Raw genomic sequence first — 72089 nt, 5'->3', positions numbered from 1 at the left:
TTTGCCTTATCACAGCGGCGTACTGTGGACTTCGGTAGCTCACCAGCGAAATTAGAAGCAAGAGTTACACGGAAGAGACAACGGTGGCTATATCTATTCCTCGCATCTTTCCAACATATTCTACGCTGGGACCACGGCTCTTTTTCGAAATATCCTTATCTGTTGGTAGTTTACAGTCAGGTATCCTATTTCCTTCCTTGGCCAAGTATTCTATAAATGACAATGATTTGAAATAGTTGTCGAAATAAAGTTTATAGTTTCGGTTCTTTGGAATATTTCTGGCCAGTCTCATGACAACATTTGAAGCAGCACCTAAATCTGGTTCTCCGGGTTTCAAAATATTTTCAGTTCCGGATTCCACTTCAAAACTATACGCGAATCCGTTAGTTATGTATAGGTTAGTTTGTTGCGCAATATCTTTGATCAATTCAAGAGGAAATATTTTTAGGAAAAACTGTATGGGTGTTTCCAAATCCAAAATATCAGCAGGCGGTTCTTCCTTTCCAGTGAAACGTATTTTATGTTCGTTTAGTTCAATATTCTTTTTCTTCCAGACTACATTCATTATTGGTTTAGGGCGATGTGACGATCCTTTCTGAGTGGCATTTGTAGGCATGGCTGATTCCTCTAAGCGAACGTCAATATCTTCCCTTTAGTTTTCCAAAAGAGCGTCATTTTGCTCACAATCGAGTTCAAAGTCTGAACTTATATCGCCCTCAGGATCAAAATCGGGATCTGTAACGCTATTATCGTCAGTTTCGAACCCATCTTCACTACTTTCATAATTCATCAACTTTTCAAGAATTTTATCAGCAGATAAGTTACGAGACGCCATTCTGGTGAAGTATATAAGAAATCAACACAAACAAATTTTTAGTGACCGTTATTACTCAATGTTACAGAAATGGTACAAACCTAAACTTCACTATATATTGTATTAGTGAACATTTTTCGTATTATCTTATAGAAATTAAACATAATAGTGAAGTTACCTGCACTTTTCCACTAAATATTTTATTAAAGCACTGAAAATTTTCTTATTTTTATCTTTTCGGTAATTGCAAGCACGTGCATACACTAACTTTACCACAGCGAAAAAGAAAGTACCGTTTTATAAGTGATGCCAATACATAAAAAACCAGAGAATTTTAAAATTGAAAAATACGGAGTGTGACAGTGATGCTACATCCTACTAAAAAGGGAAAAATTAATTTTCCTATGTTTTGTACCCTCTAAAAGGGTTTGTAACATATCTGTCACATGAAGCTATAAAGGGATAACTACGATTCCTTAAGTGCACGCACAATGTTAGCTGCCAAAAATACCGATGTTGTTGACTTCAACTGGAAGATTCAAAGTCAAGTTCCGGGAGACTTGCGCTCATACAAATCGATCGATCGTCTTGACTATGAAGACGACGCCGTGAATTATCCAGTGGTATTCCTAAATTCTTTGGACAGGCTTAGTATGCCACCGCATCATTTGTGTCTCAAAGTAGGATCTGTCGTTATTATGTTTCCCAATCTTCATGCGCCGAAACTGTGTAATGGAACCCGACTGATTGTGACGCACCTGTCGAGTACAAAGGGACAGAATGCTTGATCCTACGAATTCCTTTGAGTTCTAACGATTCGCCATTTCAGTTCAAACGTATTCCGTTTTCAGTGAAAATTGAATTTGAGATGACAGTCAACAGGACCTAAAGACAGTCGCATAGTGTGAGGCATAATTTTGGAAATGCTATCTCTTCACATGGCCGTAGCGTGCTCGCGAGTTGGAAAACCATCTTTTCTGTACACCGGAACAGAAACCGAGAAATGTTGTTTATAAAGCTGTGTTACATTGAAAAAAATAAATGAAATGATAAATTCAACTTTCTCTTCATTTCAAACTACATAATTTCACGCAGGACAACGGCTGCGGGGTCAGCTAGTATATTATAATCTCAACTTTTTGAGAACATTTGAGTACATGCCAATAGACTGTACTCGCATACATACGTACATACATATTTACGGGATATACAGAGAGTGCACATTAGTGTGGGTCGATTCCGGACTTTTTCGATTCGGGATTTCTAATAGTGCGGAAAAGTTGCCTTAGTACTTCCTGATTCCAATGCAACTTTTTGTTTTGAGATCGGATTGCATCTTCAACCCCAACTCCGGCCTTGAAATTTCGGAATTTCGCCTAAAATCGTGAAATTGTCTACCTGGCGCCTGAAATACGCATTGCATTGCAAAATGTATAAAACAAAAGTTATTTGTCACGTCATTTGCTACCGAAATGGTAGCAAGGTGAAAATCGGCTTGCGGCCACACTTCTTGACGTTGATTTCGCCGAGTGCTATCACTCACATTCATTCACCTACGCCGAAGGACACGTTCGGATAGGTCTCCACACAAATATTTTTTCATCGAGTTCCTTCACTCTTGTCGGTGATTTCGCCGAGTTCTATCACTTACATTCTCCCAACAGAACACAGAACTCAAAATGTCTGTATCTAAATTTAAATTTAGACAGAAATGTCCTGTGTTTGGCATATATCCGTACAATCTCTCTGAGTCCCAGTTACCTACTTACCAGGATGTTCTTTTGTGTTATCAGTTTGAAAGATTTCGTATAGGGCGACTCCGAGGCGACAACTAAGAATCTAGGAGTAAAGAGGTTACAGAAATAGTTGCAAAAAAGGTAGAAAATACTTTCAAAAAGTCATCTATTCCGATAGTTTCACACACCAGAGTTGTACAAATGCTCACCACATACCATAAGAAATTTCTGACTCTTAAACAAATGTTTTTAAGGAACCCAATAGGTTTGAGCTCTAAAAAAGACGACTTTGTCTCTTCTGCCGGAAAATTATTTGACATCGCTGCTTGTAAATGCATTTTTTTTCTTGCACTTGTCCAAAGGAAAGGAAAGTTCCTATCAATGAACAACCATTTCTCTTTGACCAGAGAACCAGAAGAATTGGTCGCATTGGAAGTGTTGATTTACCTGAAACAAAAAAGATTACAAAGAAAAATGAACGTAAAGAAAAGCTTTCAAACCGTCATTCAACGTCAACACTTACCAGAAAAGTATCAGCTAGAACACGTGACCATTCAGATCAGCCAGACTCTCATACAGACGACAACAATGTAGGTGCGTCGCACATGGATTCTTCCAAAAACGATGCTGATGATGAATTTTCTCTTCCATCCTCTAAAACCAAACAAAACACACTAGTATTAGAACGCACTGCTTTAGCTGCCCAAAGATTTGGAGTAAGTGATAGAGCAGCGGCCTTGATTGTTTCATCTGCTTTTCTGGATGCCAAAAAAGCAGGTTTGATAACAGATGATCAAAAAAAAGTGTTGGAGTTAAGCTCCTAAACACCGAAAGTATTGACTCTGTATATGGGCTGTATTTTGACGACCGCAAAGACAATACACTTACACAAGTCAGCAAAGGTGAAAAGTACTACCGCGACACTGTCAAAGAGGAACATATTTCTCTTATAGGGGAACCTGATTGTCATTACTTTCGCCACGTCACCTCTCCTTTCGGGTCAGCTGAGGATGAGACGCAAACTATATGGCAACATTTACAAGACAATTCAGTTGATCTGGAACATCTAGAAGTTGTCGGTGCTGATGGCACCAACACGAACACAGGTTGGAAAGGTGGAATCATTCGAAAACTAGAAGAAAGAATAGGTAGGCCATTACAGTGGGTTGTTTGTCTTCTACATTTCAACGAACTTCCATTCCGTGCTCTTTTCGAACACATAGATGGTGTCTTAAATATATTCTCTGGCGACATAGGTAAACTGCTCCCTGATTGTGAGAAGTGGCCTGTTGTTAAATTTGAAAATTTTCCATCCGCAAAAAGAATTCTGAGATTATACATTTCTACTGACAAACCAACAAAGGAAATAAAGATTTTGGTCATGTACATACTTACAGTTTACTCACCTTTGTGGTTCTCAATAAGATTCAACAGTTCAATCAAAGATGGCTCGCGCCATCTCTATGCTGCAATTCAAAGGTCGAGATACTTACCTGCTAAACTGCGCAAGGTTGTCGATTCATCCATTCAACAGAATGCTTTCTTTGCTCCTCCAGAAAACATTCTCCTTAGTACGATGACTGACGAACGGACAGAAGTCAGAAAGTTGGCCCTTGACCGTCTTCTGGCAGCCAGAGAAGCAGAGTCTAACACTGTTAATGGAAGAGTTAGATGTAATAAAGTGCCAAAGCTGAATTTCAAAGCTAATAATTATTACGATATGATTAACTGGAAGACTATTACCTTGACTGTTCCACCAGTTCTTTGTTCAGTTTGCACTGCAGAGGTATGGAAATTTAGTGAATTCCACTCTCACACCGTGGCAGTCGAGAGAACCGTTAAACTGGTGACAGAGGCATCTTCTAAAGTTATTGGCCCCCAATCTCGTGATCGTTTTATACGCTCTACACTGAAATCTGGGCAACAAGTGCCAAAGTTTAGTACAAAATCTGATTTTATCAATAAATTTGACACAGATTCAGACTAAAACAAGCCTGACATATGGTTGGTTGGTTGGGTTGGACTTGGGACGAACCCGAAGAGCAGCCACCTCCACGCGGTGGGTTCTGGGTGACCAATACAGGTTAGCTGAGAGATGAAACAATTTTCACCTTACGTAGCAAATGACGTGACATATAACTTTTGTGTTATACATTTTGCGATGCGATGCGTATTTCAGGCGCGAGGTAGACAATTTCACGATTTTAGGCGAATTTCCGAAATTTCAAGGCCGGAGTTGGGGTTGAAGATGCAATCCGATTTCAAAACAAAAAGTTGCATTGGAATCAGGAAGTACTAAGGCAACTTTTCCGCATTATTAGAAATCCCGAATCGAAAAACGTCCGGAATCGACCCACCCTAGTGCACATTTACAAGCCGAAGTGCACATACGTTTATTCCGTTTCTCAATTCCGCTTATGCGCGAGTTAGCGACGCTGAAGATAGTAAATTTCACACTTAACCTAAACAAACAATAAAATTTCTGCATTATAAACACAACAGACAGAATTCCATAACGAAAAACTGATAAGCATAACAAAACTATCTTTGTTCTGACAAGATAACGGATATCGAAATACAACAAAGAAGTTGTATGCAGGTAACAGCAGCTGCATTCCATTAGTATAAATAGTACTAAGATTATAAAATGTAGTCAGTAAGAAATTATGAATAAAAAAGGCAACACGATAATAAGTGTACTGCCCAAATAAATATAATTTCTTTTCTCGCGACAAACAACAGTTTGTTAACTGGGAGCTCAATCGGTCTTAAAGCCATTTTTATCCTGCGGTAACGGATAAAATAAAATTTAAAGCAAATTCCACGGGAAGTAGGCCTTCCACACACAAAGTTCTGAAAAAGCGGACAGACGGCAGATCCTGAAACACTGGATAGCGGCAACCACAAAAAATAACATAAAAACAACGGCCTGAAAAAGCGGATCTCAAAAGTTTCTGAAAAATTGGAAGCAGCACGGACAAATTTTAGACGAAAGATCATCAAGCTGGAATCTCATAAAAAGAGACAGAAGCTTTTTAATTTGAATCGTCCTTTATTCAACGCCAATCCAAAGATGTCTGCGCAGGAAATAGCAAGCCTCAAGGCTCAAATTGCGACCTTAATTGCATCTCTAACAGAAAACCGAGAAAGGGTGGCTACCCTAGAACATGGTCTGCAATCGAATATAAGGACTATCTAACAGCTCGATGATTGCAAGCCAAATATCGCCTACGAATCGCAGATCCACCTATGTAGATGTCTTCAAGTCGTTACCAGACTTCACGGGCAACAGAAATCAGTACAGATCCTGGAGGAAACGTGCGTGGACGCACATGGAAAACATAAAACAATATGCCACAACCCCAACATATTACACTGCACTCTCGATACTGCATCCAAAAAATCAAGGAGAGGCAGCCGACATATTAATTAACCACAACACAAAGTTCAATTTTTACTCGATAATAAATCGACTGGACTACACTTATGCAGACCAGAGGCCTTTATACGTGTTACTGGATGAGATGAAAAAAATAATACAAGGAAACTTTACGCTGGCAGAATTTCACTGTGAAGTCAGCAAGGCATTGTATCTTGCCCTAACTAAAATCGAGATAGACAGCTCCGATGAATCTCCAAAAATGCAACAATATGCGACTCAAGAAGCAATCAGAACATTCATATTTGGCTTGAATAGCAAGTATACCAGCGGCACTCTCTACAGCCACAATCCAAAGGACTTAGAAACCGCCTACGCTATCGCTTGCACTATAAACCATGAGAACGTGAATTGCCAATTCGATGCTATGTAGTAAAACAACCAGAGACAGTACAACAACCAGAGACAATACAACAACATGCAGCATCAACCAAACAGAAGTTACCACAATGATCAGCGAAGATACAAGCCAAACGTGCAAGCGCAATATACCCAAAGTGCACCACCGCAGCAGTGCCAACCAATGGACGTAGATTCCTCACGGCAATACAGAAGACCCACCAACTTCAACGCTGCACCTTTACAAAACAACTATAACCGTCAAATGCAAGGATTACCTCCAAATAACCCAATTCGAGGAGATCCACAAAAGAGGCACCAAAATCCTTCATCTCGTAACTACAAGGTACCAGAGAAGATACAACGAGTAAACCAAATGCATGAAGAAGAACTAGGCTCTCCCACACCACAACATGGCGGCGATGAATTACGATCACCTGCTACAAAACAAAGTGACGATTATGAATATAAGACAGGCTTTGTTTTTCTCAAGCGAATGAATCAATTGCCGTGTCTTCAACGCCACTGCAGGGATACAGGCAAAGCTGTTAACATCCTGATTGACACTGGAGCAACAAACAATTATATAAGTACAAAATGTAACTTAGGTAAGTCTATTCAAATTAAACCTCTAAAAGTGAAAACTCTTCATGGTTACTCAATAACCAAGTCAAAAAAATAGTTACATTGTTAGAACATAATCTCACATTTTTTGAAACAGATGCATTAGAAGAATTTGATATGCTTCTGGGTGAACAGGGTCTAAGGAAAATTAAAGCAGAGATCAACCTTTTCAAGTACACGCTCAGTTATAAATATAGGGCCAAGAAAGAAAGTGAATCTGTGCAAAAAATAATTTATACGGTTAATAGTGAAAACTATAAAGCAGAAATCGAAGAAATTATGCAAAGAAATGAAGACACAAATGAAGTGCTACCATATACTACCACGGTACAAGCTACCATTAGAACGAATTCCGAAGATCCTATTTGGACCAAGCAATATCCGTATCCTATATCGTTTTCATTAACAAAGAAATTAACAAACTTTTAGAAAATGAAATAATTCAACCCAGCAAAGGTCCGTATAACTCTCCCATTTGCACAGTCGCAAAAAGAGTAACGATGAACAAGGGAAACCTAAGCGCAGAATGGTCGTAGCCTTTCAGAAACTAAACACTCAAACTATTACAGACAGATACCCCATACCTGATGTGGCTATGACCATACAGAATTTAGGAAACGCAAAAGTATTTTCCACTCTAGACTTAGAGTCCGGCTTCCATCAGATTCCTATTAAAGAATCAGACAGAGAGAAAACAGCTTTTAGTGTAATTGGAGGTAAATACGAATTTCTTCGTATGCCGTTCGGCCTGAAAAATGCCCCATCTATTTTTCAAAGATGCGTGGATGATATCCTTAGGCTATATATCGGGAAGTTTGCGTACGTCTATATAGACGATGTTCTCATTTATTCTTCCTCTCCTGAAGAACATATCGAACACATCCGCATAATCATAAATGCGCTTCACCAGGCGAATATGAAAATCTCTAACGAGAAATCTCACTTTTTCAAAGGCTCTGTGGAATACTTAGGACATATTCATAATTAAATACAACTAGCTGACCCGGCAAACTTCGTTCTGCCCAAAATAGATTTTTTTTTTCATTTCAAAAATTACACCGGTATTGGTTTTAATAGAATATGAACGATTTTTCCTAATTTCATTGTGTATACTTTAAATACCGCCTTTTTTTGTCCTTGACAAATTCCCAATATTGAAAAATAGTGAAGAAAAAATTATTGCTGATATTTTTGAACTGTTTTTGATAAAAAATTTAAATAAGAAAACATGATATACAGGCAGGTTCTGCAATTTACTTCCGAGTGAAATTTTGTGGAAAATACTTTCTGTACCTAATTTGACAAAATTTTTACAAATTTTACTAGGAAGTTAATTGCCAGAATCTGCCTGATAAACATTTTTTTCGAGGGTACATTAATGCTTTTTGAATTTAATTGCTTGAAAAGTGATACTCTTTTCAATAATGCTGACACATCGCGTCCAGGATTTGTTGACAATTCAATAAAATTAAGTTTGTACTATTCTCATTCAATTTTATTAGTTTTAATCGATTCTCGAAAATATATAATTTTAGTACATATTTAGTTTAGGGCTGCACGGTACACGATATTTTTGGTTTTCTCTTCCGCGGCGTAAATAAACAGTGAGGAAGGTTTTCCAACACGGGAACACGCCACACAGAGCTGGCCATGTGTAAAGCAAGACATTTCTAAATTTATGCCGCATACTTCCAGCGACTGCCCTTGTGACTTGTTTATTGTCATCGCAAATGCAAGTTTCACTGGGAACTGCAAACGTCTGAATTGGAATGGCAAATCTGTTAAAGTTAATGGAATTCGGGGAAGTAAGCATTCCTCTCCCTTGAACGGGCCTTTCAAAATGCTTGCCACTATAAAATTGTCCATTAGTTTTGTCACAATCAGTCAAGTACCATTGCACAGTTTGGGAGCATGAAAATTCCGTAGCATAATAACTACAGACGCAAATTATGAGGCGGCATCAAAGAGTTTAAGAACCCCACTGGGTAATTTCCTACCTCGTCTTCATTTTCAACGCGATCGATTGATTTATATGACCGCAGATCTCCCGGAATTTGATTTTGAATCGTCCAATTCAAGTCGTTGACATCCATATTTTTTGCTGCTAAAATTGCGCGAATTATGAAAACAATTTTATACGACCGGCTCTATAGAGTGTCAGAAAAATGTGTGTCTTTTTTCAGAGATTTTCTTGCTTTTATAGTTTTACAAAAATGCTTATCTTCTAATTTACAAAAATTCTTATCTGTGGGAAAATTCCACAGTGCTGCTTATCCTTTATTACTATCATGTTATAGTTTTACAAAAATGCTTATCTTCTAATTTACAAAAATTCTTATCTGTGGGAGAATTCCACAGTGCTGCTTATCCTTTATTTGCATTCAATATTTATTTAGGATGAGTGTTTCTTCTCATATCTTAATTTTACATATCTTCTGGTTTTCTTAAATAAATGTATTTTCTTATCTACCAGACTATCTTCACACCATCTGTGTTTGCTGTTGTTCTTGGGTTAGCATGGGATGTAACTCCTCCCCCCTTAAATACAAAACTCTCCTGAGGTTTGTTTACAATTTCTACTCGCATTTGTTTTTGTTTTCTTAACATATACAAGAGAAGGCTTATTAAAAGTAAAGTAATAATAAAATTTACAAATGAAATTGAATAATTAATTTTCTTATGGTACTTAAGTTCTTCTATTTTTTCTATGTTCTTTAAATGTTCCAGTCTCATTTCTTCAAATGAAATTTTATTTTCAAAATTAGTTTCTTCATTTACAGGAAAGTAAAATCTTTGTTGGAATATTTTTACCTTATTAGAGAAAATTTGATTGTTAATTTCTAGTGTACAATTTTGGTAGTGTATTAAATAATTTCCTTCCAGTATTACTTTCCTGTGATCACAATCTTGTACTAGCTTAGTATTTTTCAAATTTTAGAATATTAATGTTTCATCGTCAATTTCAATTATGTCTGTTTTTTCGTTCTTACTTAGTAGACATGTTTTTGTAAAAATACAATGTTTTGAAGTTTTTAATTCATTAAGTGTTTTGTCTTTTTCACATGTATAAGTTTTATTATTATTAAAAACTGTTTCTGAAACGGAAGTAATTTCTCTCATTTGTTCATTTGAAATGGGCTGAATAACTTTTAATTGAACTGTGCTAAAATTTCGTGGTACCTTTACTATTAAAAGGAGCAGTTTTTCTGCATACTGAATTGGACACATTTTTAAATGTTGCAACTTAAATAGCTCTATTTCGTATATATCAACTTCTTCACTTGTCAAAATTCCTGGATGTAATAATCCATGTTTGGCGGCTGCAATGCTATCTTGAATATGATCAATTTTTTCTTTAAGGACATGTATTCTTAAGATTTGCTCGTTAAACATGTTGTTTAATGCAGCATCCTTTAGAATTTTATCATTTCCTCTTTCATAATCTAGTATTTTTTCCTTTCTTGTTCTATTGTTGTTTTTAAATATTTAAATGTTTTTTCAAAATATTTATTTATTTTAACTTGTTGGTTTAAGGTTGTAATAGAATTGTGCATATTTTGATCAATAAACTTTAAGTGATCCTCAATATCCTTTCTATCTATGTCATCCATTGTTCCAAATAAATATTTATTCATTGTCCCAACTAAATTAAATAATCCTCTTTTATGCCTATTCCCACTAGATTTAGGTATTAAGGTTTTGACTTTTGTTTTAAGGATTAAGAGTTCATTCCTAAGTAAATCGCGATGTAATGGCCTCAAGAGATTTGTATTAAAAGTCATGTTGTTAATTAAATATAAAATTTCATAAGGGTCTATGGCGTGTATTATAAATTCTGAAGAAACTACAATTTCCGTTTTGGATGTACTAATTTCCACATATCCGCTGTTTTCATGAATCGGTTGGATGGTTAAAATGGACGTTGCTGTTGGAGCCATTGTCATTAGTATCAAAAATACATATTAGTGTTCAGTTGATCTGCAAATTTATTTTCTCTTTTAATATTGGTTGTATGTACATTATATAGTTTAAGCTTCCTATATCGTGGTGCGTTCTTATGACGTACTGCCACATAATTCTTAACAAATGCTTCTTCTTTATTTATTACAACATTTTCTCTTTTTTCGTTAAGTTTTTTAATATTGTTTTCTTTTGTTTCTTTTAATTTTTTGAATATTATTTCTTTATTTACTTTCCCATTTTCTATGTAAATTGGTTTTTCCTTAGTTACCGAATGAATCGATTTGTTATAAAATTCGATACATCTAACATTTTTTCTTGAACTGAGAGAGTCCTATATTCTAATTCAGCAACTCTAAATTTTTCGCTAATTGTATTATGAAAACGTTCTATATCCGAATTCCCTGTATGACTATTTGGCTTGGTAAAATGAACCTCTATATTTTCTATGTTAAAAAAATCCTTAACATTAACGTTATTAAATTCATTATCAGCTATAATTTTTCTTGGCTTTCCTTTAATAGAAACATATTGTCTAAGTTTTTCAACAAGAGTCAAACTATTTCTGTTTTCCAAAGGCAATGCCATTGCAAATTTTGAGAATTTATCTATAGTTGTCATGAAAGTTTGCTTTAGGAATGTTAAAGTATCAACATGAACAATATCATTAATTTCAGTAGGAGTTTGTGCTATGTGAAACTTAGGTTTCAACGGATTTCTGTCATACTTTACTTTATTACATATATCGCAATTGTTTATATATTTTTGTATTAACTATTTTAGTTTTCTAATATATATAAGGTGTTTTAAACCATTATAATTTTCATTTATGCCAGCATGCCCAGTTTCATATTTGTGGTACTTTGAAATGTACCGATATGCCTCTGTTTCATCTGACAAGTCTTTGGCATGAAATCAGGCCCGTAGCCAGCTTTTCATTTCGGGGGGGGGGCTGAAGTAAAAACATATATAAACTTTAAACTTTCTGTTTATTAAAAAAAAACAATATAAATTCATATACATATTACTTAAATTATTTGGTAGTTGTAACTTAAATAAGTAATATTTATACTCTCGCAACAAAGTTGCTAAGGAGAGTATTATAGTTTTGTTCACATAACGGTTGTTTGTAAGTCCTAAAACTAAAAGAGTCAGATATAGGGTTATATATACCAAAGTGATCAGGGTGACGAGTAGAGTTGAAATCCGGATGTCTGTCTGTCCGTCCATCCGTGCAAGCTGTAACTTGAGTAAAAATTGAGATATCATGATGAAACTTGGTACACGTATTTCTTGGCTCTATAAGAAGGTTAAGTTCGAGGATGGGCAAAATCGGCCTACTGCCACGCCCACAAAATGGCGGAAACCGAAAACCTATAAAGTGTCATAACTAAGCCATAAATAAAGATATTAAAGTGAAATTTGGCACAAAGGATCGCATTAGGGAGGGGCATATTTGGACGTAATTTTTTTGGAAAAGTGAGCGTTGCCCCGCCCCCTACTAAGTTTTTTGTACATATCTCAGAAACTACTATAGCTATGTCAACCAAACTCTATAGAGTCGTTTCCTTCAGGCATTTCCATATGCAGTTCAAAAATGGAAGAAATCGGATAATAACCACGCCCACCTCCCATACAAAGGTTATTTTGAAAATCACTAAAAGTGCGTTAACCGACTAACAAAAAACGTCAGAAACACTAAATTTTACGGAAGAAATGGCAGAAGAAAGCTGCACCCAGGCTTTTTTTAAAAATTGAAAATGGGCGTGGCGTCGCCTACTTATGGACCAAAAACCATATCTCAGGAACTACTCGACCGATTTCAATGAAATTCGGTATATGATATTTTTTTAACACTCTGGTGACATGTACAAAATAGGGACGAAATCGGTTCACAACCACGCCTTCTTCCAATATAACGCTATTTTGAATTCCATCTGATGCCTTCTCTGTATAATATGTACATTAGGAACCAATGATGATAGCGGAATAAAGCTTTACATAAATACGGTATTTGAGCTGAGGTATCCCTTGTGGAAAAATTGTCGTGATAGGACTATAACTTTTCAAGGTCCCTGATATAGAACACGAAGAACTCAGTGCCTAACCTAACCTAATTTTGCACCGAAAATATCGGTAAATCTCTCAGAATTTAATTCTAATCAATTTTACAGCAAAATAAAAACATATGTAAACGACGGATAATGAAATCTCGATTATCACTTTATCATGCGAGAGTATAAAATGTTCGGTGACACCTGAACTTAGCCCTTCCTTACTTGTTTTCTTTTCTTCTTGTTTGCCATATCATTAATTACTTCATCTGGACCTATTTTAATATCCCAGTGCACTGCAATGACAGCAAGTGCACTCAGCCGCTCATTGCCCATCACACTGCGTCGTAAATTTTTTATTCTTTTTAAGGTTGAAGAAGTTCTTTCGAAGGAAGCGGTCGTCACTGGAAGAGTTGGTAAAATTGTAAGCAGGTAGTGAATATTTTTAAAATACGTTGCATCGCAATGTTGCAGTAATTTCAACACTTCTATGGTTGGATCTATTGTTGATAAGCTGGCACACCACAATCGATACTCTGATTTTAATGCTGTCATTGATATTTGCTCCTCGAAGTAAATAGTTAAATTTTTTAATTCTTCGGCATTATCAATTGCAGCAAAACCTGGGAGTAGAATTTGAAATGACGAGAGTATGTCCTCATTCACTAATAAACGTTTTGTCATGTTTTGAATCAGAGCATCAACGCATGGAATAAATATTGTAACTCTGAAGTGGCTTTCAGGGGTTGTACAAGGTGGATTAGCACGAGTAGTTTGACGCGAAGTCACTCTAGGCACAATAAGATCTGTGTCAAAAAGATCTTTAGACATTTGTGATGCTGTTTGGAAAATATCGTTGAAAACCATCCGCTGTTTCTCTTATCTGGTGCAGAGTTCTTATTAATTCTTTGGCTCGGTTCATAGCTGATACAAAATCCATAGATTTTTCTTAGAGTTGCACAGACAGTGGCAGCGTTAAGCTGAACAATTGCTCACATACGAATAGACTAAGCAAAAAATCGCTTTTCTCTACCGCTGCTAAGAAGGCTGATGCTTTAGACGAAATGGACCATGTCTTACTCGAAATTATTTCCAAACTTAGTACAATGAATTTGAAAAGCTCCACAAAGCTTATAATGCTTTCATGCCTTTCTATAAACCTTGTTTCACAAAAGCGAACAAGTCGTCTTTTTTTGCTTTCTGGTGCGTGCTTCTGTATAACGTCCTGGAAAGTTGTGTTTGCATTTGAATGGTTTCTAAATAAATTTGCTATTTCATTGACAATACCAAGGCAGTTCCGTATTGAAGGTAATGACATAGTATTAGAAAGCGCAAGGTTCAATCGGTGACTAGCGCAATGAACATATCGTGCTTTTGGATACAATTGTCTTATCCTGGTTTGCACTCCACTTAAATGCCCTGACATGTTTGCTGCTCCGTCATATCCCTGTCCAACCAACTTCGCCATATCAAGATGGAGATCTGTACAACGCTTAACTATGACTTTTGATAAGTTTTCAGTCACCGTCTAGTGTAGTTGCGTACGACTGTTATAGGTTTGAGCTGAGTTGTGTATAAGAGTTTCAAAAGATTCAGTCAGTGATAAATCTTTTTTATTTGCGATTTATTTAAAAAATTTCCTTAAATTGGGGGGGGGGGGGCGGTTTTGGCTTCATCCCTGTAGCCACATCTAATCTGCTAAGAAAGTCGGCCAATGTATTTTCTTTGCCTTTTATATATTGAATACATATATCGTATTCTCCAAGTTTCAGAAGCCACCTTTGTAATCGAGGATTTATGTCTTTTCCTTTATATTTTGTTTGTAACCACTTAAGTGGTAAATGATCTGTTAAAAGATCGAATTGCCTACCATAAATGTAGGGTCTAAAATAATTAAATGCCCAAACGATGGCTAAGAGTTCCTTTTCTGTTGTGCTATATCTCTTCTCGTGTTCATTAAGTATCCTGCTAGCATAGCAAATGGGATGGCCATCTTTTATTAATACGGCACCAATTGCAAAATTGCTAGCATCAGTTGCAACTTTAAATTTCTTTTCGAAATTGGGATATTTTAATATTGGATCGTTAACCAAAAGTCTTTTTAGTGTATAAAAAGCGGCTATAAATTGTTGATCTTTAATATTAATACGAACTTCCTTTTTAAGAAATTTTGTCATGCCAATAGCAATTTTAGCGTAATCTTTAATGAATTTCCTATAATATCCTGTTGCTCCTAAGAAAGATTTAATTTGCTTCACTGTTTCAGGAAGCTTTAATTTTTGAATTGCTTCTATTTTATTAGGATTCGATTTAAATCCTTCTGTAGTTAGAATGTGACCAAGATATTCAGTAGTCTTAGAAAAAAAATTGCATTTATCGCTTTGAATTTTTAAACAGTGTTCTCTTAATTTTTTAAAAACTTTTTCTATACTTTCCTTGTGTTCTTGAAGAGAGGAACTAAATATGAGATTGTCATCTAAATAAACAACGCATATTTTATTAATGTATTCTCTTAAGACAGAGTTCGTTAATCTTTGGAAAGTGGCTGGGCCGTTCTTTAGACCAAATGGCATTCTTATGAATTCATAATGACCTAACGGTGTAGAAAATGCAGTTTTTTTCCTATCACATTCTTTTATAAGAATTTGATGGAAACCTTTGGCTAGATCAATTGTCGTAAAATATGTTGCTTGACCTAATTTTCCAGATATGCTATCTGCATTTGGAATTGGGAATTTATCAGATATAGTTGTTTCATTTAGAGCCCTGTAATCTATTACTATTCTCCATTTCTTTTTATCAGAATTATCCATTTTTTTTGGGACAATCCAAAGTGGTGAATTGTATGGGGAGCAGCTTTCTTTAATTATTCCATGGTCCAGCATTTCTTTAATTTGTTTGGTTATCTCCTCCTCGTGTATTTGAGGGTATTTATAAATTTTTGAAAATACAGGCTTTTCAGTTGTTGTAACGATTTCATGTTGTACTTCATGAGCATGGGTTAGCTGTTCATTTTCTCTAAATATAAGGTCATTATTTTTCCGTAGTATTTCCTTTAACATTTTCCTTTCTACAGTATTCATATCGGGCCTTTCTAGGATTGAAAAGTCTTTCTCAATGGGTTCAATTGAATGAATTTCTTCCTTAACAAACGGGCATGGATTTAAAAATTTAATTTTATTGCCATTAACATAAATGTGATTTTTTTTTAAATTAATTATTGCGTTTAATGGTCTCAAAATATTCTGCCCTATTAAGCAGTGGAATTTTCTATTAAAAAATGGTGTTAAATGCCAATGCACGATGTTTTCACTATTGAATTCCGTAGGCAAGGGAGTTTTCACTTCTTCAGTAATGAAAAATTCACCACTCATTGTTTTTAATCTAGTGGGATTTTCTAATTTATTTTTCCTAAATCCTAAATCTACTTTACTATTTAAAACTGAAGTTGTTGAACCGGTGTCGATTAAACACTTCAATCTATTTCTACCTATAGTTAGTTCTACTATTGGTAGCTCCTCCCCCGGGCTGGTTACCGAAAATTTTCGCCCTGATTGTAATCCATATGGTCTACTTCCATGGGCACAGGCCTTTGACTTCTATTGTTATTCCTACTCTGTTGTGAATAGCTATTTCGTGATGCTTGTTGCGGGTTAACATTATTATTACTCATTCTACTATTATTTCCCCAAAAACGTTGTTGCGTTGGAAAAGAAGGCTGAGGATTACTAGCATGTACCCTATTGTTTGAATCGTAATTAGTTCGTGAGGGGTAATAACGCTGCCCATAGTTACTATATTTATTTCTATTTTGCTGGATTAATCCAGTATCCTCTAAGCAATAAAAAGCTTCCCTTAGTTTTCTAATATCCCTACTCAAAATTATGGAGGACAAATGAGGACTAATTCCGTTTAAGAAGGTTTTTAGAAAAAATGCCTCGTTGGCTTCCGGTGAAAAGGCTATGGGTTTTTCACTATCAAATTCGTACTTAATATTAGTTTTATCTAAAATATCCCTTAATTTTACAAAATATTCACTTACATTGTAGTGCTTAACGTTGATGGCCTGGTGGTACAGACTCCTGTAGCTCTCCTTTACCCCGAAGTTCCGGATGAGTTCCTCCTTTACGTCGTCCCACATCGGCGTGCTTCCTAAAGGTCGGACTACCTTCAGGGCGTCTCCATTTATTTTCGTTAGTACGTAGCGTTGAATAACGAATTATCGTTAAAGAGGCGGAGTATGGCATCTACTTCTCTTATAAATGAGGATAGGTCGTAACCATCACTTCCGTTGAATGGCCTTATTCTCGAAGCTTCCTTCAGGAGCTCGGAGCTGTTAACAGTTGCCATGGTGATGTTTTTCTTCTCTGTTTTTTTTCTTTTTTTATAAAAACTGTTTTAAGGCCTCGGAAACGCCTTATTTTTATTTTTAAAATTGATTTTGTTTTTTTTTTTTATGTGTGGATTTTCTTCGGAAAATCCGAGCGACCCGTTTGACCAATCTTAAGATTATGTCAGACGTTTACCGACTGCGCCAATTATGAAAACAATTTTATGCGACCGGCTCTTTAGAGTGTCAGAAAAATGTGTGTCTTTATTTCAAAGATTTTCTTGCTTTTATAAATTTACAAAAACGCTTATCTTCTAATTTACAAAAATTCTTATCTGTAGGAAAATTCCACAGTGCTGCTTATCCTTTATTACTATCATGTTATAATTTTACAAAAATGCTTATCTTCTAATTTACAAAAATTCTTATCTGTGGGAGAATTCCACTGTGCTGCTTATCCTTTATTTGCATTTAATATTTATTTAGGATCAGTGTTTCTTCTCATATCTTAAATTTACATATCTTCTGGTTTTCTTAAATAAATGTATTTTCTTATCTACCAGACTATCTTCACACCATCTGTGTTTGCTGTTGTTCTTGGGTTAGCATGGGATGTAACTCGCGCGTGCATAACCAATCGTAGTTACCATAATTTTGAGCAATATTTGGATATACACTACTGATTAGTTCATATTTATTAGATGTGAATTGGCAAATCGTAGTTGGAATCGATATTAATCCACTGCAAGGATCTATCGGAACTTGTCCATTTCCGATTCGCAGCAGCTCTTTTGAAAAAACCACCGCAGTTCTATCGTTTTGCAGCAAAACTCGCATATTCATGGTCAATGAAATGGTTTTAACAAACCTCCACAAATGCGATGACTTCAGACATGTGTTTAGCTCATCCGCCGCTGTTGATTTTGGAATCACGGGAAGTGTTTGTCTAAAGTCGCCAGACAGCAATATCATCACTCCTCCAAAGCAACGATTATTTTTGCGCAAATCTCTCAGTGTTCAGTCGAGTGCTTCTAATGATCGTTTGTGGGCCATTGTTCAATCATCCCATATGATTAACTTACATTTTTTTAAAACTTGTGCCATTGTGGCTGCTTTGAAATACTGCAAACAGGACTTTCGTGTATTTGCAAGTTTAATGGAAGCTTTAATGCTGAATGTGTGTGCCGTTCTTCCACCTTCTAACAGTGTTGCAGCAATCCCGGTAGATGCATGAGCTAATTCAATACCACCTTGACCACGTATTACTGCTAGTATTAAAGACAATAATAACGTTTTGCCAGGCCCGCCGGGCGCATCGAGGAAAAATATGCCACCGTTTCCACTATCTACAGCATTTATTAGCTGATTGTACGCACTGCTTTGCAGTTCATTCAACAGTGGAACATTTGTTTGTACTTGTTGTTGCAAGTGGGTTATATCGTAAGCACGCTCGCGTTCCAATTCGCGACTCACTAAATCCCTTGTTTGACGACTTGGTGCCGGCATATGAACTTCAATCAATAGTTTTCCACTCATAAGTAAACATAAATCTTCAATAAGGACTAATGCTTCATTGTAGATGTCAGCGTTCATTTGTAAGTCGACATTTCTCGTCGCTAATCGCAGGCGATGCAAAATATCTTCTGCCATGTCATCTTTGTACGTATCCCATAATAGACGCGGATTTGAAGGCTGACATGTCGAAATTATAATAGCGAAAAGTGTACGAACTGCAGTGGCTGGTGAAGAAGCTATTACGTCCGCTAGCGTTTGATTCCAGTGACTGTCGTGTTCAAGCAATTGCAATTGTTGACATGCTTCTCGAAATGTTGCACAAATGGTACCATCTACAGTCCTCAATGATTCAAATGAAGTTGAACCGCGTACATTAATCAAAAGCAAACGTAGGTAAAAGCAATCATCGTTCTTTGGATGGATTGTGTAAATTCTTTCCAATGAATTAGTTGAAAAAACACCTGGATAACCATCTACCGGATGGCCGTTCTTCCTGCGCAACCATTTCTTCGACGATGCATTCCATGTATAATACCGAGGCATCTCCGAGTAAAGCAATGTTCTCGCGAACGGATAACTGGCGCAAGTTGCAAAGAAACTTGTTAAAGTGGTTGCTGGTGGTATTTCCGTTCGCTGTACTATGTTCTCTGCGTTGAAATAAACTCGCTGGTCATTCTCCAAATGAGCTGCCAGATGCACAACAGTAGGATGGCGTTCATGAATTGCAAATGAAAATATTTTCCAGATTGCTTCATTGCAGTTCACACATCTGCCCATTTGAAATTTGCTAATTTCATCTCGTTCAACGCCAATAACCGCCATATCGCTTCCTTTGGTGACATATTTGCAAACATACTTAATTGATTTTATTGAACTGCAATACTCAACATTTATATGTGTTTTGAATGCCTTAGACAAAATTGGCGAATATGGAACGATCCATGTGTTATCAACCACAACAACTGATTTTTCGCTAACGGTAGGTGCATTATATTGTCTTTCATGTGTCCCTTTTGGTCTTTTGTCCGCTTGTATGATTATACTATGATCATCTGTTGGCATACGTTCCAACGAAATCGTAAACAGTTTAATGAGGCCATTGTGTTCGTGTAACATTTGCTGAAATTGTTCGATTATTTCTCTTTTCGTTGTATTGAAGATAGCACAACGCCGATTTACTTCATCATGTGAATCTCCCAGAAAGTAAATTTGGAGATATTTGTGTTCTTGATCTGGATGCGGCAACAGCGATCCAGCGAGATGAAAAATTTGCCCTGAACCTGTATAATTGGAGGAAAGCTCGGTAGTTTCTGTCGAATATTGTTTGGCAAAAATACCTTAAACGTTGGATTGTAGTTTTGTTCGTTTACAATTTCACCGCCAAACGACGTCATTTGAAAACAATCGTTGTACATTTTAGTGTGCTTTAAGAAATGGCTCCAGTGAGGAGATTCACCGTAAAGCAGCTGGAACAATAGCTGTGGTGGGGGAAGAAATTTTCTTCTCAATCGTTCTTGCTGATTGTATGTTTGGTTGACATCTTCTAACTGGTGCGTGCTATTCTCCAGCAGTCTATTTCGTGGTGATACCCTCTCAATAACATTTTCCCTTTGACGTGCTCTTCTAAGTATTTCGTGTTCTTCTTGCGGCCTGGGAACTCCGAGAAGTGTTACCATACGTACTGATTCTTGGCATCGTAACAAATATCTAATTGGAAATGATCATTCATTTGCATAAAGTTCATATAAGGTTTTACGGACCAATAACTTACCTTTGAAAACTCCAAAAATGAATGAATTAAACTAAGGAAGCAGATCAATTGAATGATAAATTCCAATGTACATAAATCGGTTTCGCCAACACGCTAAATCACTTTCACTAAATAACTCACTTTTTAAAACAAAATACATATATCAATAAATCAATAAAGCAAGGCGCATTTTTATTGCCCTTTAAATTTTGCGTGTTCGATTGCAAAGCAAAATTGACGTTTAATTTAATTTGTGTTTGTTTCATAAAACTGCCATTTCCATAAACCAAAAATAGCACGATATAACCGCTACTGTCACCGATAAATAAAAAAAAATATCAAGAAACAACCAAAATGTCGTGCTAGGTGGAAAATGAGATAAATATATGGTGCATTAACAACCAAAATAATTAAAGATTGTATGGGAGGTACCACGCCCCCTTTTCGATAACGCCAAGTTTTATGGGTGAGAATGGTGTTGTTACCTATGGCTCTATACCAATTTTCATGTTCCTACCTTAAACACTTTTGAAGATATTCACCTTGAAAAATTCAGTTTGTATGGGAGGTGCCACGCCCCCTTAATATTTTGTTCTGATTTTAAGACAAGACCTGCGCGTGGTAATAGCAAACAAATCCCCCAAAGGAAGTATTTCATTTGGTTCAGCCGTTTTCGAGTTTTAGCGTTACAACTATACACCATTTCATTTATATATATATAGATGAATACAGTGTTTTTAACAATTCTACGACAAATTGGACACAAAATGCTAGTTTTTTTATTTTTTGAAGTAATTGTCTTTCTTCTTCGCAACATATAACACAAACAATTTTTTGATTTTGCGAATAGCTTTCTTCTGTTTCATTATCCTCTTCATCATTATTTGATTCTTCGTCGCTGCTATGAATTTCATTTATAAATTCTTTTGAAATCATACACTTTACCATTTTAGAAAACTGAGCGAGAATATCGGTTAATGTGATTCGATTTTGTTTCAATAGCCTAACACGCTTTTCAATAAATTTATTGCGCTTTTCAAAATAAGTATTTTTATCTCTATACAAAGATACAGACCCCGATATTGATTTAACATAATCATTTGCTTTTGCTAGATCTAAATCGCACAAATGTCAAAGAATTTATAAAAATTTCCATGTTTCGGAAGTTTCCTGTTCAGTTGGCTGTGAAAGCCTTCCGCGAAGTTGCTGGTTTTTATGGGCTCTCCGTATACGGAAAAACTTATTGGCTTCACCTAAAAATATAAAAGGAATGAAATGTAAAACTTATACATATTTATATTTGTGCTGTAAAACTCTGCACAAACGTACCACTTACGCAACATACTTACTTTCTTAATCCACGGCATATTGAAATATTTTGGAAACGCCTGAAAATAACTTTCGTTATTACTTCTTGCCATATATTTAGGATTCTCGGTCTCATTCATTAAAATTTTATGTGCTGCTATTATATGCTCGGCTTTCAATAAAGGCAAATAAAGAAATTTATTAAATAGATTTTTGGCTTCTTTACCTTGATTGAGGTTTGCAATAAAACCATGGATTTTAGATGCTTTTCTTCGTAAAGCGTTTGTGTAGTGGAACCAGCAACCCACCATTTTAACTGTTGGGTACACATTTTTTACTGCGTTACGTAATCCACCTTCAAAATCAGTGATTACGGTTTTTGGTTGCAAGTCCAACACATTTGATTTCAGATATTGAAATAAGTGTGTATATGCCTCCTCCGATTTTGTTGACATCAAAATATATACGAAAGGATATGCCTAAAAGCAGGAATATATGAAATCGTCATTAAAATCGATAGATGTTCTTAATAAATTTAATAAACTTACATGTTCTGCATGAATTATATGAAGTATAAGCAATTGTTTAAATAGCTTGGAAGCTGGAAGGATATTAAAAGTCCCATCCATTATATAAGTGCGTTGCTCCGTTGCACTATTGAATTGCAAAGCGTTGGTAATTGTTGGTGACGCAAATATTGTGTATGAAAATTTTCCGGACAAAACTGTATCAATATAAAATTTGCTTGCATTGTTATGCCTTGATACACCAAAATGTTTATGGACGTTTGCATTGTTAAACACGGAAATAATATCTTGAAAATTAGTTGGAGCTTTTGGGAATTGTTCATGTTTTATATTAAACAGTTGTCTGCGCATTTTTCCAAATTCAACTGAAGGTGCTGCCTCTTTAAATTTCTTGCAGTTATCGTCAAAAATAGCACGGACGGATGACCTTTTCAATGGAGCTTCTTTTACTTCATTTTTAATATTATTCATTATTTCCAACTTCTTCAGAAATTCATTTTGTGGACCATGATTATGCACTTTACGGCAATATTTGTTACTATTAAATTCAACAACAACTCCAACGTTACAATTCTTTACATAACAATAATAATATTTCACATTATTTCTTTCATATTTAAATTTAAACACTTGCTGTTCTTCTTCGATACATAATAATTTGCTGGATTTTCTTATACCGGCTATTATCTTATATAGACAAATAATATCATCTGCCATTTCAAAATCCAAACTTTTTTCTAACACGCGGAAAGTAAAGAACTAACGTGTGTTGGATGATCGGCACGTGGTGTAGCAAACATATGATGTGTATTGTCATTACATACTGTTATCTACATGCACTTCTGAAATGCAAGAGGGTGGCCAAAGTCAGTATGACTTTATTACTCAGTTAACAGAAATATGATTATGGCTCTATTTCTAAACGTGCAGTGAAAGCAGTGAAATAAAGCCATATGGCTTTACTGCCAATGGCCTTATAGCACCCCACCGATCGTCACGGTGTCATAGCAAGACTTATGGCTCTATTTCTAAACGTGCAGTGAAAGCAGTGAAATAAAGCCATATGGCTTTACTGCCAATGGCCTTATAGCACCCCACCGATCGTCACGGTGTCATAGCAAGACTTTTCAACAGCTTCGATGGACATTATCTTGAAGCAACGCAAATATGGTGCTGTTAGATGCTAGATGTACTCTGTTGAGTGGCAAAAGAGAGGTTTGCCGCACGCACACATTCTTCTTTGGATGGTGGAAGATGGTTACACCAGATCAAATTGATGAAATCATTCAATAAAGCGGCAATTCCTGATGCAAAGAAAGATCCAGTATTATACGAAGTGATGAAAACCAATAAGGTTCATGGACCTTGCGGACACCACAACCCAACTTCGGTTTGAATGTCTGTCAATAAATGCACGAAACAGTATCCACGTACTTTTCTTTCGGAAACACAAATTAGAAATGATGGATATCCACTCTATCAGCGTTGCTCACCAGACGACAATGGCAGAACATTTAGCATCCAATTTAGAGGCGTGAGAATCGAAGTTGACAACATATGGATCGTACCATATTCGCCACTGTTGTCTAATTCACATTCAAAATTCATGTCAATGTTGAGTATTGCAGTTTGGTGTAATCGATAAAATACGTTTGTAAGTACGTCACCAAAGGAAGCAACATTGCGATTATTGGTCTTGAACGATATGGTCGATACGTGAACTGCAATAAAGCGCTTTGTAGGATATTTAGTTTTGCAATTCATGAACGTTTTCCAACTGTTGTGCGTCTCGCAGTTAATTTGGAGAATGGCCAAAGAGTGAATTTCATCCCAGAGAATACAGTATAGCCAGTGGAAACATCGCCAGTAACAAAATTAACATTGACGAGTTTTTTCTTAACTTTCGTCAGTGATGTGTTTGTGAGAACATTGCTCTATTCGAAAATACCTTGATATTGTACATGGAATGCATCGTCGAATAGTTACGCAGAAAGCAAGGCCAACCAGTAGATTGACATCCAGGTGTCTTATCAACTAATACATTAGGACGAATTAACACAATCCACCCGAAAAATTACGATTGTTTCTACCTTCGGTTGCTATTGATTAATGTACGCGGTTCAACTTTATTTGAGTCATTGCTTACTGTTATGGGAATATGTGCAAGTTTTGGAGAAGTAAGCCAGCAATTACAAATGCTGGAACACGCTAATCACTGGAATGAAAATAAAGTTCGCATACTTTTCGATATAAACCTCGACATTGTCAAAGACATTTTACATCGTCTTCGCTAAAAATTGGAATTTCAATTTCGGTTGATACTTCCGGTGGTTCGATATCAATTCCATCTTCCCTTTATCAATTCACGAAGGATGAACTCATCACAAATGTTCGGACATTGGCCAAATTATCATAACTTTTCATAACTCAACTAAGTAAAAACGGAAAAACTCTAATAGATTTCGGATAGAAATGAAATACGTGTTTTATAGTTTAAACAATTTTTTTTTTATTTGGGTGAAAAACAACAAAAAAGGGTATGTGACAGATATGTCACGTTATGTAACAACGTCTCTAAGCTCATTAAATAATAATATTTGTATTTCATGAATCTATATATATAAAAATAAGTCCGTATATGTACGTCGCCGAACTAATCATAAACGCTTCGTGCGATTTCAACCAAACTTACACACTACGTAGGCAGTGGCCCATATATGGTTTATATGAAGTTTGGTTGAAATCCGATAACGCATGTGTGTGCGATGCGTATGTGAAGTGAGTGTGTTTTTGCCGCAGGCGTTTTTTGTACCGCATACAGCATTCATTAGTATTGAATACGAGTACATTTTGGTCGTTTGTGTATTAGAGACCATTGCACGGAGTGATGCAAATAGCGATGTTGTTGACTTAAACTGGAAGATTCAAAGTCAAATTCCGGGAGACTTGCGCTCATAGAAATCGATCGATCGTCTTGACAATGAAGACGACGCCTTGAATTATCCAGTGGTATTTCTAAATTCTTTGGACAGGCTTGGTATGCCACCGCATCATTTGCGTCTCAAAGTAGGATCCGTCGTTATTATGTTTTGCAATCTTCAAGCGCCGAATATAAGGGAGAGAATGTTTGATTCTACGAATTCCTTTGAGTTCTAACGATTTTCCATTTCAGTTCAAACGTATTCCGGCATAAATAAGGAAATGCTATGTTTTTCACACGGCCGTAGCGTGCACACGAGTTGGAAAACCATCTTTTCTGTACACCGGAACAGAAACCAAAAAACGTTGTTTATAAAGCTGCGTTACATTGAAAAAAAAAGAAATGATAAATTTAACTTTCTTTTCATTTCAAAATACCTTTTTTTTTGTTTTTTTTAGGGATACGCCAAAGGTGGGTGTAAATCAAAAGATATTTGGTGGCCCGTACCAACAATTATGCCCGATTCGCATACAGCGCATACGTGCTAAAGCACACTCTTCCGTGTTTTCCTACGGAACTACCTATAGGCTTTCCTTCGCATTGCAGGTATTGTTTAAGTATATAACATCTTTTATATATATTTTATATATATCTTCTTATTTTGTCATACGTTTGCAGCTTCTCGGGACTGCACTCTCGGTCTTACCGCGATTTCCTCTTCACGCAGCCTTTGCATAATATATGCTATCATCCCACATACCATATCCCATGCTAGGTGGGATGTTAATAAACACAACAACACGGGATGATGATAAACACAACAGACAGAATTTCATAACGAAAAACTGATAAGCATAACAATACTATCTTTGTTCTATCAAGATAACGGATATCGAATTACAACAAAGAAGTTGTATGCAGATAACAGCAGCTGCATTCCATTAGTATAAATAGTACTAAGATTATAAAATGTAGTTAGTAAGAAATTATTTATAAAAAAGGCAACACGATAATAAGTGTACTGCCCAAATAAATATAATTTCTTTTCCCGCGACAAACAACAGTTTGTTAACTGTTACACCTGCTACAAAACAAAGTGACGATTATGAATTATAAGACAGGCTTTGTTTTTCTCAAGCGAATGAATCAATTACCGTGTCTTCAACGCCACTGCAGGGATACAGGCAAAGCTCTTAACATCCTGATTGACACTGGAGCAACAAACAATTATATAAGTACAAAATGTAACTTAGGTAAGTCTATTCAAATTAAACCTGTAAAAGTGAAAACTCTTCATGGTTACTCAATAACAAAATCAAAAAAAATAGTTACATTGTTTTGAAACAGATGCATTAGAAGAATTTGATATGCTTCTGGGTGAACAGGGTCTTAAGAAAATTAAAGCAGAGATCAACCTTTTCGAGTACACGCTCAGTTATAAATATAGGGCCAGGAAAGAAAGTGAATCTGTGCAAAAAATAAATTATACGGTTAATAGTGAAAACTATAAAGCAGAAATCGAAGAAAAGAAATGAAGACACACATGAAGTGCTACCATATACTACCACGGTACAAGCTACCATTAGAACGAAATCCGAAGATCCTATTTGGACCAAGCAATATCCGTATCCTATGTCAGATAGCGTTTTCATTAACAAAGACATTAACAAACTTTTAGAAAATGAAATAATTCAACCCAGAAAAGATCCGTATAACTCTCCCATTTGGACAGTCGCAAAAAAAGTACCGATGAACAAGGGAAACCTAAGCGCAGAATGGTCGTAGACTTTCAGAAACTAAACACTCAAACTGTTACACCTCCGCAAAAGTATTTTCCACTCTAGACTTAGAGTCCGGCTTCCATCAGATTCTTATTAAAGAATCAGACAGAGAGAAAACAGCTTTTAGTGTAAATGGAGCTAAGTACGAATTTCTTCGTATGCCCTTCGGCCTGAAAAATGCCCCATCTATTTTTCAAAGATGCGTGGATGATATCCTTAGACCGGGAAGTTCGCGTACGTCTATTTAGACGATGTTCTCATTTATTCTTCCTCTCCTGAAGAACATATCAAACACATCCGCATAATCATAAATGCGCTTCACCAGGCCAATATGAAAATCTCTAACGAGAAATCTCACTTTTTCAAAGGCTCTGTGGAATACTTTAATTAAATACAACAAGATAACAGTTGACCCAACAAAAATACAGACTATTAAAAATTTCCCTATTCCCACAACACTGAAGGAACTCAGATCCTTCCTAGGTCTCGCAAGTTACTATAGAAAATTTATAAAGAATTTTTCAGCCATCGTCAAACCACTCACTACGTTTCTTAGAGGAGAGAACGGTGGCGTATCAAAGAATCAAAGTGTAAAAATAAAAATCACTTTAGACGAACCTGCACTAGAAGCACTGAGCATAATAAAAGAAGAACTGCAAGCCCAGGTTGAACTCTTCCAACCAAATTTTAACAAACCTTTCGAATTAACCACAGATGCTAGCAATTACGCTAAAGGAGCCGTATTATCTCAAAACCAAAAACCCATATCATTTATTTCACGAACGCTCAGTGAAACAGAACAGAATTACTCCACAGATGAGAAAGAGCTACTCGCAATTATGTGGTCACTACAGAAACTACGTAACTACTTGTATGGTATAGCAGATTTAACAATATACACTGACCATCAATCTCTAATATTCTCCATATCAGAGAAAAACCCCAATACAAAATTAAAAAGATGGAAAAATTTCATTGAAGAATATGGTGCAAAAATCGTTTACAAACCCGGACATCAGAACGTGGTCGCTGATGCACTTTCTCGTCAGCAAATAAACAACACATTAAATTCCGATGACTTCCAACATTCACCACAAAGCTCACCATCACAAATACTCAAACGAGTAAAAAAACCAGTAAACTCCTTTAGAAACCAAATTATTGTAAAACAGACAGATCAGAACCCCGTCGAAATATTCTCACAAAACATATTTTCTAACAGCCGACAAACGCTCTTTTTTAATACGAAAACTTAATTACTAGATAGACTAAAAATGTAATTCCAAAGATAACTAATGCTCTGCAAATAGACGAGCAAATGTTATTTTACGTCGAAAATGACATTCTCGACACATTTCCAACTGTATCGATTGTACCAGCGCAAAAATTGGTGGACGATATAACCGACATCGAACAACAAAACAAATCATAAATGACACACATAGACGTGCACACAGAAACTACAAAAATAATGCACAGGAAAATTCCCTAAAATAATACCAAACATACGTGACGCTTGTAAAAAAGAAGTACAAGACTGTGAAATCTGTCTCACAAACAAATACGAACGCCGACCAAACAAACAACCAATTGGTTCCGCACCAACGCCAAACAAAGTAGGCGAATACATACACTTAGACTTATTCTACATGAGCTATAACATATACATTAGCTCAACGGACAAATACTCAAAATTTTGCTACTTTAGACAAAAACCTGTACTAATCAGACAAAAGAGGCTTTTCTCGCGGCATTTGCTCGCTTCGTCGGACGACGTGGTTTTCCTTCAAAACTCATGAGCGACAATGGCAAGACATTTATAGGAGCTCAGAGAGCCACTGAAAAACAGTTCGTAGACTTTATCAAGCAAGTTTCACCTGAGATTGTACAAAAGTACGCTCCTCAAGGGTTTAACTGGCAGTTCATCCCTCCAAGAGCACTTGGTTTATGGGAATCAGCGGTAAAAAGCTTTAAATCCCACTTTAAAAAAGTAGCTGGAAACTACAAATTTTACTTTGAAGAATTTACAGTATTATTAATTCGTATTGAAGCCGTTATCAATTCGCGGACATTGACGACACTCTCGCAAGATCCCTCAGATCTAACAGCTCTTACACCAGGGCACTTTCTCAAAGGAGCGCCCATTCTGGCCACAGCTAAGCCAGGCGTGTAGTCGCTATCCTTATTAAACAGATGGGAAAGAATTACAATTCTCCATCATGATTTCAGCCGCTGATGGAAGGAGGAGTATATAAAGGACCTTCACAAAAGGTACCGCTGGAAAACTCCCAAAAAGCCGCCAAAGCATGGATATTTGGTCCTAATACATGACGACCGCAGATAATAACGAAAATGCACATAATAAACAATCCGTACAATAATACCGACATGCAGAAATTGAAAAATCCGTCTAATGACTAAAACCGAAATCAATCGCACATACGATAAATCATAAATATACTACAAAACAATGGGTAGATTACTAAATTCTGACAAACCAAATAAAGTTGGTTACAAATCGCACAATTTCATAATTTCATATATAAAAATGAGTTGCAACTAAACACGACTTTTTCTCCATAAAGGCAAACATGGATTCAGAAAGCATGTCAACTCCAACGTAGTATCGTACGGTCACCAACAACAACACCGTCATCGCCAGCGGAGCCCCTTCGCTTACGATGCCCCCTTTGTCGCCACCCCCACCGACTGCAATACTTTGGGCTCTTCAAGAGGTTGTCACCAATTCAACGCCAGCAGATAGTACAGGCGCATGGGCATTGCCACAATTGTCTGGTACCCACGCACGCAACTCATGACTGTGACTCAGGGGCTTTGTGCCACATCTGTGGCAGGCAGCATCACACGCTGCTCCACCGCACCCCGAGACGTGAGGTCGGTCGGCCACCTGCCCCGCATAGCCGTGGCACAACCAGACCGCAGAAAACCAGTCGTGTGGCACGTCGGCGAAGACCGGCACCTCCACAGGAGTCCCGTCTATGGCGTCAGCGCAATGCAGCATCGACAAGGCGTCATTAAAGGCCGCCCCATCGACGTACATCTGGGCTCGGCAACGTTGTGGCAACGTTGCAGCAGCTTCAGCGACTGCTAGGCTGAACATTCGCCTAGGGGGGCCGGGATGGCTAAATGAGTTAAGCTTCCCGCCCTCACGCGCCACTACACCACACAACACACCACTCACAAGCAACACTGGCACATACACCACACCTGAAGACAGCAGTTTTCCCACACACCACACATCCATTGGAAGCAGCAGAAAACACCACACACACACCAATACACGCAACTGCTAATCCACCACCGCCCAACGAGCAAAAAGCTTCGTCCTGGAAGTGAACGTTTCCTTTCGACTACGAATCTCGAGCATTAATCATCGGCGTACGTTTTCTTTTCTTTCTACTTTTCGGCACAGCGTTTTCAATATTTTGTCATCTTCGGCGCGCAACTCAACCACCGTTCCAACATCTGGAGATCCTCAGTGCGCAGTAGCGCATTGGTATCCGACCAGGGAGTCCACAAATTTTAATACATTTTGTAATATTCATTTTTGATTTTATAGTACGTATATTGTCACGCTTCCACTGGTATCTGACCAGGGATATCTTTATTATAACGTTTTTTTACCCTCCAATAAAATTGTGATTTATCGTGAAGTGAACAAAAAAAAGAATACATATATATTGCGTCCTCAAAGGAGTGGGTAGCAAAAGTAAGTACTAATTTAAATAAATAGTAATCCCTTAATATTTGCATAACGTTTTCTTTGAGAGACCGGTGTGATCTATTATGTTCCGTATAAAGAACTTCTTTCTGATCATCTTCGTTAAAGATGTCAGTGACCAAAGATTTTTGAACGAATTTTACTGATGGAAAGGTGCTTTTAACTTCGTTTTGAATTTTTCCTAAAACAGATAGGTCACATAACAAACCATTTACAACATTATTATATAATAACATGGTGTCTAATTCGTGATTGAAGTAGAATCTTTGTAGTCTTTGAATTTGTATCCCCACATTCAAAGATAATCTGATTTAAAAATGAATTTATCGGATTTATAACCGTAGAAATTACTTCTGTGGATGAATTTTCGCTGAGAACGGTTTCGTCGTCTGAACTGGGCGTATCTTTGTCTACTAAACTGTTTATGTGTTGCCTTGAAAACGCATCTGCGATACCATTTTGTAATGAAATTTAGAGGAGAACTCTTCTACAAAGGCCCTCCATCTTTTCAATTTTGCGTTAGGGTTTTTTTCTGATATCGAATAGATAAGCGGTTAGTGATCATTGAATATGTTAATATTATTTCCTTCATATAGATAGTTTCTTAATTTTTGAAGAGACCAAACAATCGCGAGGAGTTCTCGCTCATTCGTTGCATAGTTTTCTTCAGTCCTTGATCTTTTGAAACGTCTCATGAGCTTCGTTTCCGAAAGTAATTTTTATGTTCTAGGAAATTTTAGTACTAATTGTACCATTTCCTCCCCGTAGGTATTTCGTGAGAGGTTTCGCTATTAATGCGTGGTATTTTATAAATCGCCTGTAGTAGCCAGACAAACCTAAAAAGGAACGAAATGCGCGATGTGTTTTCGGAACTTCGTAACCAACTATGTCTTTTACCTCATCTTTGGAGGTTCTAATCCCGTCCTTTGAGACAACAAATCCTAGGTATTCAACTTCTGATTTAAAAATTTGGGTATTTTCTAAGGAAACTCTCATATTGGCTGAATATCATTTTTCCTATACTCGAGGATGGAGTCATGTGTAGAAGTTCACGCAAGTGAGGAAGTTCTCTGAACGCCATTCACTTGGGGGTGGTCAGAAACGATTCTTTTACATATGACTCAAGCAGCTCACGACTTCCGATCTTTGACCAAGTATCCTCAGGGTAGCCTAAGAACATCCGTTTGATGGCGAGCTAAAGTGAGAAAGCGAAACCTTCCCTCTGCAGGGTTGTCCCACGTAAAACCAGTACCAATGAAAACAGCCTTGCTGTTGTTAACTCGGCTATAATAGCGTAAGTGGTGTCTACGCCAGTAAAGAAGAGAGGAGAATACTCGGCTGACGTCTTGCAAGTGCGTTTTATAATCATTGGAAAATGCAATAACGTCATCTATGTAACAATTGATGATTTTCGTAGATTTGAAAGAATTACGGATATGTCAGAAATCGAGTATTTGTTGCTAATGGTTTTTTCGTTAAGTTTCCTGAAATCTATGACCATTCGACGTTTTTTTTCCTGCGTCATCTGTTCCTTTCTTGTGAACAACCCATACTGGGCTATTGTATGGTGAGCGAGATGGTCTAATGATGCCGTCTCGCAGAAGATCATTTAATTCCTTGTTAACAAATTCAGACGCTGCCATAGGATATGGATAAGATTTAGAGTAAACTGGATCACTGTTAGTTATTTTCACGGTTGCTATGATGTTTGTATTGAACGGCAATGCCTCGCTCGGATCAGAAAATACGGCTGCGTATTTCGCCTTTAGTCGTTCAACATTTTCTTTTAAAACTACGTTATTAACGTTGCTACAATGAAAATACATTAGTTTTTCTAAACCCCTTTCATAAAAAAGAATTCCTTTCTTTATGTCCAGCTTCGCATCGATGTTCCTAAGGAGGTCATAGCCAATAATACCGTCAAACGTGTAAGTGTAGGTAAAATAAAAAAATCGAAATTCAAATTGAAAATGTGTACGGTGCATTTTTCTGCAATTTTATCCACCTCTTGAATAGAGCTTACTAAAAATTGGGACTTAATGGGTTTTATATTCCTCTAGTTTGCTGGTTTTAAATAATTTATCGATGCACCGGTATTAACTAAAAATTTTAGAGGTCTTCCTTGAAATGTCCTGCTAACATATTTTAGCAGGGATCTACTCCTAAAAAATGAATCTCGTTTGAAATTTCTTCAGGATTTTGACTAAATTTGGAGTCATTATCGAAATCCACAGAATCATTATATTCATCTTGTCGGTCATTTTTGTAAACTTCGATGGAAGGATATTGATTGAAATGGTTTATGCGTTCCAATTTATTATTAAAGCGGTCGTTATCGCGATATCTTTTTTAGGCTACCTGCATACCGGATCTTCTTGGGTATTGATTCCCGAAAGCTGTACTACCTGAAGGAAAATCTCTGGAAGTAGGATTCTATGGAGTGACATTAAATGAACTCACTTGCGGTGTGCAAGATTCATTCGATCAATCATTTCTTTGAGGGACTCGAAATCTGGAAATACTTGGGTCTACTTCCATAGGCGTTGGTCGTGTCTAAGGTTGACCGTTACGTTGTATAGAAAATGGTATACTGTTTCTCACAAGTGGTCGACGTTAGTCGGAAATTCTGTTAACAGAAAATGAAAATCTGTGGGCAAATAACGAACGAGCCTGATTTGATTAAAGTTCCTTAGCGAGTGCTGAGGCCGATGCCATATCTGATGGCCTTGATGAAAATAAAATATCAAAAAGTGGTCGGTTTAGTTCGGATATAAAAAACTCTTAATGCATCCTGGAGATATTTCGAATTCAAGGATTCCAAAATATCCTTTTTATTTTTATAGGTCGTTAATATTTTGTTAATAAAGGCTGTTATTTCTTTTATACTTCATCATAAAATTCGGTTATTGTCTATCTTCCCTGGTGAAGGGTAGACATTTCCTGTTCTAGTATGTAAACGGGTTTCTTATCCGCGTAAGTAAAGTCAAGCCTAGCTTTGATTGCGTCGAAATTTAGGATGGTATTAAAGGAAGACAGGATCGAATCTGCAGATGCCACTCATTTATTCCTTATTATGGCCAATGCCTGATAGTGTTTGGAACTGCCTTGTGCGTTTTGAAAGAGTTTATATGCCGTGTGAGCTGCCTGACGCCACGACACGTATCGAGACTGGTCGCCAGCGAACTCGGGCAAGGATTTGACGACGTCCAAGGACTCGTCACACCTCACTGCCAGGTTAATTTTAACCTCATTATATTGCTCTACTTGAGATGGTCTTTCTATCTGCGTGAGTCTATCGGTCAGTGGGTCAACTGTTGCCTGAAATTCCCGTCTCGTCTGTTCGGTTGCTGCTCGAATGGCGGCACTCATTAAGGTCCGAATTCTGTTTTCGTCCATTTTAGGTCCTAATTACTTTGTAATAATTTTCCTGCAGTTAATATACCCTGAAGTTCTCTTCTTGCTTCACAAAATCTCCTTGATGCTGGGTTGCAGTTTTTCTCTCTCCACTGGAATCGCTTTGAATTCGAATAATAGTTTCTGCTAGCTTTCACTGTTTTTTCAATTCACATGAATATTTTTGAAATTAAAGTTTCACATAAATAGATTTTTATTTTTTGATTTCAAATAAACGGTTTTGTTTTTTATTCTTTCTCTCCATACGAATTTTATTTTAACTTCCCGTAAATAGCTTTTTTGTTCAAAATGAGAATTTTATTTTAACTTCACGTAAATAGTTCAAACTGCGAATTTTATTTTAACTTCACGTAAATAGACGTCATGTCTACTTTCAAGCCGACTTATTGCCTTCCGACACAAGAAAATTACCTGACTTGATCGATTTTTTCATCACTTGACAAATATCCAAGACCTGCATTACCATGGAAAAAGGGTTGGACTTAAATACAGACCACTCGCCAGTACACCTAACCCTAAATGGCCATCCAAAAGAAGTCGACATACCGCCTTATCTTTCTAATAGACATACGGATTGGGAATATTTCATGTTAAAGTAAATATTATGTTGACCGAAACGAAACCAATGACTTTGCATACAAACGGCGTTGACAATTTTTTGAACGGCTTATGACTCTGTTATTGCATTTTTGCTTTTGTTAAATATCAACTGGCACTTTTACCTTGCCTTAGAAAAAAAGCGTGCGTAATTTTATTTATATTTGTTTGTTTGGCGGCAATTTTAATATGGAGCTCACAGAGGAGCATTTTCGTCATATTTTACTTTATTATTTCCGTAAAGGAGGATGGAGTCAATTGTAGAAGTTCACGGAAGTGAGGAAAGTTCTCTGATCGCCATTCACTTGGGAGTGGCCAGAAACGATTATTTTACATATCACTTAAGCAGCTCACGACTTCCGGTCTTTGACCAAGTATCCTCTGGGTAGCTTAAGAACATCCGTTTGAAGGCGAGCTAAAGTGAGAAGGCGAAACATCCCCTGCATAGGGTTGTGCGCTGGGTTTGAAAAGGAAAGAACAGTCTCGGATGAGAGACCCCCCTTTTGATGACGACCATGGCAAACGAAATAAGGACTATGATTTGAGGACATGCACCTGGAATGTCCGGCTGACATCACCGCCGTCCAAGAAATGCGATGGACGGGACAAGGACAGAGACGAGTAGGTCCTTGTGACATTTACTACAGTGGCCATATCTTCTTCTTAATTGGCGTAGACACCGCTTATGCGATTATAGCCGAGTTAATAACCGCGCGCCAGTCGTTTCTTCTTTTCGCAACGTGGCGCCAATTGGATATTCCAAGCGAGGCCAGGTCCTTCTCCACTTGGTCCTTCCAACGGAGTGGAGGTCTTCCTCTTCCTCTGCTTCCCGCGGCGGGTACTGCGTCGAATACTTTCAGAGCTGGAGTGTTTTCGTCCATTCGGACAACATGACCTAGCCAGCGTAGCCGCTGTCTTTTAATTCGCTGAACTATGTCAATGTCGTCGTATATCTCGTACAGCTCATCGTTCCATCGTATGCGATATTCGCCGTGGCCAACGCGCAAAGGACCATAAATCTTTCGCAGAACTTTTCTCTCGAAAACTCGCAACGTCGACTCATCTGTTGTTGACATCGTCCAGGCCTCTGCACCATAAAGCAGGACGGGAATTATGAGTGACTTATAGAGTTTGGTTTTTGTTTGTCGGGAGAGGACTTTGCTTCTCAATTGCCTACTTAGTCCGAAGTAGCACCTGTTGGCAAGAGTTATCCTGCGTTGGATTTCTAGGCTGACATTGTTGGTGGTGTTTACGCTGGTTCCAAGATAGACGAAATTATCTACAACTTCAAAGTTATGACTGTCAACAGTGACGTGAGTGCCAAGTCGCGAGTGCGACGACTGTTTGTTTGATGACAGGAGATATTTCGTCTTGTCCTCGTTCACTGCCAGACCCATTTCTTTTGCTTCCTTGTCCAGTCTGGAGAAAGCAGAACTAACGGCGCGGGTGTTAAGGCCGATGATATCAATATCATCCGCATACGCCAGCAGTTGTACACTCTTATAGAAGATGGTACCTTCTCTGTTGAGTTCTGCAGCTCGAACTATTTTCTCCAGAAGCAGGTTGAAAAAGTCGCACGATAGGGAATCGCCTTGTCTGAAACCTCGTTTGGTATCGAACGGCTCGGAGAGGTCCTTCCCGATCCTGACGGAGCTTTTCGTGTTGCTCAACGTCAGTTTACACAGCCGTATTAGTTTTGCGGGGATACCAAATTCAGACATCGCGGCATAAAGGCAGCTCCTTTTCGTGCTGTCGAAAGCAGCTTTGAAATCGACGAATAGGTGGTGAGTGTCGATTCTCTTTTCACGGGTCTTTTCCAAGATTTGGCGCATGGTGAATATCTGGTCGGTTGTTGATTTACCAGGTCTGAAGCCACACTGATAAGGTCCAATCAGTTTGTTGACGGTGGGCTTTAATCTCTCACACAGTACGCTCGACAGAACCTTATATGCGATGTTGAGGAGGCTTATCCCACGGTAGTTGGCGCAGATTGTGGGGTCTCCTTTTTTATGGATTGGGCAGAGCACACTTAGATTCCAATCGTTGGGCATGCTTTCGTCCGACCATATTTTACAAAGAAGTTGATGCATGCTCCTTATCAGTTCTTCGCCGCCGTGTTTGAATAGCTCGGCCGGCAATCCATCGGCCCCTGCCGCTTTGTTGTTTTTCAGACGGGCAATTGCTATTCGAACTTCTTCATGATCGGGCAATGGAACGTCTGCTCCATCGTCATCGATTGGGGTATCGGGTTCGCCTTCTCCTGGTGTTGTGCGTTCACTGCCATTCAGCAGGCTGGAGAAGTGTTCCCTCCATAATATAAGTATGCTCTGGGCATCGGTGGCTAGATCACCTTGGGGGGTTCTACAGGAGTATGCTCCGGTCTTGAAACCTTCTGTAAGCCGCCGCATTTTTTCGTAGAATTTTCGAGCATTACCCCTGTCGGCCAGCTTGTCAAGCTGCTCGTACTCACGCATTTCGGCCTCTTTCTTCTTCTGTCTGAAAATGCGTCTCGCTTCCCTCTTCAACTCTCGGTATCTATCCCATCCCGCACGTGTTGTGGTCGATCGTAACGTTGCGAGGTAGGCAGCCTGTTTTCTCTCCGCTGCGACACGGCACTCTTCGTCGTACCAGCTGTTCTTTTGCACTTTCCGAAAACCAATGGTTTCGGTTGCAGCTGTACGTAAGGAGTTTGAAATGCCGTCCCACAGTTCCCTTATACCGAGTTGTTGACGAGTGCTCTCAGAGAGCAGGAGTGCAAGCCGAGTAGAGAATCGTTCGGCTGTCTGTTGTGATTGCAGCTTCTCGACGTCGAACCTTCCTTGTGTTTGTTGGCGTGCGTTTTTGCTGCACAGAGGCGGGTGCGAATCTTAGCTGCAACAAGATAGTGGTCCGAGTCGATGTTAGGACCTCGGAGCGCACGCACATCTAAAACACTGGAGACGTGTCTTCCGTCTATCACAACATGATCGATCTGGTTGGTAGTTTTTCGATCCGGAGACAGCCAGGTAGCTTGATGGATCTTCTTATGCTGGAATCTAGTACTACAGATAACCATATTTCGGGCCCCGGCGAAGTCGATCAGCCTCAACCCATTTGGGGAAGTTTCCTCGTGGAGGCTGAATTTACCGACCGTAGTACCAAAGATAGCTTCTTTGCCCACCCTGGCGTTGAAGTCGCCAAGCACGATTTTTACATCGTGACGGGGGCATCTCACATAAGTGCGCTCCAAGCACTCATAAAAAGCATCTTTGGTCACATCGTCCTTCTCTTCCGTCGGGGCGTGGGCGCAAATCAGCGATATGTTGAAGAACCTCGCTTTGATGCGGATTGTGGCTAGACGTTCATTCACCGCAGTGAATGATAGTACTCGGCGACGGAGTCTCTCTCCCACCACGAATCCCACACCAAACTTGCGCTCCTTTATATGGCCACTGTAGTAAATGTCACAAGGACCTACACGTCTCTGTCCTTGTCCCGTCCATCGCATTTCTTGGACGGCGGTGATGTCAGCCTTTGTTTTCACGAGGACATCAACCAGCTGGGCAGTGGCACCTTCCCCGTTAAGGGACCGGACATTCCAGGTGCATGCCCTCAATTCGTAGTCCTTACTTCGTTTGCCATGGTCGTCATCAAAAGGGGGGTCTCTCATCCGAGGCTGGTTATGACTATTCACTGGAGTGTTTTTTTTACGTGGCGGGTCCCAAACCCAGCGCACAACCCTATGCAGGGGATGTTTCGCCTTCTCACGTTAGCTCGCCTTCAAATGGATGTTCTAAGGCTACCGAGAGGATATTTGGTCAAAGATCGGAAGTCGTGAGCTGCTTGAGTCACATGTAAAAGAATTGTTTCTGGCCACTCCCAAGTGAATGGCGATCAGAGAACTTTCCTCATTTGCGTGAACTTCTACACATGACTACAGTGGCCATATAAAGGAGCGCAAATTTGGTGTTGGAGTCGTGGTGGGAGAGAGACTCCGTCGCCGAGTACTGTCATTCACTTCGGAGAATGAACGTCTCCACGAGGAAACATCCCCAAATGGATTGAGGCTGATCGACTTCGCCGGGGCACGAAATATGGTTATCTGTAGTACTAGAATCCAGCATAAGAAGATACATCAAGCTACCTGGCTGTCTCCGGATTGAAAAACCATCAACCAGATCGATCATGTTGTGATAGACGGAAGACACGTCTCCAGTGTTTTAGATGTGCGCGCGCTCCGAGGTCCTAACATCGACTCGGACCACTATATTGTTGCAGCCAAAATTCGCACCCGCCTCTGTGCAGCAAAAAACGCACGCCAACAAACTCAAGGAAGGTTCGACGTCGAGAAGCTGCAATCACAACAGACAGCCGAAAGATTTTCCACTCGGCTTGCACTCCTGCTCTCTGAGAGCACTCGTCAACAACTCGGTATAAGGGTATAAGGGTGGGACGGCATTTCAAACTCCTTACGTACAGCTGCAACCGAAACCATTGGTTTTCGGAAAGTGCAAAAGAACAGCTGGTACGACGAGAAGTGCCGTGTCGCAGCGGAGAGAAAACACGCTACCTACCTCGCAACGTTACGATCGACCACAACACGTGCGGGATGGGATAGATACCGAGAGTTGAAGAGGGAAGCGAGACGCATTTGCAGACAGAAGAAGAAAGAGGCCGAAATGCGTGAGTACGAACAGCCTGATAAGCTGGCCGACAGGGGTAATGCTCGAAAATTCTACGAAAAAATGCGGCGGCTTACAGAAGGTTTCAAGAGCGGAGCATACTCCTGTAGAACCCCCAAAGGTGATCTAGCCACCGATGCCCAGAGCATACTTAGATTATGGAGGGAACACTTCTCCAGCCTGCTGAATGGCAGTGAACACATAACACCAGGAGAAGGCGAACCCGATTCCCCAATCGATGACGATGGAGCAGACGTTCCATTACCCGGCCATGAAGAAGTTCGAGTAGCAGTTGCCCGCCTGAAGAACAACAAAGCGGCAGGGGCCGATGGATTGCAGGCCGAGCTATTCAAACACGGCGGCGAAGAACTGATAAAAAGCATGCATCAGCTTCTTTGCAAAATATGGTCGCATGAAAGCATGCCCAACGATTGGAATTTAAGTGTGCTATGCCCAATCCATAAAAAAGGAGACCCCACAATCTGCGCCAACTACCGTGGGATAAGCCTCCTCAACATCGCATATAAGGTTATATCGAGTGTATTGTGTGAAAGATTAAAGCCCACCGTCAACGAACTGATTGGACCTTATCAGTGTGGCTTTAGACCTGGCAAATCAACAACCGACCAGATATTCACCATGCGCCAAATCTTGGAAAAGACCCGTGAAAGGAGAATCGACACACACCACCTATTCGTCGATTTCAAAGCTGCTTTCGGCAGCACGAAAAGGAGCTGCCTTTTTGCCGCGACGTCTGAATTTGGTATCCCGCAAAACTAATACGGCTGTGTAAACTGACGTTGAGCGGGACCAAGAGCTCCGTCAGGATCGGGAAGGACCTCTCCGAGCCGTTCGATACCAAACGAGGTTTCAGACAAGGGGACTCCCTATCGTGCGACTTTTTCAATCTGCTACTGGAGAAAATTATTAGAGCTGCAGAACTGAATCGAGCAGGTACAATCTTTTCTAAGAGTGTACAGCTGCTTGCGTATGCCGATGATATTGTTAGTATGTTCTCCAGACTGAACAAGGAAGCAACGCAAATGGGTCTGGCAGTGAACGAGGGCAAGACGAAATATCTCCTGTCATCAAACAAACAGTCGTCGCACTCGCGACTTGGCTCTCACGTCACTGTTGACAGTCATAACTTTGAAGTTGTAGATAATTTCGTCTATCTTGGAACCAGCGTAAACACCACCAACAATGTCAGCCTGGAAATCCAACGCAGGATTACTCTTGCCAACAGGTGCTACTTCGGACTGAGTAGGTAAAGTAAAGTCCTCTCTCGACGAACAAAAACTAAACTCTATAAGTCGCTCATAATTCCCGTCCTGCTATATGGTGCAGAGGCTTGGACGATGACAACAACCGATGAGTCGACGTTGCGAGTTTTCGAGAGAAAAGTTCTGCGAAAGAGTTATGGTCCTTTGCGCATTGGACACGGCGAATATCGCATTCGATAGAACGATGAGCTGTACGAGATATACGACGACATTGACAAAGTTCAGCGAATTAAAAGACAGCGGCTACGCTGGCTAGGTCATGTTGTCCGGATGGATGAAAACACTCCAGCTCTGAAATTATTCGACGCAGTACCCGCCGCGGGAAGCAGAGGAAGACCTCCACTCCGTTGGAAGGACCAAGTGGAGAAGGACCTGGCCTCGCTTGGAATATCCAAATAGCGCCACGTAGCGAAGAGAAGAAACGACTGGCGCGCTGTTGTTGACTCGGCTATAATCGCGTAAGCGGTGTCTACGCCAGTAAAGAAGAAGATTTCCGTAAAGGAAAAAATGCAGCTCAGGTTGCTAAAATGTTACGTAATGTGTATGGTGACAAAGCCTTAAAAGAAAAACTGTGTCAAAGTAGGCTTGTCAAATTCCGTTCAGGTCGGCCAAGTGCAGTTTATGATGACGTCATCAAGGCTTTAATCGAATCGGATCGTAATGTAACTGAGCGCGAGATTGGAGAGAAGTTAAATATACCACAATCAACCATACATGATCATATGCGACGTCTTGGGATGGTAAAAAAACTAAAACTCAAAAAAATGTTTTTACTTTTTTTTGAAAAAATCACCGATTTCTTTTCGGTCAACCTAATATAACAACTCAAGATATTATAGAAGATGAAGTTCATATATACCCAACTCTTTTTTTGCACGGTAGATACGTTCCTCAGAAATCCGTGTAAAACAAAACTGTGTAAAAAAGAGGCGTTTCCTATAGAAAAAGGGGTTATACGTTCCATGTCATCTGAAAACCGTATAAGATTAAATAAAGAGCTATATTTAAATGGCCGAGCTTGTCGGCATAAGTGAGAGACATGAGTACCAACATAACGCCACAAAAAATTCGAAACTCGAATATACGTGACCCGCGAAAATTCAAAATTCGCAATACTTTTTGAATACACCTCGTATATTCGCTGGAGATATCCATTTCAGCAATGTAAATATCATGCGAACAAAATGTGTAGATAAGAGTTATAGAATAAGGGGATTTCCCAGTTACCACTATGTACGTTCATTTCAACAATGGTGCTAAGTGTGGTAAAAACAAACATAATTACAAGGCAGTGATTTACAAACCGTAGTAGATTAAGAATTTTTTACAAAAAAAAAAAAATTTCTCAACCGTGTAACTTCAAATCCGTGCAAAAAGAACCCGTTTAAAAAAGAGTTGGGTGTACATACTTGAATTCGTTATTCTGGTTGTTAAATTGTTATGTTTGGAACACAAAGGAAAGCGTATGAGGCTAACACTTTTATGTACATATATATTTGGGGATGTATGTATATTTATTTTAACGGGTGATTTTTTTGAGGTTAGGATTTTCATGCATTAGTATTTGACAGATCACGTGGGATTTCAGACATGGTGTCAAAGAGAAAGATGCTCAGTATGCTTTGACATTTCATCATGAATAGACTTACTAACGAGCAACGCTTGCAAATCATTGAATTTTATTACCAAAATCAGTGTTCGGTTCGAAATGTGTTTCGCGCGCGTGTTTTGTTCAGCGATGAGGCTCATTTCTGGTTGAATGGCTACGTAAATAAGCAAAATTGCCGCATTTGGGGTGAAGAGCAACCAGAAGCCGTTCAAGAACTGCCCATGCATCCCGAAAAATGCACTGTTTGGTGTGGTTTGTACGTTGGTGGAATCATTGGACCGTATTTTTTCAAAGATGCTGTTGGACGCAACGTTACGGTGAATGGCGATCGCTATCGTTCGATGCTAACAAACTTTTTGTTGCCAAAAATGGAAGAACTGAACTTGGTTGACATGTGGTTTCAACAAGATGGCGCTACATGCCACACAGCTCGCGATTCTATGGCCATTTTGAGGGAAAACTTCGGACAACAATTCATCTCAAGAAATGGACCCGTAAGTTGGCCACCAAGATCATGCGATTTAACGCCTTTAGACTATTTTTTGTGGGGCTACGTCAAGTCTAAAGTCTACAGAAATAAGTCAGCAACTATTCCAGCTTTGGAAGACAACATTTCCGAAGAAATTCGGGCTATTCCGGCCGAAATGCTCGAAAAAGTTGCCCAAAATTGGACTTTCCGAATGGACCACCTAAGACGCAGCCGCGGTCAACATTTAAATGAAATTATCTTCAAAAAGTAAATGTCATGAACCAATCTAACGTTTCAAATAAAGAACCGATGAGATTTTGCAAATTTTATGCGTTTTTTTTTTAAAAAAAGTTATCAAGCTCTTAAAAAATCACCCTTTATATCGCCATTTTGATTTTTTCTGCAAATCAAAACGAAAATTCTTACCCTTTGGTACCAGTTTTGTTATATTAACCAAACGGATATTTTATTACAGGTTTTATGTAATTATATATGTATATAAAACTATAACTTTAAGCATACATACACACGCACATCATATGCAATAATAATAAGTGGAATCAATACAACTCACTTTATCTTCCTTCAAGGGTTTTTTTAGGGGGATAATATATGTGCGGGTGTGTCTACGGATATTCGGGCTGTTGATACCAATTCCTTCTCCGCTTTCAGTTGGTTGTCCCTGGTTTTAGTGTGTTTGTTGTTGTTTTTTTTTGTTTATTCTATTTTGTTTTAAGAATTCGCGCCCGTTTTGATATTGCAATTATGTATTTTTTATTTGGGGCTCTCGCGCTCGGTCTGTATGTAGTTTTATTATTTAGGTGTGTTTATGCGATTCATGACATCTCGCCCCTCAACACAACATTCATCGAACAACTTACATTCATCACACACAACTTACAGCATCACACCACACAACCCCACGCAACAAACACAACCATACCACATCATACATCTTACCAACCACACTACACACTAATTCTATTTCACCACCCAACTGATCAAAAAGGATTGGTCAGATTGGGGTGCCCTTAATTCGATTTACGCCGGTGTAAGAAACGTTTCACCAGATTTTCGACCGCTGATCCGCACGTCCACTTTTAACTTTGAAGTTGGGAATACCGACCGATCGTGTGTGTGCGTGTGCAATATCAGCAGCAGTGTACCCTGCCAACCACGGCTACCCGCTTGTGACAAATATTTCAACACAACTACACATTTTTTCTCTATTCACTAACACCAACGCACATTTTCGGGTTATGTTTTGTTGTATGATCACATGTATACGTACGTGAGTAGGTAAAATATCTGCCCGGCTTAAGAAACATTCTATATGTTTACCACCACGTTTACCACCATGTTACCCGCTGATTATCTGGTGTTTTACCCGCTCATGGTTGGCAGGGTATAGTTTAGAAAAATATAATTCATAATTGTGTCAAGTGACTTTATTGAAGTTTGCCACAAAAAAGAAAATACATATAAAATACTGCATTAGCATTTTTCTAAAAGAAAATTTTAAACCTTTAGCTTAACTCAAAAATAAGGGATATATAATTCGCCATCTATATGTCGACAGGTGTGTTAGAATCTGCTATTTTTATCGATTGCGTTTTAAGTGTCAGAATGTTGGTGTTATCGGTGCGAAAATTAGCTTCGAACAAAGAGCCAACATTAAATTTTGTTTTAAAATTGGTAAAACTTTTACCGAAACGTCTCAATTGATGAAATAAGTTTATGGCGGTGATTGCCTATCCCGTAGCAGAGTACACGAGTGGTTTCAACATTTTCAAAGTGGTCGTGAGGACATAAATGACGATCAAGATGTGGGAAAATCAAAATCCGTGATCACCGGAAATTCCATCAAATCTGTGCGTGAATTCATCAAAAATCAGACGAAATCATCATTGAAATTCAGAGAAATGGAATTGAACATTATCAAAACATCGATTTATCGCATTTTGACCGAACATTTGGGCTAACAAAACGTGTGTGCACGGTTTGTTCCACACAAATTGACCGACGACCAAAAATTGCTCAGAATCCAACATTCGAAGGATGCTTGTGACTGATTATTTGATCAAAAATCACATTTTTCCCCGTATTCACCTGATATGGCACCGTGCGACTCTTTATTTTTCGGAAAAATGCATTTGCCCATGAAAGGAAAGCGTTATGCAGACGTAGAGACCTTTCAAAAACACCATTTATTTTGTATTTTTTAAAGTCCTGTTTACTTTGGAACGCACCTTGTGGCGCGAATTTCGGCGAATGTCTTGTAGACGAATATTGATATGCGGATAGTATGTGACGATTTGTTTCTTCTACCCCTTTTCCCATCCTTTTTGTTAAGTGGGTTGGTGTACAGACTAGATGTGATCGTGTGGTATGTTGTCTTATGTGGTGTCATCGGATGTGGGGTATTGTGTTTTCTTAGGGTGCGCCAGTTTTTCCCGGGCAGAATGGAAGGAGGCTTAACTCAGTTAAACGCTATATCTTATATATAAAAATTAAACGCCTTTTTTTATGTCCATTCGTTACGCCCGATCAACAGCACTTAAAGACGTGAAAATTTGTACGGATAGTCCTTAGGTCCTAACGGCGGCCTTTTTTGCAAAATCCCCCTTGATTTCGCAATTTATATCTAAATTTATAACTCAAGAACGGCTGAACCGATTTGGCTGAAAATTTGTGATGAGGTAGCTTGGACCCTCAGTACGGTCCTTTATGTTGATAGTTGTGATTGAATACCGATGAGTTTGAGATGAATGGATAATAGCTGACAAATATTCCTGAAGTCCAAGTCCGTGTTTTCTTAAGTGTAGTATCTGGGTTTTATAAGTCGATTTTGCAATTACATTCGATGAATGTTGGACAAAATATTACAATACGATTACGGCGTGAGACGCGCTCTCTTCTGCTCTACTCCTGCACTGTTATTCACTATAACAAGAAGCACATACATATGTATATGTGTAACGATATACGATGCAGATGCAGAGACTTTGAAGATGTTCTTACATCATACATATTTATGTATGTATTCCTTAAGTGATTTATGGTGTCAGTAAAAAATGTAGATTGCCAATTTAACTATTCCATTATATTGCTATCACGATAAATGATATCTTTGATAACAAAGGGCGAGCGGAGCCGCGGGTTTAGACTAGTATGTATATTAAAGAAAGTCGTGTTAGTTACACAAATTATAACTCCAGAACCACGGTAGAGGAGGAGTAAAGAAAGTATCAGCTGATGTTATGCAAACAAAGGCACAGCTGAGAGGTGCCACTGTAGAAACGCCAAGTGTAGTCCGGGGTTGAGTTTCTATTTGAATCCAAGATGGCCGACTTTTAACCAAGATGGCCGACTTTTTACCGGAAAATGGTTGCATTGTGTTATTTTCTTAAAATTTATGGAAAAGTTGTCCCAAAAATATTGGTTATATATAAAACTTTAATATATTTTCAAAAGAAAATCGTTTTATTTTAATATATATTCTTAAAGATGAGAACAATATGAGCAAATACATGAAAAATTAAGTTTTTTATTTATGCCTCTTTTTAACTGTGGTAAGCTAATGAATGTTCACCACAGAAAAATGTTACGAACAAATAAGCAACCATGCCAAATAGTGGGGTCCAGATTATGCTCATTCACAGCCATATTTACATTTTTGCCATCGTAACCTCTATACCATGATAGTAACAAACATGGTATAGAGGAGTAGGGAAAGTCCCATTCACCATAGAAAAAGAGCCATTCACAGTACTTAAGCTACCCCTCAAGTGTACTTTTACAATAACAACATCATGGCCACCTCTGGTGAATAAGGGTGGCGAGAGGTTAAAACGGGTTGCAGAAAGCGAAAATGCTATAATATTAAATTATAAATTTATAGTACTATATTTGTACATTTATAAATACTTTTTTCAATTTTTGTTATAGAGTAAAGATTTTAGCTGTTATAACAAAAATTAATTATACCTTCATGATATAGATAAATATGCTATATATTTTTAAGCGTTTTAGTTAACTTATTCATGGACAAAATGGAAATTATATTTGATAATGAGTGGACCATAAGAGATAACTATTGTGAAAAATTTGATATTACGTACCATAACAATTCGTCTGAACAGTAAAACACATTTTTTATTGTAAGATAAATCAAGAGATAATTATAATAGCCATGTTTTCTATATTTTAATTATAAATTTTTGTAATCACAAACTACGTACACGTTTTAAAAGTCAGAATTTAGCTATACGCCTGCGATCAGGAATTCTACTCGTTCCCAAATGGAGTGTTTGACCATCCTAACAGATTTACTATATTATTTTTTAGTTCTAAGCTAAGTTTTTAAATAAAAATTATTCTTAAAAAATTATTTATTGAATTTGCAATATTTATTTAGTAGTAAAAAGGAGTTTAAATTAGCTTACGCAACACTATTTTGACATGCTCAATAGCAATACTGGCATATTATTTGAAAATATTCAAACGGACGGACGGACGGTCAATCTAAAAGTAAGTTATTTAAGTTTTTAATTAAATTATTACTTTATTATTATTTTCACAGAGCAATTCTATCCCGTTCCTGTGCAGGTCGATCGACAGGTTAGTATGCTAGAAGTTTAATTATAGCTAATTACTAATAGAAGGTATATGGGTATATGGTATATGGGTGCAAATAGGCCTCCGGGGGAACCGAACACCCAAAAAAAATCGGTAACGCGCGTAGCTGCATACCTCATGGTGGTGTGGAAAATGCAACATAGGCACTAAAATATGTAAAAAAAAGAAACAATAAATAAAATCTACTGAAATAAAACATTTAGTTACAATTTACTTTTTATTTGGGTTTATAATTATAAAATAGGTAGAAAAAGGGTCCAATTATAAGTTTGTTTTAAGCCAAGTTTGGATACTTTTACTTTGTCAAACAATGTTCACTTGCAATTATCCCTATTATAATGTATACAATACTTGTTTTGTAAGTTCTCTAAGTTGCTTGTTTGTAGAATTCCATTTGCAGTTCTCGTAAATTTAGTTCTAATATCTCCACTACTTCGAAATTCATTTCTTGCCGCGCTTGTTTTATATAGCCCTTAATAATATTTATTTGCTAGTGGATCTTCACTTTGTGTATTTACTGGTTGCGCCGACCAATTATCTAAAGATCGCAAGTCAGACTGCAAAGAAAAATACAATAACAGTTACATCGTACCAAATAATATTTAAAAAAATTACCCCGTAAGCATAATCGTTCTCATTATTTCCTCTGATTTGACCGCCGCTAGCGTTATTTGCTAATGCTTGTCGTTCATATGCTTCCATTGCTTGACGGCGTTCAGTTTCAATACGTTGTTTTGCCTTCATTCGTTTACGATCTTGAATTTTTCGTATATCTTCTTCTTCAGGTAGGGGTCGTATTGACAGAATTTTGTCTTTGATTAGTTGGCTGCATGATAAACGTATGGCTTTTTTTAGGGCCCCTTCTCGACTACCTTCTTGACAAGGTAGAGCTAATATACGTTTACTCCGCAAATCGATAGCTTCAGCCACATGACCAATTTTTCCCCTGAACGCACTTGCGTCGGCAATGGTGAAATTAGACTCTCCATCGTAAAGACTACCAACAATTTTTAAATACATTTCTATATCGGGTAATACATCTTTGCGCAGTTTTTGTATTAGCATAAATTTGTGAAATAAGCGGACGGTATGTTCGACTCTCATGCATTTCTTGCCGAGTTTCTAGTAGCCACAAACAATGGTCACAGGAACCGATACCATGGTGCTGTGGATTTGATTTATTTGCATTTCCTTGATAGCTTCGCTTTGTGATGTAGCCAAACTGGCAAGTTGGCTAATTTTTAAATAAATTATTTTTTATGACATAAGAACAGGAGACAATTAAGTTACTTACATGCAGTTTCTATTGGAAGGAACTTTGAACAATCATTGCACATAATACTTCCACACAAACGGCAGTGATGCTGATGGCGAGCAATGTGAAAGTTTTTGGCGCAACTAGGGCATAATTTCACTGAGCTACCATCCAACCATGTAAAAATCTACGAATTCATAATTAAATAAAAGTAAATAAACATTATATGCGGTTTAAATTAAGTACTCACATTGCGTTCATGTTGTTTTCGCAGTACGGGATCCATTGGTAAATTGGTTAATAATTTATGTAGCCGAATAATCAATTTATTCGTTTCACTTGCATATCGCTCCAGTCGTAGGTTTCTTATCGATGGAAAATACTCCAAATGGTTATACTCGGCGCCAACTTCTTGGCGATCCACAAAATTAAAGATAAACTCGAACAAATTGTTTTGCAAAAACCTTTGTTACTATCATGGTATAGAGGTTACCTCTATACCATGGAGGTTACGATGGCAAAAATGTAAATATGGCTGTGAATGAGCATAATCTGGACCCCACTATTTGGCATGGTTGCTTATTTGTTCGTAACATTTTTCTGTGGTGAACATTCATTAGCTTACCACAGTTAAAAAGAGGCATAAATAAAAAACTTAATTTTTCATGTATTTGCTCATATTGTTCTCATCTTTGAGAATATATATTAAAATAAAACGATTTTCTTTTGAAAATATATTAAAGTTTTATATATAACCAATATTTTTGGGACAACTTTTCCATAAATTTTAAGAAAATAACACAATGCAACCATTTTCCGGTAAAAAGTCGGCCATCTTGGTTAAAAGTCGGCCATCTTGGATTCAAATAGAAACTCAACCCCGGACTACACTTGGCGTTTCTACAGTGGCACCTCTCAGCTGTGCCTTTGTTTACATAACATCAGCTGATACTTTCTTTACTCCTCCTCTACCGTGGTAACAAAGGTTTTTGCAAAACAATTTGTTCGAGTTTATCTTTAATTTTATGGATCGCCAAGAAGTTGGCGTCGAGTATAACCATTTGGAGTATTTTCCATCGATAAGAAACCCACGACTGGAGCGATATGCAAGTGAAACGAATAAATTGATTATTCGGCTACATAAATTATTAACCAATTTACCAATGGATCCCGTACTGCGAAAACAACATGAACGCAATGTGAGTACTTAATTTAAACCGCATATAATGTTTATTTACTTTTATTTAATTATGAATTCGTAGATTTTTACATGGTTGGATGGTAGCTCAGTGAAATTATGCCCTAGTTGCGCCAAAAACTTTCACATTGCTCGCCATCAGCATCACTGCCGTTTGTGTGGAAGTATTATGTGCAATGATTGTTCAAAGATCCTTCCAATAGAAACTGCATGTAAGTAACTTAATTGTCTCCTGTTCTTATGTCATAAAAAATAATTTATTTAAAAATTAGTGCAACTTGCCAGTTTGGCTACATCACAAAGCGAAGCTATCAAGGAAATGCAAATAAATCAAATCCACAGCACCATGGTATCGGTTCCTGTGACCATTGTTTGTGGCTACTAGAAACTCGGCAAGAAATGCATGAGAGTCGAACATACCGTCCGCTTATTTCACAAATTTATGCTAATACAAAAACTGCGCAAAGATGTATTACCCGATATAGAAATGTATTTAAAAATTGTTGGTAGTCTTTACGATGGAGAGTCTAATTTCACCATTGCCGACGCAAGTGCGTTCAGGGGAAAAATTGGTCATGTGGCTGAAGCTATCGATTTGCGGAGTAAACGTATATTAGCTCTACCTTGTCAAGAAGGTAGTCGAGAAGGGGCCCTAAAAAAAGCCATACGTTTATCATGCAGCCAACTAATCAAAGACAAAATTCTGTCAATACGACCCCTACCTGAAGAAGAAGATATACGAAAAATTCAAGATCGTAAACGAATGAAGGCAAAACAACGTATTGAAACTGAACGCCGTCAAGCAATGGAAGCATATGAACGACAAGCATTAGCAAATAACGCTAGCGGCGGTCAAATCAGAGGAAATAATGAGAACGATTATGCTTACGGGGTAATTTTTTTAAATATTATTTGGTACGATGTAACTGTTATTGTATTTTTCTTTGCAGTCTGACTTGCGATCTTTAGATAATTGGTCGGCGCAACCAGTAAATACACAAAGTGAAGATCCACTAGCAAATAAATATTATTAAGGGCTATATAAAACAAGCGCGGCAAGAAATGAATTTCGAAGTAGTGGAGATATTAGAACTAAATTTACGAGAACTGCAAATGGAATTCTACAAACAAGCAACTTAGAGAACTTACAAAACAAGTATTGTATACATTATAATAGGGATAATTGCAAGTGAACATTGTTTGACAAAGTAAAAGTATCCAAACTTGGCTTAAAACAAACTTATAATTGGACCCTTTTTCTACCTATTTTATAATTATAAACCCAAATAAAAAGTAAATTGTAACTAAATGTTTTATTTCAGTAGATTTTATTTATTGTTTCTTTTTTTTACATATTTTAGTGCCTATGTTGCATTTTCCACACCACCATGAGGTATGCAGCTAGGCGCGTTACCGATTTTTTTTGGGTGTTCGGTTCCCCCGGAGGCCTATTTGCACCCATATACCATATACCCATATACCTTCTATTAGTAATTAGCTATAATTAAACTTCTAGCATACTAACCTGTCGATCGACCTGCACAGGAACGGGATAGAATTGCTCTGTGAAAATAATAATAAAGTAATAATTTAATTAAAAACTTAAATAACTTACTTTTAGATTGACCGTCCGTCCGTCCGTTTGAATATTTTCAAATAATATGCCAGTATTGCTATTGAGCATGTCAAAATAGTGTTGCGTAAGCTAATTTAAACTCCTTTTTACTACTAAATAAATATTGCAAATTCAATAAATAATTTTTTAAGAATAATTTTTATTTAAAAACTTAGCTTAGAACTAAAAAATAATATAGTAAATCTGTTAGGATGGTCAAACACTCCATTTGGGAACGAGTAGAATTCCTGATCGCAGGCGTATAGCTAAATTCTGACATTTAAAACGTGTACGTAGTTTGTGATTACAAAAATTTATAATTAAAATATAGAAAACCTGGCTATTATAATTATCTCTTGATTTATTTTACAATAAAAAATGTGTTTTACTGTTCAGACGAATTGTTATGGTACGTAATATCAAATTTTTCACAATAGTTATCTATTATGGTCTACTCATTATCAAATATAATTTCCATTTTGTCCATGAATAAGTTAACTAAAACGCTTAAAAATATATAGCATATTTATCTATATCATGAAGGTATAATTAATTTTTGTTATAACAGCTAAAATCTTTACTCTATAACAAAAATTGAAAATAGTATTTATAAATGTACAAATATAGTACTATAAATTTATAATTTAATATTATAGCATTTTCGCTTTCTGCAACCCGTTTTAACCTCTCGCCACCCTTATTCACCAGAGGTGGCCATGATGTTGTTATTGTAAAAGTACACTTGAGGGGTAGCTTAAGTACTGTGAATGGCTCTTTTTCTATGGTGAATGGGACTTTCCCTACTCCTCTATACCATGCCAGAACGGCTGAACCGAATTAGCTGCCAAATGCTGGGGAGATAGCTTAGAACGAGGGTAAGGATATATGATACTTTTTATCTCTTTATGTTAAATTTCAATATAATTCATAAATACAAAAATTATATTTCAAATCATAAGCATTTGTTAAAAATTCATGTTTGTAGGAATCATTAGAATATTTAATTTCTTCAAAAAAAAAAAACACACACACACAAAATCACAATAACAAAAACAATTAAAAAAAACCACATATATATTATATATTCATGTCGTATATATACATCGTATATATACATATATCGTATATAAGAAAGTCGTGTTAGTTCATTCCATTCATAACTCAAGAACGTCTGAACCGGCTTACCTGAAAATTGGTGGGGAGATAGCGTAGAACCAGGGTAAGTACGTTGGATACTTTTTATCTCTTTATGGTAAAATTCAATACAATTCATAAATACAAAAATTATATTTCAAATCACAAGCAAATTAAAAATTGTTGTTTGTAGAAATCATTTAAATATTTCACTTCTTAAAAAAAAATTATGACAACAATAAAAATAATAAAAAACACATATCACTATATACTTAGTATTCGTTTTTTCTGTCCTTATGTCCCTATCTATGCTTAAATCTTTAAAACTACGCAACGGTTTTTTATGCGGTTTTTTTTAATAGACAGAGTGATTGTAGAGGAAGATTTATAACGGGTGATTTTTTTGAGGTTAGGATTTTCATGCATTAGTATTTGACAGATCACGTGGGATTTCAGACATGGTGTCAAAGAGAAAGATGCTCAGTATGCTTTGACATTTCATCATGAATAGACTTACTAACGAGCAACGCTTGCAAATCATTGAATTTTATTACCAAAATCAGTGTTCGGTTCGAAATGTGTTTCGCGCGCGTGTTTTGTTCAGCGATGAGGCTCATTTCTGGTTGAATGGCTACGTAAATAAGCAAAATTGCCGCATTTGGGGTGAAGAGCAACCAGAAGCCGTTCAAGAACTGCCCATGCATCCCGAAAAATGCACTGTTTGGTGTGGTTTGTACGCTGGTGGAATCATTGGACCGTATTTTTTCAAAGATGCTGTTGGACGCAACGTTACGGTGAATGGCGATCGCTATCGTTCGATGCTAACAAACTTTTTGTTGCCAAAAATGGAAGAACTGAACTTGGTTGACATGTGGTTTCAACAAGATGGCGCTACATGCCACACAGCTCGCGATTCTATGGCCATTTTGAGGGAAAACTTCGGACAACAATTCATCTCAAGAAATGGACCCGTAAGTTGGCCACCAAGATCATGCGATTTAACGTCTTTAGACTATTTTTTGTGGGGCTACGTCAAGTCTAAAGTCTACAGAAATAAGCCAGCAACTATTCCAGCTTTGGAAGACAACATTTCCGAAGAAATTCGGGCTATTCCGGCCGAAATGCTCGAAAAGGTTGCCCAAAATTGGACTTTCCGAATGGACCACCTAAGACGCAGCCGCGGTCAACATTTAAATGAAATTATCTTCAAAAAGTAAATGTCATGAACCAATCTAACGTTTCAAATAAAGAACCGATGAGATTTTGCAAATTTTATGCGTTTTTTTTTAAAAAAAAGTTATCAAGCTCTTAAAAAATCACCCTTTATGTATAATAACATCCATTAAATAGTGGATAATTACTGTTATTTGAGGTTGCCAATGTGGTGTCGTAAATAATTACATTTTTCCCCCCTTATTGAAAACGCAGGCTGAACTCTACGAGATTTATTAAAATAATGTACATTCTGTCAAGAAAGTATCGGGAATTCTTTATTTCCCCCCCCTCATCTCCCGCTTATATGGAAGGCAGGTAAATATTTTTTCCTGGGTTGGTATAACTGTCCTTAATTATGAAGCCAAATATTAGCGCGAATTGTCAGCCAGTGTGTTTACAGCAGCTATTTATGTCAGTCGACCTCAGTAGTGTTTGTCGAATTTTGCAAAATTTTTTAAAGTATTTGTGTTAAATTTTGGCCAAATACTCAACCAATATCATTGAACATGTACCGACTCTCTCTGTTTTAGCTCCATGTGACTTTTACCTTTCTTCACACTAAAATATCCACTTCGGGTAATCCGCTTCGACTCAATTGAAGACATCACAACAAATTCGACGCGAGAGTTGAACGCCAACCCGGAAAATGCCTATGACAAAATGTTTTGACGATTGGGAAAAGCGTTGGCACATGTGCATCGCTTCAGATTGATGTTATTTTGAAGGCGATAAAATAAATTTGGATGATGATTTAAAAATTTTCGTTTTATTTATAAACTCCCGATACTTTCTTGACAGAATGTGCTAAATATTGTACACTTTGAAAGGGCCTACAAAAAACTCCACGATGGTGTATCTCTATCTTTTATGGATATCTAACAATAAAATTTTTTTGTCATTTACTTTTTACGACAAATAATGGCTAATTTTCGAAACGATTTTAACCAATACAGCATTAATGCCTATACAGTAAAATACCTTTAATACACTGCTGATTTAATATAGATTTTTCGGCTCTTTACAGAATATGATTTAAATGAACACTTTCAAAGACACTATAGATTTGTAGCGTTTGCGGCGGTACCGGGCGGCGGGAGCGTGCCTATAAATAGCGCGTCGGAGGCCGCGGTTTTTCCTATAGCACTTTGAATTTAGCAGTATAAAAGTGATCGGATGCGCTTATTATACAAGGACCGTTCCAAAGTAAACAGAACTTAAAGACAAAAAAACAGAACAAATGGGTTTTTCGGCAAAATCAATTTATTTCATTCAAAATAGTCTCCATCTGCTTCAATACAGCTTTATGCATGATCCAAAAGCATGTCGAATGAGTGTTTTAGCTCGTTGCCAGTATGCCGATACAAGCCTTTTGAATGGCCTCAACGTCTGCATAACGCTTTTCTTTCATGGGCAAATGCACTTTTCCGAAAAGGAAGAAGTCGCACGGTACCATATCAGGTGAATACGGGGAGTGAAATGATTAAAATGTGATTTTTGGTTAAATAATCGGTCACAAGCGTCGATTGATGAGACGGCTCATTATCGTGCAACAAACGCCAATTTTCATCTTCGCGATACTCAGGTCGAACACGTCGAATACGGCGCACCAAACGCTTAAAAACTCCAAGGTAGAATACCGAATTAACGTTTTGGCCGGGTGAAACAAATTTTTTGTGGACAATATCCTTGGAATCATAAACACAAATCAGCTTTGACTTCCGGTGCCTTCCATTCAGTACTCTGGCGTTTCGTTTCGGGATCATATTGGAAACACCACGTTTCGTCACCAGCCACAATATGGTAAAGGACGTTTTTGTCCGTTTTGACCTCTTTAATGATGTCCTTTGAATGTTGGATTCTGTTAGAAATACGCAAGACATTTACATACATATGTACTTATATACAACGCAATATTCGTAACTGTAAAATCCCGTTGCCTGCGAGCAACAAGTTTCTCTTATATATATGTGTACATTAGAATTTAGTCGTCAGTCTGAAATAAACTGTACAACCAATAGGTTATGGGCCCAGACTAGCCTTGAAAAAATCGTGTGGCAAAAACATTTGAATATACTTAGTGCAAGTGAAAAAGTTTGCGTATAAGATTTCGTGTGCGGTGTTAAGCGTTAATCTTGATTTGCAAAAATAAATTTTCAGTTTTGTTACGCTCGAGCAAAATTAAACGAAAAAAAACTAATAACTTAAAGTGATTAAGTGAAATTTCGTGTTAGAAGGCAAAATGAATTCCGTTATGCACTCTATTGAAAAGCTGGACGACACCAATTATAGCGCGTGGGTCGTACAGATGAAAAGTGTGCTTATACGTGCAGAGTTATGGGGCGTAGTTTGCGGTCGTATCGTAAAACACGAAGAAGATACTGTGTTTGATGCAAAAGATGAAAAAGCATTAGCCTGCATTATGCTGTGCATTAAGCCTTCACAAATAAATAATGTAAAAAATTGGCAAACGTCACCTAGTGCGTGGGAAAGGTTAAAAGAAATACATATGAGTGAGGGACCTGCACGCCGTGTTACATTGTTAAGACAATTATTGCATATAAAATCGTCAGAATCTGAAAATATGTCTAAGCATTTCGAGAAATTCACAGATCTGATTGAAAATTTGTGTGAAATTGGTTTTTCATTGCCCGAAGAGTGTTTGTGTATGCTGTTTTTGTCAAGCTTGAGCCACGCATTTGATAATTTCGTGGTAGCAATGGAATCGCGTGATTCCTTGCCGGCATTAAGTGCGTTAAAAATTAAATTGCTCGAAGAGAGTGAAAGGCGTAAGGAGCAAAGACAACAACAAGAAGAGCAAAAAATGTTCTCTTCGCGAAGCGAAAATAAACAGTATGTAAAAGATGGACAACTAAAACGAAAAAACGTAAGTTGCTGGTCGTGTGGTCGCCGTGGACACATTTCAAAGAATTGACAAACAAAAGTTAGCGAAAAAACGATAGCGTCATATGCTGTTTACAATGCTTACGACACGACACGACAGAACGACAGTGAACTGAATCCAATGAAAATGGCGTTGTGCATCCTACTACATGAACAAGACAACACAGCTCTCCATTTTGCATGTACACAATTTCGTTGTGGCCATACTAATACCTTACACTTCAATTAAATTTTAATATTTTGCTCAAAGTGAAATTTTTTATGCAAAAAATAAGTAAATAGGTAAATTTTTTTTGTTATTACAAATGGTAAAATAGAGCTATAATAGAGCTATAATAGAGCTATTTTATGCTTTTATTTGCAAAATAACGTCAAGTTTGTAAGAGCTGTGAATAATTTTACATTTTACATATTAGTGGCATCACCACTCTTCCTCATCTCTCCATCTTCCATTCTACTGTCAACTCTACTGTCGTCCTACTGTCGTTGGCAATTATAAGAGAATATTGAAGTTAGCGAGAACGACAACCGTCGGCGTAGTCGTGTCGTCGTCAAAATAACAGTGTCCATAAGAACGTGTGTATTTTAATATTTGACATATGTCGTTTGTCGTCTGTCGTCGTATTGTGTTCAGCACTTCAAAAACAACGAAAATGAGAATGACGACAAAGACCGAAAAAAGTCGTACTCAGTGTTTGTGTTTTCTAACGGTAGCTTTGCAAAAATCGTTTGGTGCTTGGGCAGTGGTGCAACGGCACATTTGTGTTGTGATAAATCATGCTTCATAAAATTCGAACCGCATACTGAGAAAATAGTGTTAGCTGGAAACATTTATATTGTAGCAAGTTGTCGCGGTACAGTGCGGTTGAATTGGCGTGAAAGTAAAGTTGATTTGGTAAACGTTTTATATGTGCAGAACCTTCAATGCAATTTCATATCTGTAGCAAAAATAATACAGAAGGGGTTCAGTGTTAAGTTTGAACATGAAAGTGTGAGCATTCAAAATCAAGACGGTGAAGTAATTTTAATGGCTAAAGAGCGGCAAGATTTGTTTTTGTTAGAGACAAACGACAATAAGTGTTTCGGTGCACAGTCTGATCTGACTGATGTAATGAAATGGCACTATAGGATTGGACATTTGAACTTTGGTAGTCTGAACAAAATGATTAATAAAAAACTGGTGCACGGTTTAAAAACATCAAAAGTTTAGAGTGATTTAAATAATCATATATGTGAAACCTGTGCAAAGTGTAAAATATGCGTAAAACCATTTCCAAAGAAAACTGGAAATCGCTCGAAAGACGTATTGGATCTGGTGCATACAGATACAGTCGTGGTCTGGCAAAAAGCCAACAGTGAACCATCTGAGAGAATTCGGGATCAAAGCTATAGTTTTAAACAAGAAGCATAGCAGGAAGTTACAGGAAAGGTAACAGTAGCACGTGACGTAATTTTGAAAAATTCTTTGCAGATGACAGTGTAAATCGTAATGAATCGGCGACTATGTGTGAGGACCCACTGGTTAACCTGGAGTCAGAGTCGGCATGTGTTGCAGAAGACGAAATTGTGGAAAACACTGATGCCGACTGCGATGCGTCTGATGGAGTTTTGTCTGAAGAAGACAATGAAGATAAGTCAAACATCAAGAGGGGTCCTGGGCGACCAAAGATGATCCGTACAGGAAATCCAGGGCGTCCAAGCAAGCAGTATAACATTTTGAATGTTATGACAACAGATGATGTGGCAGTACCAGAAACAGTAACTTCGGCCTTAAGTTCTGATCATGCCAGTCAGTAGAAGGCATCGATGCAGAAGGAAATGGACAGCCTAAAGGCCAATAAAACGTGGTCATTGGTGGATCTTCCTGAGGGCGAAAAGGCGATCGGTTGTAAATGGGTTTTTGCAGCAAAGCGTGACAAGCATGGCAACATCGCTCGTTTTAAGTCTCGTCTAGTAGCCAAAGGCTGCGGCCAGAGATTCGGTGTCAACTATACTGAAACGTTCTCTCCTGTGGCACGGTATTCAACAATACGTCTAGCAATTGCCATAGCGGTTGAGAAAGGTATGTATATGCACCAAATAGATGTGTCATCTGCTTACCTCAACAGTGAGCTGCGAGATGTGGTGTACATGAGACAACCCGAGGGATTTGAAGACAAAGAAAATCCTGGGAGTGTGCTCAAGCTTCAGAAATCTTTATACGGCCTAAAGCAAAGTGGTCGTGAATGGAACACAAAACTGAATGAAGTGCTCATGAACATTGGACTCGTTTCATGTGCTAGTGAACCGTGTCTGTACACACTCCGTAGTAGCACGGACTTCAGCATCGTTATTGTCTATGTTGACGACTTGATTGTTGCCAGCACATCTATGAAAGTACTCAACAAAGTGAAGGCGTCAATAGCAAACTAATTCGATGTAGTCGCTGGCGGTCAGCTGAAGCATTTCCTTGGTATGGAAATAGAAAGAGAAGGAGTAACTGGCAACGTTTCTGTTGGTCATAAACAATATATTGGGAATCTACTACACGAGTATGGTCTGAGTGACTGCAAGCCGAATGTCATTCCGTTGAGCGCAGGATTCCAGGTTAAATGTGACAATGATGAGTGTCCGCGAGCGAACCAGTTAAGCTATCAATCCCTGATAGGTTCGCTGATGTATCTAGCCATAACAACCCGGCCAGATATTTTACACTCTGTTACGAAGCTTTCACAACGTAATGCAAATCCTCATAAGGAACTTGAAGTGGGTGCCAAGCAAGTTTTGCGATACTTTAAGGGCACTGCTGAGCTGAGTCTGCACTACCAACGAACTGGAAAACCCATCGAATGTTATGTTGATGCTGATTGGGGTGGAGATTGCATAGATCGAAAATCGTATAGCGGCTGGTCATTTCTTGAAGCAGGAGCAGTGATCTCATGGGAATCGAAGAAACAGGGCGTCGTGGCCTTAAGCAGCACTGAAGCGGAGTACATAGCTTTGTCAACGGCTGCTAAAGAAGCAGCGTATATCTGCAAACTCATGAATGAGATGGGTTTGAGTGATGGTCATGCAACAAAAATATTTAACGACAACCAAATTGCGCAATATTTAGCAAAAGATTCGAAGTACCATGCGCGCAATAAGCATCTAGATATTAAGTATCATCATGTCAGTCAAATGGCCAAAGACAATGTAATTGAAATAAAGTATGTATCAACTGAAAATATGATATCTGATGTCTTGACCAAGAACCTTTGTAAAATTAAGCATAAGAAATGTATTAACATGATGGGTATATATTAAAATGAAAAATGTTAACTTTTAATTGTCTAATGACATATTGCGTTGAGAAGGAGTGTTAGAAATACGCAAATACTTATATACAACGCAATATTCGTAACTGTAAAATCCCGTTGCCTGCGAGCAACAAGTTTCTCTTATATATATGTGTACATTAGAATTTAGTCGTCAGTCTGAAATAAACTGTACAACCAATAGATTCTGAGCAATTTTTGGTCGTCAGTCAATTTGTGCGGAACAAACCGTGCACACACCTTTCGTAAGCCCAAATGGAATAGGCAATCACCGCCATAAACTTGTTTCATCAATCGAAAAAATAGCAGATTCTAACGCACCAGTCGACATATAGATGGTGCCACCAGGAGGCACTAGATTCAGAAAGTTCTGTCCTTTCTCGAAAATAGTGCAATTGCTAAATATTTGGAATAGTAGAAAAGAACTGCAACCAAATACGCAGTGCAGTGAATTATAACTGGCTCAGTAATATGTCGTTGAATATTATACCATGTACATCCCAAACCGATGTCACAACCTTGCTAGCCGAATTTTTCGTCTTTCCACGCTTGAGAACCGGTTCATCATGTGCAGTCTACTAGAATGACTGTCAATTGGACTACAGTGGGAAATGATGCATTTTTCTATTGTCACACACTGACAAAGAGCACTCAAACACTTCTCAGAATCAGTTATTCGTTGCTTTTCTTGGATTTTGAACTTACATACGCCACTCACCCACTTTTGACAAGGCTTTCGCCTCTTTAGGGCGTCATTGTCCTCGGTGCTCATTTCGCCTCTTTCCAACTTAGCAAATATTTTTAAACGGAGGATTTCCCTGGTTGAGAGCCCAAATTCAACAGTATTTTCCTCCAAAGAGCAATGGTTTATTAACATACGAAATGGTTTATGATCCAATTTTTTGTAAACTAACACAAGTTGCTTAACAAAAATGCTATATCTCAATAACTAATAGTAACAATTTAATTGATAAAAATCATATAGATGGTGTTAGTAGTATTATCTATGTGTCAGCCACAATAAAGCGTGGACGGGTCCTCTAGTAAAAAAATAAGGGTAGGCTTTGGTATACCGTCCCAGGATTTCGGGAATAACATGGGTATGGTCGCATAGGGGAGATTCTCCAGATCAAGAATATAATAGTTATACCCGCAGGCAGCTTATAGTTTTCGAGATATTCGCGTTTAAAGTTGAAAATTACCACTATTTGAAGTACGAACTTAATTTCGCACCTATATTTTACATTTTTATATCCACTAACACATCACTAATTCGTTTGTACACATTTATTTTATATAATGTAGTGCAAAAATAGCTTTTATTATACATTTAACTTATTATTGAATTCTGATTGTTTAAGAATAACAAATGAGTTACAAACTGTCAAATAATCAGTGTTACCAAACTAATATAAGCAAAAAAACGTTCAACGCGAAAAAAATTTGATACACCCCGGTGTTTGACCGACCAGGGTTATTTCTTTTGGAGAGCGGCCAAGGGCCGCCCATGCAAAAAAGAGTTCATCGCGAAAAAATCTAATACTCGTACACCCCGGTGTTGGACCGACCAGGGTTATTTTTTTTAAAGCGCGCCCGAAGGCCGCCCACGCAAAAAGGAATTGAACGCAAAAAAAATCTGATACACCCCGGTGTTTGTCCGACCAGGGACCGTTTGTAGCTCTTTCGTTATTGTTAGGTAAATAAATTTTAACAATAAGTTAAGTATTGAATTAAAACTGTTTGTACTTGTCTTTGTAATGTTAAATAAATAAAAGTGGAAAATAAAAGTGCAAAACTAATTTTATATCGAGAAAATACGTAATAGTCGTAATTTTCAACTTTAAGCGCGCATATCTCAAAAACTATAAGCTTCCTGCGGCTATAACTATCTATATTCTTGATCTGGAGAATCTCCTCTATCCAACCATATCCATTTTATTCCCGAAATCCTGGGACGGTATACTAAAGTTTTCCCAAAAATAAATATGTAAAAGCAAGAAAAAACCGTTAAATTTGTATGGCAGCTATATGCTATAGCGGTCCGATCTAAACAACTTCCTCAGATATTATACCGTTGGCTAGGTCAATAATTCATTCCAGTTTTTATGAAGATATCTTGACAAATAAAAAGGTGTGTCATACAGCGATTGGATTTTGAGCGAACACTGTAGTCGTCTGATTTAAACAATTTTTTCAGAGGTTCTACTCTTGTCTTAAACAATAATCTCAGCTAAATTATTATTATTATTAAATTATGAAGATAATTCATCTAATAAAAAGGTTTTCCTAACAAGGGCAAGATTTTGGTCGTTCAGATCATTCAGCTTGGATATACATATGTATGTACGAGTATATTAAAGAAAGTCGTGTTATTTACACAAATTATAACTCAAGAACGGCTGAACCGAATTACCTGTAAAATGCTGGGGAGATAGCTTAGAACGAGAGTAAGGACATAGGAGACTTTTTATCTCGTTGTGTTTAGATTCAATATAATTCACAAATACAAAAATTATATTTCAAATCATAAGCATTTGTTCAAACTTCATGTTAGAATCGTTTGAAAATTTTAGTACTTCAAAAATAGAAAGAAATAAGTAAAAAGTTTCATATCCTAACACGCTTAGTATATGGGTTATACCGATTCTGCTCCTGAATCAGGCATTTTTTTTAGAACGAACCGGTCAGATATATTTAATATCATAACAAAAATTGACACTGACATTTTCGTCGTCAAGGCATTGCAGATGCTTTTCTAGATTATAGACGAAAGACGCAAATGCATTCATAACAAACCAAGCATGATATCTAGCATACTTTAGCGAATAACTGAAGTGTTGATAAAAAGGTCTATTATAATTTCAGATATACAGAAATGTCTTCGGAGTATTGCACAGAGCAGTGCAATATTTAAACGGGAACCATGAAGTATATGCGAAAAATTGTAAACTGATTCTTCCTAAAAAATTATACGAGGGCTGCTATATATATTTCTGGCCTAATAATGAAAATAGGAATATTTATCAACGAAAATGGTTTTTTTTCGTTGGATTTGGCTCGTCTTGGAAGACCCACACGGTCGATTGCTGTTTTGTTTCGGGCTCATATGCATAGATCCATGACGATCTTATAAACGTCTTTTGAAGCACCGCGATCGTATTTTTCAGCATTTCTTTACACCAATCCACACGAGCCTTTTTTTGAGCGATTGTCAAATTGTGTCGGATCCAACGAGAACAAACCTTTTTTACGGCCAGGTTTTCATGCAATATCGAATGTATGCTGGTGGGAGAAATGCATAGGCATGCCTCTATCTATATCTGAAGGTATGTTACATGACGATCTTGCATTATCAGTTCACGTACGGCATCGATGTTTTCTGGCACAACGGCTGTTTTTGGACAACATTCACGGAATTCGTCTTTTAGCGAGCGTCGGCCACGATTGAATTCTTTGTACCAGTTTTCCACAGTGCTATAGGATGGTGCTTCATAGTCATACAAAGATTTTAGTTCATCGATGCACTCTTGTCGTGATAATCCACGTCGAAAGTTGTGAAAAATGATCTCACGAAAATGTTCACGAGTTAATTTCATTTTTTTGCCGAGATGAATTTTTTAATTCCCTGTAAATAAAACAATTCACGATTAAATGAAGAAACGTTCTGAGTGATGTTATGCTAAAAAATATCAAACTTTCCAATGGAAATGTCAGATTGCACCTGGCAACACTTAGTGTTGCCTAGTCCAGAAATATATATAGCAGCCTATGTACAATGCTAATATTGGGAATGGTAGAATAGAACTGCCACCAAATACGCAGTGCAATGGATTAAAAGTGGCTCAGTAATCTTTCAATGAATAATAAATATACCATGTGAGAAAGACTGACGCTATAACCTTGCCAGCCAATTTTTTTGTCTTTCCACGCTTCAGAATTATTGAACCGTTTGATAATATGCAGTCCACTAGGCTGATTGTCGATTGGAATCGGTTGATTTCATTGGTGCACAGCCTAAATTCAACAGTACTTTTCCTCCAAAAGTTATTGCATTTCGAACACACGAAATGCTTTTTGATTTATTTTTTTTTTGTAAAGCAACACAAGTAGCTTCACCAAAAATGCTATATCCCTTTTATTAATAGTTATACTCGTAATCTAACTAATAGAAATCATATAGATGGTATTAGTAGTACTTTCTATGTATCAGCCACAGTAAAACGTGGACGTTTCCTCTTGTCGAAACATATATTCAAAATAAAAATAACATATATCGCAGATAAATAAGAAACGGTAATAATAACACGAAATAACAAACTCGTTTTTTACCAATATACATCGAAATGCTATTTACCTAACAGACTATTTGGTTTCAATCAAAACCCTATTGCCTTATTTAAATCAGTTATGCTGAGAGAAAAAAAAAATTAATTATTTTTTCAGATATTTCACAATAAAACCAAAATGGTTAATATCGACAAAAATCTAAATAACTACTACTACTACTACTAAATTTATTTCACAAAGTGAAAGTTTATTAAAATACTGCACTATGTTGATTTGCATCTTAACCGAATCGTTTTTAGAAATGAATCGTTATTAGAAATAAAAAGAAAATCTTAAAAATTTTTGGTGACATACAAGGTCTGTCGCTAAAGAAACAGAACTTTTTAAATATAACAGTTTCTGGTGGCGCCACCTATTGGTGGGTATATGAAATGAAAACTTCGATTTCTTGTTGACATTTCGTAAAAATTTTAAGGATATTGGATAACTACAATCGATGTTATCGATCAAAAAGTTACAGCAGCTTTTGGTCACCGGTCGTAAAATGCATTTTGAACAAAGAGCAAATATTAAATTTTATTTTAAACTTGGGAAAACGTTTACTGAAACATTTCAAATGATGAAAAAAGTTTATGGTGATCAGTGACTTGGTTCTGATACAGTGGCTTCGGGAATTCAAGTCAACCAAACAGAGACCCTGTTACTACCGGAACAAGAAAACGTTAACTTCGGCTGAACCGAAGCTAATATACCCTTCACAGGTGCATTTCTTTAAGTTACTATGTATTCAGTTTGTATGGAAGCTATATGCTATAGTAATCCGATCTGAACAAGTGAAGATACAACGTCAAATGTGAAAGTTTTCCATACAACCCTTGATTCCGATCGTTCGGTTTGTATAGCAGCTATAATTTCAAAATGATAGCTTAAAAACTGAGGTACTAGATCTTATATACATATATACAGACAGACGGACATGGCTAAACCGACTCAGCTCAACATACTTATCATTTATATATACACTTAATAGGGTATCCGACGCTTCCTTCTGAGTCTTAAAAACTTCGTGGCAAACTTAATATACCCTGTTCAGGGTATAATTAAAAGCAAACCGTGTAGACAGTGGACACGGTGGAATTTTTTCTTGGAAGCGCCAAGTGGCACCGGCCAGAGGAGAGACGGTATTGATATCCATAATCTCTATAATACTCACAAACTTACCATTTCAGTTTAAAGGTATACAATTTTCTTTGAAAGCAGCTGCTTGCTTGTACCACGGACAATTGTATGTGGGTTTATTGTATGTGTCGAGAGTAAGAAATATCTTTATTTACGTAGAAAACAAAACATAATTGCATAATCATAATCAACTCCCCGTTCTATCAGTTATCAAATTTTGTAAATTGATCTTTCCGATGCTCAAATTTTAATTATTTTGTTTCTGAAAATGTGAATACTCATTATTTTTATATTCAATGCACAATTTATTTTCCCTAATAAAGCTAAGGATGGAGTCATGTGTAGAAGTTCACGCAAGTGAGGAAAGTTCTCTGATCGCCATTCACTTGGGAGTGGCCAGAAACGATTCTTTTACATATGACTCAAGCAGCTCACGTCTTCCGGGCTTTGACCAAGTATACTCTGGGTAGCCTAAGAACATCCGTTTGAAGGCGAGCTAAAGTGAGAAGGTGAAATATTCCCTACTTAGGGTTGTGCGCTGGGTTTGGGACCCGCCACGTAAAAAAAAAACCCCAATGAAAGGAAACAGCAAGCCTCGGATGAGTGACCCCCCTTTTGATGACGACCATGGCAAACGAATTAAGGACTACGATTTGAGGGCATGCACCTGGAATGTCCGGTCCCTTAATTGGGAAGGTGCCGCTGCCTAGCTGGTTGATGTCCTCGTGAAAATAAAGGCTGACATCACCGCCGTACAAGAAATGCGATGGACGGAACAAGGACAGAGACAAGTAGGTCCTTGTGGCATTTACTACAGTGGCCATATAAAGGAGCGCAAGTTTGGTGTTGGATTCGTGGTGGGAGAGAGACTCCGTCGCCGAGTACTATCATTCACTCCTATGATTGAACGTCTAGCCACAATCCGCATCAAAGCGAGGTTCTTCAACATATCGCTGATTTGAACAGCTGGAAGGACGAGGAGTGCCGTGTCGCAGCGGAGAGAAAACAGGCTGTCTACCCCGCAACGTTACGATCGACCACAATACGTGCGGGATGAAATAGATACCGAGAGTTGAAGAGGGAAGCGGGACGCATTTGTAGACAGAAAAAGAAAGAGACCGAAATGCGTGAGTACGAAGAGCTTGATAAGCTGGCCGACAGGGGTAATGCTCGAAAATTCTACGAAAAGATGCGGCGACTTACAGAAGGTTTCAAGACCGGAGCATACTCTTGTAGAACCCCTAAAGGTGATCTAGTCACCGATGCCCAAAGCATACTTAAATCATGGAGGGAAAACTTCTCCAGCCTGCTGAATGGCAGTGAACGTACAACGCCAGGAGGCGAACCCGATTCCCCAATCGATGACGATGGAGCAGACGTTCCATTGTCCGACCATGAAGAAGTTCGAATAGCAATTGCCCGCCTGAAGAACAACAAAGCGGCGGGGGCCGATGGATTGCCGGCCGAGCTATTCAAACACGGCGGCGAAGAACTGATAAGGAGCATGCATCAGCTTCTTTGCAAAATATGGACGGACGAAAGCATGCCCAATGACTGGAATTTAAGTGTGCTATGCCCAATCCATAAAAAAGGAGACCCCACAATCTGCGCCAACTGCCGTGGGATAAGCCACCTCAACATCGCGTACAAGGTTCTATCGAGCGTATTGTGTGAAAGATTAAAGCCCACCGTCAACAAACTGATTGAACCTTATCAGTGTGGCTTTAGACCCGGAAAATCAACAACCGACCAGATATTCACCATGCGCCAAATTTTGGAAAAGACCCGTGAAAGGAGAATCGACACGCACCACCTATTCGTCGAGAACTCTTTTATAAGAGTGCACAGCTGCTGGCGTATGCCGATGATATTGATATACTCCACTCCGTTGGAAGGACGAAGTGGAGAAGGGCCTAGCTTCGCTTGGAATATCCAATTGGCGCCACGTAGTAAAGAGAAGAAACGACTGGCACGCTGTTGTTGATAATATTGATATCATCGGCCTCAACACCCGCGCCGTTAGTTCTGCTTTCTCCAGACTGAACAAGGAAGCAACGCAAATGGGTCTAGCACTGAACGAGGGCAAGACGAAATATCTCCTGTCATCAAACAAACAGTCGTCGCACTCGCGACTTGGCTCTTACGTTACTGTTGACAGTCATAATTTTGAAGATGTAGATAATTTCGTCTATTTCGGAACCAGCATTAACACCACCAGCCTGGAAGCCTGGAAATCCAACGCAGGATTACTCTTGCCAACAGGTGCTACTTCGGACTGAGTAGGCAATTGAAAAGTAAAGTCCTCTCTCGACGAACAAAAGCCAAACTCTATAAGTCGCTCATAATTCCCGTCCTGCTATATGGTGCAGAGGCTTGGACGATGACAACAACCGATGAGTCGACGTTACGAGTTTTCGAGAGAAAAGTTCTGCGAAAGATTTATAGTCCTTTGCGCGTTGGACACGGCGAATATCGCATTCGATGGAACAATGAGCTGTACGAGATATACGACGACATTGACATAGTTCAGCGAATTAAAAGACAGCGGCTACGCTGGCTAGGTCATGTTGTCCGGATGGATGAAAACACTCCAGCTCTGAAAGTATTCGACGCAGTACCCGCCGCGGGAAGCAGAGGAAGTGGAAGACCTCCAATCCTTTGGAAGGACCAGGTGGAGAAGGACCTGGCTTCGCTTGGAATATCCAATTGACGCCACGTAGCGAAGAGAAGAAACGACTGGCGCGCTGTTGTTGACTGGGCTATAATCGCGTAAGCGGTGTCTACGACAGTAAAGAAGAAGAAGAATAAAGCTAATCTTATATATAAAAATGAATCGCAAAATGTGTTGCGTGTTGCGTATAACTCAACAACGCCGGCACCAATTTGGTCGATTCTTTTTTCTAAATGTTCGTTGAGGATGGTTTTTACCGGGATTGGTGGTAAATCCCTAAAAACAGCCCTTTTCTTTTTCCCATACAAACGAATGAATGTTTATTGGTTAGTAACGCTAAGAGAACAGTTGCAGCAATCTTGATGAATCAACGTATGCCATACCAAGGCAAGGCAAGGCAAGAAGTACTCCCAGGATGTGATGACATACGTGCGGAATTATGGATCTCGGTCAATCAGCAAGCGATCGTCACGATATCACAGCAAGACTTTTCAAACAACAGTTATGATGTTTGATGGACTTTATTTTGAAGCAACGTATCTAGATGCTAGATGTACTCTGTTGAGTGGCGAAATAGAGTTATGGCGCACGCATTCTTCTTTGGCTGGTGGATGGTGGTTACAGCAGATCAAATTTATGAAATCATTTCTGCGAAAATTCCTGATGCAAAGAAAGATCCAGTATTATACGAAGTGATAAAAAACAATATGGTTCATAGACATCACAATCCCTTTTCGGTTTGTATGTCTGACAACAAATGCACGAAACACTATCCAAGTGCTTTTCTTTCGGAAACACAAACTAGAAAATATGGATATCCACTGTATCAGTGTCGCTCACCAGACGACAATGGCAGAACATTTAGCATTCAATTTACAGGCGCGAATATCGAAGTTAAAAACACATCGAAGTTGACAACACTTATTCGCCACTGTTGTCTAATTCACATTCAAAAGTCATGTCAATGTTGCCTATTGCAGTTTGGTGTAATCAATAAAATACGTTTGTATGTACGTCACCAGAGGAAGCAACATGACGGTTATTGGTCATGAACGATAAAGTCGATACGTGAACTGCAATAAAACGTTTTGTAGGATATTTACTTTTACAATTCATGAATGTTTTCCGACTGTTGTGCGTTTTGCAATTAATTTGGAGAATAGACAAAGAGTGTATTTCAACCCAGAGAATACAGTACTGCCAGTGGAAGCACCGCCGCGTCTTGACAAAATTAACATTGACGAGATTTTCTCAACTTGCGTCATTGATCCGTTTTCAAGAACATTGCTCTATTCGGAAATACCTTGATATTATAAGAAAGCAATGCCAACCAGTAGATGGATATCCAGGTTTATGTAATCCGACGATAATAGCTTCTACCTTCGGTTGCTATTGATTAATGTACGCGGTTCAACTTCATTTGAGTCATTGCGTACTGTGAATGGTACGGTGTGCGCAAGTTTTGTAGAAAAAAGCCAGCAATTACAATTGCTGGAACATAATAATCACTGGAGTCAAACGGTGGACGATGCCATAGCTACTTCAAATGCAAATGAAGATCGCACACTTTTTGCGATAATCATTTCGACATATCACCCTTCAAATCCGCGTCAATTATGGGATACAAACAAAAATTACAGTGCCGAACATATCTTATATCGCATTCGATATTAATTGGAAATGGGTCAATTCTGGTTTTTACTTCCGGTGGTTTGGAAAAATGAAATGTTAAATTCAACATACTTTTCATTTCAAAACACATAATTTCCCACAGGACAACGGCTGCGGGGCGAGATAGTTATTAATACAAACCGAAAACTAAATGAATTTTTTTCAATATCATGGTATAAATTGAGGAATAAGTAAGTTGTGTACAAAAAATTAAAAAGATTCTTCAAGAGTTCTTTTTAAAACAATTATTTAGTTACATTAATTATTATAAATGTTTTAAGTGTTATTGCTTTTAAGCACTCATAACGTTAATATTTCGTAGTGTGTCCACTAATGTTCAAAATTGCTTGGCATTGTCGGGCAAACTTTTCACTTACTTCTGGCGCCTACTTTGCGGAATTGCACTACGCCTCCTCGATCCCAGTCCAAAATGCTTCAGCATTTCTGAATTCTTTCTTAGCAATCTACATTTTAACATCGAACCATATATTTTCTATGGGATTTTTCTCAGAGCGTAATTACTTTCTGCATTAAGTCAACTCTTCACATGTTTAGCTGCGTTCTTTTGATCATGGCCAAGCATAAAAATGTAATTAATATTCATCGTTTCGAACGCGAATGGTTCCATAGTATATTTGAGAAAGTTGAGGTATGAAAATTGGCCTATTCCTTTATTAAGCCCATTGGTATACGACCGACACTAAAGTCCCCTCACACTATTGGCACCTATTTGACCCACCCCGTGCTTCTAATGAAGTTCATCAGTACCAAAAGTTTAATCCGAGCAGCCTCCAAAACGTCAACAAGAAACCCTCGACGGTTATTTACGACTCTTTTCCTATATAGATAGGATTACCATATCGGTCTCAGTCAAAATCAGTCCCGTTGCATATGTACCAATGATGATGGCGATATTAAATGGTGTGCGTTTCAAAACTCAACCGAGTTAAACTCGCGCAAGAATTTTATACCGAAAAAAGCCTGCGCGAGTTGAACTCAGTCGAGTTTTGGAACGCAACCATGAATTATATGATTCATGTAAATGCATCCTACGCGTGGCGCGCAAATTGAAAACGCCCAAGTAGACTAAAACGCTGTGATGCTTACCTTTTTCACGCACTCGCTCAAAAAAAAATTAATTAAAAAAAATCTCCGATTCAGAAGGAAACCAGGGAATCAGTGCATTTTTCACGAAAACAGGGAATTTTCACGTAAATCAGGGAATTAGTGCAGAAGGTCAAAATCAGGGAATTCCCAGATAAATCAGGGAATATGGTAACTCTATATATAGAGCTTTACAATCGCACCTTCAGCTTCTATAATAGTCGTTATAAGGCGTTCCTAGTCTACTGGCATGTTTGCCTATTGGACACTGTTCTGTTAGTAATCCTATTTCTGGTCTTATATCATTCCTTTTAAATTTTAATAAAATAATCAGGGATTGATTCTAACGAGACTTAGCTAAATTTATGTCATATTTGTCCATTAGATATCTGCAAGTAGCCAGAGGCACAAAAATTCCCTCATTTCCGGAGTCTGATTGTAGGCTGGTGTTCATTCTGACTAGTTCATCTTGCTCACAATGATATCCCAGGTATCACTGCGTCCTTGAACCCAATGCATGCTTATCGTGAGATAACACGCTAATCTACAACATAATCGAGTAATTCTTTCACTTACTTAGACGAAACCGTAAGAAACGGTAGTGGTCGCAAAGCCGCCTGACTATCTCTATATATAAATACATCCTTGTTATAAGCACATTCCTTGTCAGAACTTTCCTTATTTCGATTTGAAGAGCTTGAAACAAACCTACATTACTATCTGAAACTAAAAAAACACTAAATACCGAGATCGTGGTCGCGATCGCGAACGCGAAAGCACGCCGTTATTATTATATTTAATCGGTCATTTCAATTTTCGTATACTTCCAGATACAGGCGATTGATTTCTTTTTAAGGGGCCATAACAGTGTTTTTTAATTGTATTATTATTTTACATTGTATCTAGTATATTGGGTTGTCAAAACAGTCTTGCGGTATTTTCGCTAGTTGGCGCTGAAGGCGCGTAGTTCTAGTTTTATTAGTCGCATCGGGTCATGCTATACCTTTTTGGAAAGCTCATTTCACGCGCTAACACGTGTTTGATTGACGCAAA

At 37.9% G+C, this 72089-nt stretch overlaps 2 pseudogenes; one reads left to right on the top strand and one right to left on the bottom strand.

Moving 5' to 3' along the window:
• Nucleotides 1–47708: 47708 nt before the first annotated feature.
• On the bottom strand, nucleotides 47709–49051 carry LOC125779658 (rabenosyn-5-like; annotated as a pseudogene).
• A 694-nt stretch (nucleotides 49052–49745) lies between these two features.
• On the top strand, nucleotides 49746–51272 carry LOC125779657 (rabenosyn-5-like; annotated as a pseudogene).
• The last annotated feature ends 20817 nt before the right edge of the window (nucleotides 51273–72089 follow it).

Source organism: Bactrocera dorsalis, chromosome 6, assembly GCF_023373825.1.
Source record: "Bactrocera dorsalis isolate Fly_Bdor chromosome 6, ASM2337382v1, whole genome shotgun sequence".
Lineage (NCBI taxonomy): Eukaryota > Metazoa > Arthropoda > Insecta > Diptera > Tephritidae > Bactrocera > Bactrocera dorsalis.
This window is presented reverse-complemented; position numbering and strand designations above follow the sequence as displayed.